This window comes from Coffea arabica, chromosome 7c (assembly GCF_036785885.1).
Source record: "Coffea arabica cultivar ET-39 chromosome 7c, Coffea Arabica ET-39 HiFi, whole genome shotgun sequence".
Classification (NCBI taxonomy): Eukaryota; Viridiplantae; Streptophyta; class Magnoliopsida; order Gentianales; family Rubiaceae; genus Coffea; species Coffea arabica.
In genome coordinates, this window is record NC_092322.1 from 35,044,744 (window position 1) to 35,116,832 (window position 72,089).

The following is a 72,089-nucleotide window of genomic DNA, read 5'->3' on the forward strand; positions in this document are numbered from 1 at the left end:
ATCGAAAAAGGGCAGATGTATACCGAAGGAATGTCTAAACCCAATGATTGATAAAGGATCTCAGAACAAGGAAACACCATTTAAATTGTCTCAATAAATGAGCCCGACTTAGTATCTGAAGATAAGAAATAAAAATTTTAAAGAAGACAAATAAGGGGGTAAAGAGAAATTGAATTATTTAACCTATCAGAATGGCCCTCCTAATAATATCCATAAATGACTTGTTTTTGGTAATAGATGTACATTACCATATGTAAATTGGGGTGCATGATACACATCGGTACTCCAGTGTATTTCTCCGTCTGAGTCAGGCTATTGTTCCCTCAAAGTTATGGGATAAGACATTGATTTCTCAATTAAGATTACAATTTTTTGATTTGATTGTATGATGGATTACCTTGAAAAACATTGGCGGACGTGTAAACGAGGTGCTCTACCAACTAAGCTATAGCCCTTATTGCTTGTGATACATATTTTATCATGTAGATAATTTCTTGTCAAGATGAATTCCCTGATAAAATATCATAAATCTCACTGGTTGTTCGCTGTTCAAGAATTCTTGTTTAGGCAGCTCATAGCACCCATACATAGTGTTTTGATCTACGATTTTAATTCTTCCGTCTTTCAGCAGTAACATATTGTTCCATGGAGCTAAGGTCCCATAATCAGTAATTTTTCTACTGCGTGTACATTTCCATAATGGTGGTATTTTTCCAAAATCAAACTTTGTTGTTCAGCATCTTGAACTAGCCATCCCTTTGAGGGTATTGTTAAAAGATCATCAATTCCTAATGAAATGGATGTAGCGGTAGCTTGTTTAAGGACATATGACGTGATGCCATTTGGTTGGACAAGCTATTGCAGTACATAAGTCATCTACATGGATTAAATAACCCTAAATATTATTTCTTTAATGAGAAATAAATATTTAGATATTTATCCATAAATTTGCCAAACCATAGAGACATGTGATATGGCATAATTTGATTGGTAGAGATGTCTCGACAATTTTAATTGGCTGCAATAATTCATCTTGACATGTGGAAAGACACAATTGACCCCCGAATAGCCAAGTTCCAAGGGTGCATGACGTATGGCCATACTTAATAAAAATAAGTCATAGAAATAATGTATAGACCAATGGTAATTTTTTTTTAATTTACTTAAAATTCCATTGTCTACATATGTCTAACCATTAATGAACAATTTTAGAAAGTCTGAAAGGAAAAAAAAGTAGAGAGTGTGACGCCCCCACTTCTCTCAAGGGTGAACCCAAAGGTATCCACGGGACGCCTGCCCAACTCTCGCCAGGACTCGAGACAATTTCAATTCAAACTTAAAGTCTAATGCTAACAATGAAAGTCGGAATAAAGGTACGAAATCATTTCCATACATAAATATTCAATCTTATATTACAAGATACCAAAAGTACATCTCATTTCCAAAATATACAACCTCCAAAAGTCGTCTAGACAAATACATTTAAAATCTCAAATTCAACAGTGTATCAAGTCCCAAAATACAACAATTATAAGTCGACCAAACAATTACAACCAAGGTACTAACCAAAAGAGTAATCTAGTCGGCTTTTCTCCAAAATCTTTCCATCCGGTCATGTTAAGGAAAACAAATCTAACGGGGTGAGCGAATGCTCGTGAGGCCAAGAAGAAAAACCAAACATGCACATGTGAACACATAGTTCAAGTAACAAGTAACAATAACATATGTACAAGAATTAAAGTCAGATAGTTCAAATAATTCACAATTGATAGTATAACACACTTGTTAAGGATACAGGAGCTCTCAGGAGCTAATTTCCACTTGTTTTGCCAAGGCTTGATCCGATACCCCCTCATGAAGACACTCCGTCATCCGAGTAGGTATTAAGTCCGTAGAAACTTCACTTAATTCTTCCTTCATCTACCATTCAACCCTCTCGGATCCGTAACCAAACACGCACGAAAAGGGCGATACTACACGAGTATGCCGAACAAGATCTCAAGAGATCATGTTTTGTTTTTAAGAACATGCACGAAAAGGGCGATACTCCACGAGTATGCCGAACAAGATCTCAAAAGATCAAATTGTGTTTTGTAATAATCCCATGATTCATCAAGCTTCTCGACTAAGCCCATGCCGGCTCGAGTCGCAAGATTGGCCAATGAGATTTGGGCGTCCCCCACGTAAACACGTATAATAGTAATCACATATAATAGTCGACGAGATTCACTCTAATCGACATACAACTTCAAATAGGTTAAGTAACAAGTCAAATAACGGAGAGTGAGTGCGATAAAGTACACACTCATCTCATCAAGTTATGTTCATGTATACAAGTAAAATTGATCAAGTAAACACATAATTCATGCACTTGACACTCACCAATTTAAAACAAGGAAGTAGTGCCCAATTAAGGGTTTAGGCGTCCGCTGTGAGATCCTCTTAAAGGTCCCCTTGAGTGTCTGAGCAAATAATAATTAACTATCACTTATAAATCCCTTATTAACTAGGGAGATTGTACAAGTAGAAAACATTATGAAATAAAGCTTTATTTGCTCAAAAGTGGTGTTTAATAACACAAGGAAAAATTGATTTCCTTCATGAAGGCAAGTCTAAAATGGTCATTCAATATCGAAGGGTAGTGAAGAGTTTCTAAAAACTCAATTCCTTTCAAGTTCAAAAATTTCAGTTTTGAGGAGCAATTTTTGAAAAATCATATCTTACACTCTGCAGGTCCAAAATTGGAAAACTTGGCACCTTGGAAACTAGTTTCAAAGTACTAAAAGTTCCTAGAATACACTTTTCTAAGATTCTAAATGGAAAACACTCAAATTTCAGCTTAAAGTGGCTGATCGCACTACAAGACAGTTTCAATCTTGGTTTTTGGCAAATTTGGCAAAATTCACAGAAAGTGAACCAGCCTCTGAAATTCACAGAACCATTAGAGTTCCAATCAAACTTTTAAACACAATAAATGGAACTATAATCAGAGTTTTGAGCGTCAAGATATAGCAGCTCAAAGTTGGTCGCATTTTATAAACTGTTCAGTCATTTTCCAGATTTGAAAGGCTATCTTTGAAGTATTATTTGGCCATCAAATTGGCATTGAAAATACACCAAATTCAGTACACTAAATCTTCCATATATGAACTATATCTCTACCAAATTTCACGCAAAAACTCACATGGGAAAGCAGTTAACAAAACGACTGAAGTTTGTGAAATTTTCAAAACAAATCTGCCAACTCATGCTTCTCTTTCCTTTTCAAACAGTTTGTATCATGAAATCAGTCCAATTTTTGGGTCATTTGTGAAACCAAGGTCCAAGAAATATTTCACAAGCAATTGTTAGTTGGTTGACATCAAAATCTCAAAATAAAACCTCTCACAAGCAACAAAACCAGTCGGCCAGCATGAAAAGAGGGTTTTCCAGATTTGCTGCAGTTTGGGACTGGGACCATAACTCACTCAATACAGGTTGGAATTGGGAATAGTTACTGGCATTGAAAACTAGATTCAAAAGGCTACAATTCATCAGAACAACTCATTTTGAAATTCAGTTGGTAAGTGAGAGAAAACAGAGCCACAATTTGCAGCTTCTAGCTTTCCCTTGGTTTGACAATGAAACAGGACAGCAGAATTTGCTCAATCACTACAGATGACTCGGTGCGAATTAAAATGTGAATATACACCATTAGAAAACTATGGATGTCTAGTTTCAAATGCCGCTGATGGCACTCAATTCCAACGTCCGGACAGAGAGATATGTTCGTTCAAAGAACATTACCAAAGGACCACTATTACACGTTTTCCAGATTTTGTTCTTGCCAAAATTCAATTTTTATCCAACCAATCCAAATGATTTTTGATAGAAACTTTATACACACACACACAACATATATACATCAATTTCAAGGTCAATTGAGCATCAAAAATTCGAAATCAAACCACTGCAAAAACAGGACAGATTCGTTCATACCTAACATCAACTTCCATCGGTTTCCTTTTCACTTTCCTACCCAAATATCATCTTGTTTAACATATAATTACCTCAAATAACATTCATTATCACCATATTAGTCCAATATATCCATTGATAGAGCACACTCCAACATTTAAACTCAAACCACAACAATAACCATGAAGCTACAAGCTTCCTAGAAAAAATAATCCCACTAAAGTTAAGATTAAGTGATTGGATGATTACCTCCTACACTTTGGAGTAAAATCAGAAATTTTACACCTCTAAAGCCCCAAGAAAACTGTGAGAAAGATGTCCTCCACCAAGCCAAGGTGAATCTCCAAGTTGTTAGAAGTTGGATGGTGTTTTTGGGTGCAAGATTGGAGCAAAAATGGTGCAAGGTGAAGTTGGGTTTTCTCCTTCTCCTTCCTTGGAGAGTTCGGCCACCTTGAGGAGAGGAGAGAGAGAGAGTATGGCCGAGAGAGGTATGAGAGATGAGTGGGTTTCTTGGTCTCCAATTTTGTAAGAGAAGTGTGTTAAGGAAGCTAGATTAAAGGTATGCAAAAGTCAACTTTGAATAGTATGCGAGAGCACGGGTTTCGTATCCGATTTCTATCGGGTTTGTTTCACTTGTACACTTAACCTCTAATGTACTTCCCTTAAGATTATAATTATTCACCCTTAGTAGTTTAAAATGAATTTCTTAAATCTCCATTGGATCGATTTGACGCAAAACGCGAACTTCCAATTCGCGCGCGATAAGGCAAAAATTAAAAGGAATTCATGTAATGATAATATAACTAACTAATACTAGGGTAATTAATCTTAAAAATAACTATTTTAAGAATGAAACATGAGTTCTCAAATCTTCAAGATCATTGCACTATCGGATAGAATATTGCCTCGAAATCGTGAACCTGTTATTCCTTACTAAACAAGTCTCTGAAAAATAAATTTTTCTAACAAAACGTTTTAAAAACATAAGTAAGGTATTGTTCCATGTAAATGGATTTAAAATGGTTAAAATAAATTATTTGGAGAAATCGAGTGAATAAATATTTAAATACGCCAGTAAATAAGATAAAAATAAGAAAATTTTCGGGTCCTCACAGAGAGTTTCTTCTCGTGTGCGTTTTCTGCTACTGTTAATATTCAACAATGGTGAAAATCAAGTGAACGGATAATTTAATTGTTTGGTAGGTAAAGGAGAAAGGAAAAAGTTCTGTTAATTTTGTTTTCCTTTCCATTTATCAAAAGATAAGCTTTTTATGCCCTAATTACTTAGTCTATTTCAATGTGTTTTGTACGTCATTTTTTCCTAATATCGCCTTGGTTTGTAGCACCATTACTAAGAAATTTTAGATAATTTTTTCTCACATGAATTTTTACCTTATTATTAAACTTTAATGGTGGAATTCAATTTTAAAAGGTACTGCTTTACCTTTTAACCAATATTTTTTCTTTTAGCTAGGATAACAAAGATGCAAATGTCTCACTATTGGAGCCCTTGTTTTCTTGGTACTCTTTTTCCCCTTTTTTCTTTTTAGATTTGTTATTAGTTTGTTTTTCCAGTGTTGCAGGAGCATATTTGATAATTTTCTTATGGATCACTAGCATTCCTCAGGGATGAATGGTAAGTTGTTATGGAACTGTAAAGTAACTCTTACACATTTTCTTTTGATTGTCGAAGAAAATAGTTAGCTAATTTTTTAAATTAGAGGGATTTTTGGTGAAGAATTTCATGTTATTCTTTTAAGGCTGTGTATTTTGGCTTTTATGCAATGTAGCAGAAAGATATAGAACTTGATCTTGTTGGGAATTTTCATATTGAGGTATTCTTGAAGTATTCTACACTTTTCTGCAGGGAAAAATAAAAAACAAATGAAGTTGAAAGGAGGCATTTAAGGTGAAATTTTCCTTTTTTTTGATGTTGTGCCCAATTTCCATTTTTCCCTTTCTCAGCTATTTGTGAAATTCATTTTTTACTGCTAACAGCTACACTGAGATGAAAGGGGGCAATAGTTGCCAAGAAAATCTGTAGGTGGATTTTGCCTTTCTTCATATGTCAATTTCTTTGTAGATTAGTTTTTGTTCTTTTGACTTTATCTGGTAGTTATTGAATATTTTCTTTCTTTTTTTCCGAGGTTTTTTGGTCATACAAGTGCTAGCCTCATCGTAAGTATACAACAAAAAATTAATTTCTTCTATTTTTTTTTTGTCCTTTTCATTTTTTCCTTGACTACACAAAAAACCTTTTTCTAGAGCTTTTCTTTTTCCTTTTCTGGAATGGGGTGTTGTCATATCTTGCCTAATGGAATTTCTCTCTTTTTTTGCTTTTTGTTAAAATTTAGTTTTACTCTGTTCAAATTCCTGGTTAATTTGCTCGGTTAATGTTTTACTTCTTTTATTTCTAATGTTTTATGTGGTTGGAAATTTAGGAATCTGATATTTACATAATTGTTCATCTCTATAGTGCTTAAAGTCCCATGTGTTTTAATGATTACTAAGGCCCTAAGACTTTGATATTTTTTCCTGTCTCTCTCTCTGGTTTTTTTCTTGGGAGTCTTAGTTGTTTTAGTATTTGAGTTTTGCTTTGGATTGTAGAATATTACCTATTGTTTATTGCTGAAGCAAATTGCATGCATGATCTTAGTTTCTTTGCTTAGTGATGTGCCTGCTGACTTTGCAGTTTTCAAATCTGTGTTTTGGATTTGTAAGTTATAAGCTTGCTTAAATAGGTTTAATAGCTCTATTCTGCTCACATGTCATTGGAATTGTAAGCGTTAAGAGTAATTTTGTTATGAGCCAATTGGTGGATGCATGACAAATTTTCTATTTCAGTTTTGTTGAATGTGCAAATGGCCTTTTCGAATTAGTAGCAACGTGTAAGCTAAGAAGCTAGATTCGAGTACAGAGTGCAGTTATTACTTCACAGAAAAGCTCTGTTCTGAGTGTTTCCTCAATAATTTATACTTTTCTTGCCATCTAAAGATTGTTTGATTATTGTTAAGAATTTGTCATCTGTTTTTTCTACTATCAATGCTGTTAAAAGAATTTTGAGAGTGGGTACTAGATTGTTGACTTCTGCAAGACTAATAGTTAAGCTGGTATCTGTTTGTCTATGTTAGGATTTTTTGCTGCACTGTTTACTGATTTTGGGATTGGATAGGCTATTGAAATCTGTTGAATAATAGTTAGACTCGTTACTTTTTGTCCATGGTAGAATTTGTGCTGCATTCTCATCCTATGCTTACTTGTCCCATTAAGATGAAAACGATGAAGAGGAATAGTCTTAATTGGCTCTTGAAATTGATCCATTATGTGTTCTTTTGGAATTCATTGTCTTTCTTCATTAGGTTTATCTGGCAACCTTGGATTTTATGCGCAAGTTTTGCATTCTGTTCGTTTATTACGTTCTGATATTACTGGTGAAGTTTTAGTTACTGTGCTGATGTTATCTTTTTTCCTATGGACTAACATTTTTCTTTGTATCATTCAGGAAGGGGAAACTATCCAAATTAATGCGAAGAACAAACCTTCCAGTGGAACAGGCATGCTTTCCGCTGCAGGATTGTCAAGTGGACATCCTGGAACTGTAAAGGCCAAGACTCTAAACCTAACACCACCCTCCAATGGAGGAGTGAGGATTAAGTCTCCTCTCCCACCCCTCCCAATGATTCTGCAGCTGCTAGGATGACTTCGGGAAGGCATAATACTACTCTTAAGGTGCCTAAGGAAGTTGCTAGACATTCTGTTGATCCACTGGCAGATCTGTCACACAACTTGAGGTTCCCATTCTCCTTTCTGCAATTTAAACAGCAGAAGTTTGTATACCAAGAGGCTTTGTTATTACAATTTACAAGTAAGTAGAGGACTTCATTGCAGCAGACTACAATCAAGAAAATTGAGACCTGCCAACTTTCGGAAACTCCCATCAAGAGGGATCATTGATCATCACGTGATTGGAATAAAGGACTCATCTGAGTCAATTTAAAGGACAATTCTTCTTGTGTTTAAGGATGGGGTTGGTAGTTTAAACATGAGGCTTTCATAAATTTCTACTTTGTCCAGCTTTTTGTACGAGGTGTTCAACCTTTTTATTTAACCTTCATTTAGGTCCATGGATTGGCTGATCATATAAAGCATCCTTTCTAAATTATCTTTATTGGATACTTTCAGTTATCAAAAAGCATTTTGCCCGCTGTTTTTTTTTTCTTGTAATATTCTCTGATCTGCAGTGTAGATACGGTACTCAGGTGTAGTAGCTTCCCAAGTTTAAGAATTTTAGTGATACAACTAGTATTACCTGATCTTGTGGTTTTGGGGAAGTGGAGGCAAGGTAGGGTCATCCTTTACAGGTGGTCATGTAATTGACGTCTTTGCAAAATGGTTCTGATAGGGAATATAATTCATATTTGGAAACATATGGAAGCAAAATCTGCAGCAAAAATTTCTAGCAGCCTTTTGTAAATTACCTTTACTTCAGTGACATTTGGAAAGACAAACTTATCTCACTTAATAGAGATTCATAAATATAGGAATCGTCAGTATCTTGCTTGATAAATATGAATCTTTCTCATGGGTGCTACCTTTTTATGTGATTTATGTAGATACAAAATATTAGCTGCTTTTTAACCAAATGTCTTTTAGCTGGAAGTGTTTTGACTTTACATGGATGGTATTCTCTGTCCAACCTGTAAATAGGCTTGGTCGTTTTTTTTTTTTTTTAGGTGTGTCCGCAGGGAGTGGACCCTGCAGACTATTCATCACCCTCAACAACTTGCTGGCAGCAAGGTTCGAACCAGGGACCTGAGGCTCCATCTTCAGCAACCTCAACCACCAGACCAAGCCCCTGAGGGCAGGCTTGGTCGTTTTAAGTGGTTTAGGTAGAGATACAATGCTCTTGTCTATGTGGTCTACTTTTGATGAAATTTAGTAGTGGTTCTGTTGTTGGCATTCTGCAGAAAAATCTTCCGACAACCACTGGAACAGGTTCTAATAAGGCCACTGCAAACCACTGGGCCAATGGTTCAGTGGCCACCAGGGAGGGACTTAAGTCCCTCCTTGGACTGTTGGTGAGGGTTCAAAACCCTTACCAGCAGCGAAAAAAAGTTAAGAGTTGTGCCATAGCACTTCCTTGGTCTAGTTGGGTATGTATACCCACTAGCCCCTACAACAGCCTCCTTAGGCTCCCCTCATTCCCCTAGATTAGGATAGAGTAGGTTATACAAATGTATCATTGCTGACAAAAAAATAATAATAAGGCCACTGCAGCAGGCTGGGCTGCTTTTTTATCATGTTAGCATTTGCCTGTTGGTGGTTCGGACCTTTGTCTCCTGTTGTATTAAAAGAGATGACAAAAATTGAAAAGAAAATTCATAACTGAAGGAAATTCAATATGTGCTCCATCTTTGGAGGAATAATTATTCTCGGAATGTATTGACATCGTTCTTTTGACATACTTGGACTGCTAATCTCAAATTTATGTACTTATAATATAACACAAGACAATTCTCTTTCCTGGGTTTGTGCGCCAATGTTTATTTTTCCTCCAAGTCATGATCAAAGTGGTTGAATTGCTTTTACAGGGTTGCAGTTCTTTCCCAAAGAACACGCCTTTGGGGGTATTGGGTAAGGCTTTGGATTGACATCATCTGTAAAAAATTATTTGTTTGCATCATAATTTATTTTATAATCGGTTTTTAAGTCTTTTCAATTATCTTTTCTATTTTACATATATCATATTATAAAAAAACTATTCTTACAAATATTATTTTAAAATAATTTCCTATCTAAACACAATTACCATCTTTACAAGTTAGAGTTTTTTCTTTTTTTTTTTTTTAAGCAAAGGGCATCTTCCATGCAAAGAAGGTTAATGGAGTTGGGTGGGTAGTAACTACATTGAGGTGAAAAAAGAGTTTAACAAAAAACTCTTTCCCTCTATGTACACATTTTTATTTTATACCCTTTTTTTGGGTAAAAACAAAAAATTTTTTAATCTCCATCAATGGACAAACAAAATGTTAAGGTATGGCATTCAATTAAACAAATATGCATCCACCAAAATATGTTTCCAGCAATTTTTTTTTTCATCTATTGCATTTTATACCACTTGACAAAAATACTATTTAAAATGAATATTCTTAACAACTTTCTACTTCTTTTTATTCACCATGTTTTCCTGCATTATTATAAAAGAAAAATAAAACCGCACGCCTTTCCCCAATTGAATTTACTAACCTCCTTCACATTCATAGCACAATCTATACACCTACATTTCAATATCTTTTCACCTATTCATTTTTTTTATTAATAATGTCTTCATTTCATTCATTAAACAAAATAACAAATACCTCCATGCATTACATGCAAATCAGCTCATATTGCGCATCGCTTTGATTTCTTACCGTGCGCAAGCATGGTTACATCTTGCTAGTTGTGATAAAAGAGTGCAAACCAATATCTGGCATAAGATGCATAATTTGCAGAAGAACATTTTAGGTCCAAAACTGATGACCAATGAACTGCAGTAGAAGAGAATGTGCAATAACTTCAAAATGTAAGTAATTGAGAAGATAAATTTACCGGCTATTCTTTCCCTTGGTGCTTTAATGCTTTCAACTAAAACAACAGAAACATATTTATCCTAAATATCCACATTTCTGAATGTAAAACCAGAGATTCTAGTGATGTTAAATAGATGCAGTACTACTAACTACTGCTGAATTCACTTGCTTAATTGGAAATGATAGGTTCAACTTGTGATTGTTAATATCATGGTTATTAGGTCTTCAAGTTTTTCAAGAAATTGTTGGAAAAATTCTTAGGTCTTCAAGGAAGAGAATCAAGCAGAAAAGACTCAAAAGAGTCGTTTTATGAATTTTACCAAAGAAAGCTTCCAGCAGACAATTTCTTGAGTATCAGGCAAAGTCAAGGCAAATTCTTTGAACACAAACTGGCAATCCGCAGGAGATTTCTTAGATGACAATATCTTGTTGCAACATTCCAACCAAGATATCCCAAGAAGTGGTACTTTATGAAAAGTAATCTTCCTTAAAGATTTCCCATTCTTGAAAAAGTGCTCCACCAACCTATATTTGAAATCTAAGTTCCTGAAATGTTCAATTTCTGTGTCCTTAAGATGCTGGATCAAGCCAGCTGGAAAAGCTTTTGGCAAAAAGCACCCAAATTCCTCAAAACCAGAGTCATAACTAGACACCTGCCCAGTTGTAGAAGATCAGTGACTGGCAAAATTCAATAACATGAACCCAATTGATGAAATAATCAAAGCTCACTTAAGGAAAGATGAGCACTTCAAGGTTAGGGGCACTTTGCAGTAAACTAGATATCATTTTCCACAATAAGTTAGGGTCATAAGATTTAGGATAAAATGCCAAAGTGGCCAAGTTTTGAAAGTAGGCATCGATTGTTGACTAGAACATAGTGTCTTCATGCAAAAATAAAGAAGTAATACTTCAAAGAAAAAACTTTAAAATAAGTAAGCTAAAATAAAAGCAAAACAAAAAGAAAGATCCTGCAGATTTTCCTTGTACAAGTGTAAGGATTGCACACTTTGTAATGCGTTAATGAGCCAAAACCAAGCTGATACCTCAATGCATAGCCATTTTCAGTTGTTTCTGAGGTATCAAAACTAAGTTCTATTCTGGCTCTATCAAGATACTGCAGGTTTTAAATTTTGTTTACTCTGACAGCACAATACATCAAATATTTTAGAATTGGGGCATCTAGATGAAGTTTATGGTTTTTGTCAATTATTAGATGCAAGTAGTCAAGATTGTTTGACTCAACAACAGCTTTTTTCATCGAACGGCTAGAAACATCAAGAACTGCATCCTCGTTAAGATTGGGTAAGCAAATCCACTGATAGGAAACATCAAGAACTCCATCCTCTTGAGCACTTTAAGGTTTGGTAAAGAAACTGAAACTGGGATAACCAAATCCACATTCCTTGCTAACATCAAATTAACTAGTGAATCAAATCTAAATATTACTGAAGGAATGACTATTTGTTTCATCCTTTAGGTTGTGAAGATAAAGTCCAAGCGCTTCAACTTTACGTGAAAGTGCAGCAGATATCACTGTGTAAACTTCTGAACTAAAATGTTTTATAAATGGACACACACAGAGTTGGAAAGATCTAACATGAGAAGCCCAATTTCGATACATGATTCTAAAGCAAAAATTATAAAAACAGAGAACTTCCTTTCAAACTCATCTTTTGCACTCTCTCAAATAGATGAAGAAGAAAAATTAACTTCAGATAATACTCAAACGAATGAGGATGATTGTTATGGAATTTTTGGTCCAATTCCAGAAAATTGGAATCAATCAAAACTCAGACCAGTCAATAAGACAATGGATTTCAAGAAACCAATCGGCAAACAGGTATCCAGACATAAGGGTATAAGATGATGTAAGACATGATGTCAACAAGCACTCTCGATGACTCAAGCAATAATATTATCGAATGAATATTCCAAAGCGTATTACTCTTGTCAAACTCTATATAAAGAAGAGGGGATCATTCGGCAAAGACAAGCAAAATTTGAGAGACTTCTTCCTTGAAAAACTCTTGTACTCCCAAAAATTATTTGGTATAGCTTACTTCAAATTATTTTGTATGGCTTACTTCAAGAAATTTCTTTTGTAACAAAAGAGCAAAGATTCAAGCTCAAATTTTGTAAGTTCTCTTTCTTTTGTATTCAAGATTGATATTATTTCCAGAATCATCCCTATGGTTGGTTATACCACCTATTGCATCCATGTCCAGATATGCAATTTGAAGAAACCCATTTATATCAAAGTTATTATTATTTTGGTGAATCACTTTATGAATGGAATATAGACAAATTAACAGAACATCAGATTTAACAAATTATTCAAAATATGAGTATGGCTGTTAGTTCTTTTAAAGGAAAAGGTCATAGTGATAAAGAATGTGCTCAATTACTAATATCAGGATTTTCAGGAATGGTAAATAATTGGTGGAATAATTATTTAAATCAAGAAGAAAGCAATTAAATATTAATTGCTACAAAACAGATTATTTCAGATACTGCAAGTAGTAATCAAGCTAGAGGACAAGATGTAGTTATAACAAGTACTGAATCAGACTCTGTAGCAACTTTAATTTATGATGTTTGTAAACATTTTATTGGAGATCCAAATAAATTACAAGACAGAAGTTCTGAAATTCTAATTAATTTAACATGTCCAAAGTTGCATGATTTTAGATGGTATAAAGATATGTTTTTAACAAAAGTATTTCTAAGATCAGATTGCAATCATTCTTATTGGAAAGAAAGATTTTTAGCCGGATTACCAAAATTATTTGCAGAAAAAATTAGACAAAAAATAAGGAATCAATATAATGGAGAAATCCCTTATTCAAATTCAACTTATGGAGATTTAAGGAATTTTATAAATTCTGAAGGTTTAAACTTATGTACAGATTTAAAATTAAAATAAAAAATAAAGAAAGAAGGATTAGAAGCAAGAAGAGAGTTAGGATCTTTTTGTCAACAATATGGATATGAAAAGATTGAAACCCCTTCTACCAAAAGAATTAAAAGATCAAAATCCCAAAAATCTTCTTCAAAATCTTATTCTAATCCAAATAAAAATTTTTCGGTAAATAAAAGAGTTAGTTTTTCAAAATCTTCAAATAAAAAATCAAGATCTAAAACTACTATATCTCAAGCCTCTTCAAATGCATGCTTTAAATGTGGAAAACCTGGTCATATTGCAAGTAAAGTTAGAAATGAAGTTTCAATATTAGAAATAGATGAAAAATTAAAAACTCAAATAATAAATATTATTGATCAAGTCTTTGAATCTGAATCTAAACAAGATGAAATTCTTCTAATACAAGATAGTTCAAAATAATGAATCTTATGAGTCTCCTGCACAAAGTTGTGATTGAATAGGAATTTGTGATTGTGGATACTCTAGTACAAATGTAATTTCTAGAGAAGATAAACAATTTTTCTTAGAACTAATAGGTCAAATAAATGATAATGGTATAAAAAAGAAATATTTATTAAAACTAAAAGATATAATCATTAAAAAAATTTAAAAATGCATAACCTTTTAATTTAAAAGAAACAAAAATTTAAAGAACTGCAAGTTCAAGTTACTACTCAAAGTTTATAATTCGAAATTAAAAAATTAAAGGAAGAATTAAAATCTTTACTAACAAAAAATTATGATATAAAGTATCAACTTTTAGCATTACAAATAGAAGTACAGTTTTTAAAAGAATCAAAAAATAAACAAGAAAAAATAGAATTACTTGAAGATGAAAATAAAATAACAATAGAGAAAAATGATCATGGTTATTTAATTGCTAATATTTCAGAAATAAAATTTCAAAGATGGTATATTCCAATAAAAATTGTTATTAATAAAGAAATATATCTAGACGCTATAGCTTTATTAAATTCTTTTACATCCCTAAAACCATGATTAAATATGTTATTATAATTCAGATCACAAATAAATAATGAATTAACTAATTAACTTATCAACAAAAATGCATAGGATGATGAATCTCAAATTTTGCTTGCCTCTGCCGAATGATCATCTCTTCTTTATATAGAGCTTGACAAGAGTAATATGTTTTGGAAGAATAGGAAACCTTTATGGTAGGAAGCCTTTGACTATTCCTACCGTAAGCAACCACTCAGAGCATGACACGTATATTTGTAAAATGAAGAGCTCACGGACGTTATGTTGCAATGGTAATACTCGTGGAGATAAACCAAACAAGACGTCTACGGATTCAGCCTTTTTTCCCCTCCAATTCCTCCGTTCACTGTGCATTGTTTCCCAACTGCTTTATTACATTTAAAAAATTGTAAAACTATAATTTTCTAATAAAATTAATAATAACATACCAACAATATATACCCATGACATAAATATACTAAGCAATTATAAAAATATTTAGGATTATATAGTTACTTTAGAAGTTGCTCCCAAACACCATGCAACTAAATTTTTCATTCAAACTAACGATAGTACGAAAAAAAAGACTAATTAACGAAAATATGATCTCGAAAAATTTTTAATTCACAGTCACAATATGTAAATTTGTGATAAATACAAAAAAGTATGGTACTTTGATCATATAATGAAGGAAAGCCATAAAGAGTAGGCCATTTACGGGAAAAGTTTTCATTAATAAAAATACCAACTCTTCACGGCTTTCTTCTCAGTCCTCCAACGTATGAGCAAAGTGCCAATAATTAAATTAGTAATTTTTTCGATTTATACATAAATAAATTTTTTTTTGCATTTTCACAAAAAAACAAATGAAAATTTTTTATCAGAAAGCACAAAAGTCAAATTAATTGGTCTAAAAGGGAAAGAAATAGCAGATATGTACAATACTTGTATTTCACGTTCGAAATGTTACAGTGCTGTTTTTTAAAAACACCCCCAAAAACATCTAATTCAAACGGAACCAATTTTCATTATTTAAAATATTAAATCTGTGAATGTGTTTTAATTGTTATTTATTGATATCCTAAAGTATCATTTTCCCATCAAATACCAGCTCTTTAACACCCATTTTTTCATAAATAAATTTATTTATCGGATAAAATAAAAATATATCCGCTTTCCAATAAATAGCTATTTCCAAGAAATAGCTGGTGTTTTATTGAAAAATGGGTTTATTTTTATTTTATCCAATAAATAAATTTGTTTATGAAAAAATGAGTAATCTGTTCTTATAATAGAGGAAAGTCATAAAGAACTGGTGTTTTATGAAAAAATGGGTACTCTGTTCTTATAATAAAAGAAAGCTATAAAAATCTGGTGTTTTATTGGAAAACAAGTATATTTGTATTTTATCCGATAAATAAATTTGTTTATGAAAAAATGGGTGTTAAAGAGCTGGTATTTGATGGAAAAATGATACTTTAGAATACCAATGGATAACAGTTAAAACACATTCACAGATTTGGTATTTTAAATCACAGTCTTCATTATTTAAAATACCAAATCTGTGAGTGTATTTTAATTGTTATCCATTGGTATTCTAAAATATCATTTTTTAACAAATACCAACTCTTTAACATGCATTTTTTCATAAACAAATTTATTTATCGGATAAAATAAAATAAATCCGTTTTCCAATAAAACACCAACTCTTTATGGCTTTCCTGTGAGGACTCGTAAAAACTATTATTTTTAAGCCCAATTTATGGCTTAATAAATTATTTAATTGGATTTTTACCACGAGAAATATTTTCTAGTCTTATTAGACCTAAATACATGATAATATAATTTCGTTATATTTTTAAAATGACTCGTCTCAAAAATTAATTTCCTGGAGTGCGTTTAGTAAAAATAGTGAATAGTGCTCGGAGATTTTACCGCGTAGGAGCACAATAATCTTGGAATATTGGAGACTTGTACTATGATCCTAAAATAGGTAATCTTATGAATAAATACTCAAGTGATAGTTAGTAGTGCAATCGTTATAAGAATTTCTCGGAAGTTTCGCGTTATAGCGTTAAAATTGACGGTACGCGTTTTCACACGCGCGACTTTATTTGAGAGACTTTAGACCCTTATTTCGAGACAATTAAGAGTGAATAATATTTATATGAACATAAGTACATTAGAGGTTTAGTGCACTAGTGAACCAAACGCGAGAGAAATCGAGCCCTAAACGCACCAAACGAGCCCTAATAAGGGTTGATTTTGGAGTGAATGTACACCACTCATTTTAATTTTCTCTTGGAAGCTAACCTTGATCAAATTTCACTCTTTTTTCTCTCACCAACAGCTGGCCAGCCTTCCCTCTCTCTCACTCCCTTGCTGCACAAATTTCTTCATCAAATTAACCACAAAACTTTAACCAATTTTCACCAAACTTGAAGACCATCTAGCAAACTACTTGGAGGTTGGATCTAGCTAACTAAAGGGCTGCATTTCACTGTTTCTTGGAGCCTCTTGAGGACCGAAAATTCCTGGTTTAAAGCACTAAGGAGGTATAACCTCATCCTACACCTTAAACTTGGATTATGATGGTAGAAATACATCTTTAAGCTATTGCATGTGTATGGATGGCTTGATATGGTTGGAAAATTTGAAAAGTGGGCTCTATGAATTCCCACACTTGGGTTGTTGCTGATTAGAGGATTAATGTTGGATTTAATGGTAGTTTAGTTGTTAAAATGATGGATTTATGGAGTATTATTGTTGGAAACTCAAAGTTGAGGTCATGACAAGAAGTTTCCGAAACTGCCCCTGTTTTGTTCGGCCATGATAAGGCCAATTTTTGGTGATTTATTGGCGTGAATCTGATGTTTATATGTTATGTTATATGTGTAAAAATTTTCATTGGAAAACATTAACGTTTAGATGGGCAAATGAATTTATTCGTGAACTAGGCAAGCTGGAAAATTATTTTCGGATAGCCCTGTCCAGCTGTAGCATTTTGACCATAACTTTGTCCTCCGACGTCGAAATTGAGTGACGTCAGTGGCATTTGAAACTAGACATTCATACCTTTCCAACGGTATAAAATATGTATTCTGATTCCTTGTGTAGGAGCCGAACCATTCATTTTAAATAGCTGTCCTGTCTCTCGGATCTGCTGGAATGGTTTGTAGAGGCAGCAACTTGAGGCTCAATTTTGAGCTGGTTGCTTGCCAAATTTCAGAACGTTTCCTTCTGTGAACTTTTAGTCCTATGAATTTATTTTCCAACGCCATAAACCATGTTCAATTCCGAGTTAAATTGACTGAGTTGTGACTAAAACAAGAGGACTGCCCTGTTTTGGAAAAACGTAATATTTGGACTGATTTGGGACAAAACCCGGGAGTGATCTTATTAATTGAAATTTTTTATGCTAAACCATTACCAAAGGTATCATGGATGTATCTTAGACCTTTATGTCACCAATGAACCATGGTTGGATAGCTTTCTTGGTTAAACGATTTGAATTGGGAAATGAAAGTCAAAAGGCAGATTGCCTTAGAAATTTTCCGGAACTTTGGATGATTAGTTAACTACCTTCCCGAGGGTATTTTTCCCTGAAATTTGATAGAGAGATACCTTTCATATAGGAGTAAAATACTGCCAATTTTGGTACCAATTCAAGTTCGTTTCGATACCTAATTAAATTTCTAGTGTTGGAGGTTCAAATCTGGAAATTCTTCTCCAGTCTTGAATTTCCCCAACTTTGAGCTATCGTATCTCGGTACTCGAAACTCCGATTCTTGATCCGCTTACTTTGCTATAAACCTCACTTGGAACTCTAATTGAGTTACAAATTTCAGAGGCCGGTTTGCAACGTGTAAATCGTGCCGAATTTTCAAAGTTGGCCGAAATCCAACTTAATTCTGCTTTGTAAACCGAGTCTGTACCTTCAAGCTCATTTTTGAGCACTTTACACTTCGATTCATGGAAAAGTGTCTTCTAGGAACTTATAGTACTTTCTAAGAGGTTTCCAACGGTATAAAGTTTTCCAATTCTTGACTTGTGCCGAGTGAGTTACGATTTTTCAAAGATTCATAATAAAACTGAAAATTTTTCAATTTCAAGAAAATAGAGTTTTTCAAGAACTCTTTATTCTTTTGATATTATCTAAACGTTTTATCCCCGATTTCCTAGATAAAGACTTAAATACGTTTGAATGTTATCAAACCCCACTCGAACCTCGATTTACGAGTAATTGAGATTCATTTTCACGGAATTCCCTCGATTAATGCTAGTGAACGAGTTATTCCTCGATATTTGGGATGTGAATGATAAATTCACTATTATTTGCTCAGGCACACACGAGAATCTTCAAGAGGATTCCCCGGTGGACGCTTGAACTTTCCTTGACCTTACTCACACCTAATATTTGGTGAGTGTCAGGTGTATGTAAACTTGTTACATGTTTAATTGTTATTAATAATTTGGAAATCTTGAAAATGGAGCCGAGTGTGTACTTTACCACACTCGTTCTCATTAGAAATGAAATTGTAATGATTGAAATGCCTTGAATGAATGAAATGTATTGGTATGCTAGCTGCATACGTCGTTGGAGTGAATCTCCTTGACACACAAGTGCACATGGGGGACGCCCAAATCTCATTGGCCGACCTTGGACTCGAACCGGCATGGGTTTGGTCGGGAACTTTGGCGAACCATAAGATATATAAGCTTGATCTAATGAGAGGTCTTGCTTGGCATACTCGAATAGTATCGCCACAAACTAATGACAGGCGGGCCCGATATAGGGGTATGTAAGGTGAAAGGGGACAGGTTAAGTGGAGTTCTACGGACTAAACCTACCCGATTGACGGAGTGTCAATTCGTGGAGGTTATTGATCGTGCAAGTGGAACTCAGCTCCTGAGAGCTGCTATATCCTTGAATTGTTTCTGTTTATTTTTCCCGCTCGAATTGTTAATTATTGCAGCATTATTGCTTGACTTGTAAATTGAGATCGTTATTTGAGCAATATGCTTGCATGTGTGTTCTTGGGCTCACGAGCGTTTTGCTCACCCTGTAGATTTGTTTTCCTTAACAGGACCAAATCTCGGAGAAGTATGGAGAAACCCTTCGTTGTACTTTTGTTTAAGATTCCTACTATATTTTGGCTAGGCCCTGGTTTGTGTTGTACTTTTGGAATTGAAAATGTAAAAATTTGGGCGCTGACGTGTATTTAGAATTTAAGTCGTATTATGATTACCCGATGTACTGGTTACATGTTAAGTGACCTGTTAGGTTTGAACGCTTCCGCATTATTTGCATTCATGTTGTTCTCTTCGAAATGTTCGATTTGGTTTTAAATTGAATGGAATTGCTTGAGTCCTGGCGAGAGTTGGGCAGGCGTCCCGCGGATACCCTTTGGTTCGCCTTAGGGAGATGTGGGGGCGTCACATTTCCTCTATTATAAGAACAAAGTACCCATTTTCTCATAAAACGCCAGCTCTTTATGGCTTTTCTCTATTATAAGAACAGAGTACCCAATTTTCCATAAATAAATTTATTTATTGGATAAAATAAAACTAAACCCGTTTTTTTAATGAAACACCAATTATTTATTGGAAATAGCTATTTATTGGAAAACGGGTACATTTTTATTTTATCTGATAATAAATTTATTTATGAAAAATGGGTGTTAAAGAGCTGGTATTTGATAGAAAAATGATACTTTAGGAAACTAATGGATAACAGTTAAAACACATTCACAGATTTAGTATTTTAAAAAAGGGAAAATAGTTCAAAACGTCCCTCACATTTTACAAAATAACTTTTTTCGTTCCTCGCTTTTAAAAATATAATTTTACATCCCTTACAAATTCACATTGGTCAAATTTGATCTCTACTTATGTTTCCAACTAGTTTTTTATCGGAATTCACCACATGCCTTGCACATGATCATATTTTAAGGGCAAATTAGTCAAATCAAATTTTATATAATTCGATTCATAATCCCTCACATTTCATAAAATAAATTTTTTCATCCTTCACATTTTTTAAAATGAATTTTTTCATCTTTTATTGATCATGTATGTGAATAATTTTTTTAAATCCATGTATATATTTATTTGATTTCACTTGAATAGTACGAATAGCATGTGAAATCAAATAGAGATATATTACATACTATTCGTATTGCTCAAGTGAAATCAAATAGATATATACATGAGTTTAAAAAAATTGTTAGTTTTTCACTTATATTCATTTTCTTTTACTCGAAATTTGAAAATAAAGAAGACATTTAATCCTAAATATTATCGAGTGTTTATATCGAATTAAATTTGGATAGAAAAAATAAACAAAAGAAAAGTATGACAAAAAAAAAATAAGTGATTGACACTTTCAAATTTTAATACAATCACAAGGCAAGTAATTCAACTGTTGGTCTTAAAAGTGTCGAGTAGAAATTTCAGATTTAAACTGAAATTTGTTAGCACAATTATAGAATTCGAGTTAAGACCCATTAATTAGATGACCTTATTATACAAGTTAATAAATAAATTATTACCAAAAGAGAAATGTCACAAATATTGAATAGGTTCAAATGGTGAAATCATATAAATATATACATGGGTTTCAAACAAAATTATTAGTTTAAAACCCCTATATATATCTATTGAATAACATGTGTATAACTACGATTAGCATGTATAGATAAAAATCCAATAGAGATAAATTACATGTTATTCATACTGTTCAGATAAAATCAAATAGACATATACGTGGGTTTATAGAAAAAAAAACTATTCGTATACATGATCAATGAGAGATGAAAAAATTCATTTTAAAAAATATGAGAGATGGAAAATTTTATTTTTTGAAATGTGAGGAACGAAACAACTCATTTTATAAAATGTTAGGGACGAAAAAATTTATTTTGTGAAATGTGAGGGACTATGAATCAGATTATGCAAAAATTTGATTTGATAATTTTGCTCTTAAAAAATGATTACATGCAAGTCACGTGGTGGATTTCGGTAAAAACTAGTCGGAAACCTAGGTAGGGACCAAATTTGGTCAATATAAATTTGTAAGGGACGTAAAATTACACTTTTAAAAGTGAGGGACGAAAAAAGTCATCTTGTAAAATGTGATGGACGTTTTGAACGATTTTTCCTTTAAATAATGAAGATTGGTTTCGTCTGAATAAGATGTTTTTTAGCGTATTTTTCAAAAATAGCACTGTAGCATTTCGAACGTGAAATACAAGTACTGTTCATATCTGCTTTTTCTTTCCCTTTTAAACCAATCATTTTGACTTTTGTGCTTTTTGATAAAAAATTTTCATTTGTTTTTTGTGAAAATGCAAAAAAAAATTTAATTATGTATAAATCAAAAAATTACTAATTTAAGTATTGGCACTTTGCTCATATGTTGGAGGACTGATAAGAAAGTCGTGAAGAACTGGTGTTTTTGTTATTGAAAACTTTTCCCGTAAATGGCCTGCTCTTTATGACTTTTCTTCATTATATGCTCAAAGTAGGGGTGGGCACGGGTCGGGTACCCGCCCCTAACATGATTTGGCTGACCCGACCCTAATATATCGGATCAGCCATTTTGCGACCCTAACCCGCTCCTAATATTTTCGGGTACCCGAAAAAAAGGGGGCGGGTCATAGGGTACCCACCCCTAAAAAAAACTATTTTTCAATAAAAAAAATTTATTTTCTACTTAATATCAACATGTTTTTCAATAAAAAAAAACATGCTTTTCCAATTAATATTGGTAGAGATATTGTAATTAAAATCCATACATCACAATTCTTACACATTTCATCCAATAATCAAATCGATCTCATAAATTTAGTACATATTAGAATATCTAATAGACAAAACGAAATTTCATAATAATTTTGAGTACATCACCATTTTCACACATTTCATACTTCTACAACACAACAAACACAAGGATAATAAGTATTTGGTAACTTCCCCAAGGATATTATGGTACAAGACCACATCTCAAATAAGTCAATTGTGAAATCAAGTTCGGAAAAGAATTGAATAGAACTAATTATTTTTGAAAAAAAATATAACCAAAATAATGTTAAAAATCTTCCCCAACTTCTTTACATCTTTGGAATAGACCTTATGGTATTAAGGTGATGAAAAAGAAAAATAAATTTCTTACACTAAATAAAAGAGGCAAATTAAAGAGATATAATTGCAAATGAATGACACAAATATTTTAATTATCTAGCTAACAGAAAATTGAAACTCCAAACAAAAATCTTTGATTGAATTGATGCAAGATTTGCAGGAAAGATCGATGGAGGTAGAATAAAATAAAAAAGATGAAAGGGATGAACAATTTTTATAACAGAGTTTCACAAATTTTTTTTTTCATGTTGTTCATGTTTCACCGAGAATATTCGCTTTCTTCAAAAAAAAATGAGAAGAATAGATCATATAGAATTAGAATATGAGGCTGCGAGCCACTTCACTTGCACGTAGAATTAAAAATTATAAAATTATAAAATGATCCCTACTTTTTTAATATTTATAAAATATACCCTGCGGGTCGGATACCCGCGGGTTTTTATTTTTCTGATCCGTATCCATACCCGATTTTTCGGGTACCCGACCCTCATCTGCCCCGCTAAGAAAAATCGGATCGGGTATCCTATTTTTCGGATCGGATCGGATCGGGTTCATCGGATTTTCGGATCGGCGGATTTTTTTGCCCACCCCTAGCTCAAAGTACCATACATTTTTTGTATTTATCACAAATTCACATATTGTGACTGTGAATTAAAAATTTTTCGAGATTGTATTTTCATTAATTAGTCTTTTTTTTTGTACTATCGTTAGTTTGAATGAAAAATTTAGTTGCACGGTGTTTGGGAGCAACTTCTAAAGTAACTATATAATCATAATAATTTTTATAAGTGCTTAGTATATTTATGTCATGGGTATATATTGTTGGTACGTTGTTATTAATTTTATTAAATTGTTTGGTATATTAGGTGCAGAAAATTTTAGTTTCATAATTTTTTAAATGTAATAAAGCAGTGGAGAAACAATGCACAGTGAACGGAGGAATTGGAGGGGAAAAAAGGCTGCATCCGGACATGTCTTGTTTGGTTTATTTCCATGCACGTTACCACTGCAATATAACGATCCGTGAGCTCCTATTTTACAAATACACGTGTCATGCTCTGAAGAGCTACCTATGGTAGGAAGGTTCCTACCATAAAGGTATCCTTTTGGGAATATTCATTTGATAACATCATTTCTGGAGTCATGGGAGTACTTGTTGACATCATGTCTTACATCATCTTATCCTCTTTTTGTCTGGAAATTTATTTGCCAATTGGTTTCTTGAAATCCATTATCTATCATCTTTATTGACTGTGTTCGGGCTTTGATTGATTCCAATTTTCTGGGTCATTATTCCATTTTCTCTATATTTATTTCTATATTACTAATTGCATTATCTTGATTATCATTTTTATCATCTAAGAATGAGATACTAGTTTCATTACCAGATATTCTTATTGAACTTATCCTTGTTAATAAACTAATTATTAACATATTATTATTGGTATCATATTAATCTTTTATTGTATAATAAAGTAAAATTTGAATAAAATTTACTGATATGATAGATAAAAGTTCACTATGACCTTCACCTAATTGAAGTTGAATATGCCAAAGATTCTCTGGAATAATAGTAAAAATAAAAATTTATAAAGTTTCAATATAGAATTAGGGTTATTAGGTAAAGTATAAAATTTCTTGAATAAGGGATTTCTCCTTTATATTGAGTCCTTATAATTTTAGTAAAGTATACGAAAGATTTTAAAAACTGCAAATTCAAGTTACTACTCAAAGTTTGTAATTAGAAATTAAAAAACTAAAGGAAGAATTAAAATCTTTACTAACAAAAAATTATGATATAAAGTATCAACTTTTAGCATTACAAATAGAAGTATAGTTATTCAAAAGAATCAAAAAATAAACAAGAAAAAATAGAATTACTTGAAGATGAAAATAAAATAACAATAGAGAAAAATGATCATGGTTATTTAATTGCTAATATTTCAGAAATAAAATTTCAATGATGGTATATTCCAATAAAAATTGTTATTAATAAAGAAATATATCTAGACGCTATAGCTTTATTAGATTCCTTTTCATCCCTAAGACCATGATTAAATATGTTATTATAATTCAGATCACAAATAAATGATGAATTAACTGATTAACTTATCAACAAAAATGCATAGGATGTTGAATCTCAAATTTTGCTTGCCTCTGCCGAATGATCATCTCTTCTTTATATAGAGCTTGACAGGAGTAATATGTTTTGGAATATTCATTTGATAACATCATTTCTTGATTCATCGGAGTGCTTGTTGACATCATGCCTTACATCATCTTATCCTCTTTGTCTGGAAGTCTGTTTGCTAATTGATTTCTTGAAATCCATTGTCTATCATCTTTATTGATTGGGTTCGGGTTTTGATTGATTCTAATTTTCTGGAATAGAACTTATAGAGTCATTGTTCTATTTTCTCTATATTTATTTCTATATTACTAACTATATTGTCTTGATTATCATCTTTATCATGTAAGGATGAGATACTAGTTTCATTACCAGATCTTCTTATTGAATAGCAAAAACAAAATTTTGTAAAGTTTCAATATAAAATTAGGGTTATTAGGTAAAGCATAAAATTTCTTGAATGAGGGATTTCTCCTTTATATTGACTCCATATAATTTGTAGTAAAGGGTTTAATCTTCTAGATTAACATGGCTAGTTTATTAACAAGGATAAATTCAATAAGAAGATCTAGTAATGAAACTAGTTTCTCTATCCTTAGATGGCAGAGATGATAATCAAGATAATACAGTTAGTAATATAGAAATAAATATAGAGAAAATAGAACAGCGACTCAATAATTGGTCTATACCAAATTTTAAAATTCATAATGTATACCAAAAGGGAACACTAGAATTTTTTCAAGATTATTCAATCAAATTAACTGAACAAACAATTTCTTTAAAAAAGAATCATGAAGTTATTAGACTTTTAAGTAAAGAAGCTATTATAAACCATTCTTCAAAATATCGATTTTTTACATATTGGTATGGTTCAAGTTGCTGTTAAACCTTTGCATAGACTGGGCTTAAATTCACCATTATTATTATGTTTATGAGACGCTAGACATACTTCCTTTCAAAACTCTTTGTTTGGATTAGTTGAATCAAATTTAGAAATTGGTCCTGTATACTTTGATTGTTATCCAAATTTTACTATTGACCTTAAAGATCCAAATATTTTATCATCTTTAACTCTTAATGTTCAAACTAAAAATACTAATTTCTTAGAAGATTCAAGATCATTAGCTATTATTTATAGAATTGCATACAAAGTAATGAATACTACTGTTAATCCAAAACTTTAAATATGCCTATTTGAGGAGAAACCATGTTATTGGAATCCAATTTAGAGCATACAAATGTTTTTATTCCAAAAAGACTTAATTGGGAATCTATAACCAATAGTTCAAAATGAAATTTAGAAAAAATTTCTACTCCAAAACCAATTCAAAGAGAAAATAGTAGTATAAGTTAGAATTATCAGATGGCACTATAGAAATAGAATTTTCAAAAAGAAAAATATTTTCTTCTGCCAGACCATCCACTTCCTCCATTAATACAAAATTAAATCTAGAAAAAGTTGATTTTAGACAACATATACCGAAAACAAAATACAAATAACTCAGTCCCAGATGAATGTAGATAATCAATTAAACGTTATATTGAAAGAATTTATATTAGATAAACAATACTTACAACAATTATTTTCTTTACCAATAAATAAATAAATAAGAGCATGGTATTTCAAAACTTTTAATAAAGAACAAGTAGATATAATTAAACAAGATTATTTTCAAGATCTTACAAGATTAAAATTTCACTTAGAACTTTTTAAATGGTTTGAATTTAATTCTTAGAAAAATAAAATTGACTATCCATTTTCAAAATATATTAATCCTATTATATATAAAGGATGATAAACTAGTTCAGCACAAACAATTACATCGGTACATCCCCCATTAGAAGCGATAAAATTAATTCATAGAAATCAATCAATTACAGCCTCACCGTTCAAATTTATTTGTAATGAAAAAACTAACAAAGAAATAAATAAAATTATTCAACAAAATAATAATACTAATCAAATATTAAATACTATAGCCAATCAGTTAGATAAATTAAGTAATACAAAACCTATAATTCCTACTAATAAACATCCAGAAATAGATCCGTCCAAACCAATCTTTAAACCATTTGAATTACCTAAAATTATAAAATTGAATAATGATCCTGATTTAATAAAATAAATTTCAAAAAAATTAGCAAAATTAGATATTAGAAAAGATAATCAAATTTCTGTTATTTCTCATAATTTTGAATCAGAGGATGATGCTCTTATTTCTCAATTTCAAGAATCTACTCAAATTAATAAAATTAGATCTTCTAGACCTAATTCTTTTCATCTCGTGTGTATCATGGTAGAAACTTTTAAAGGAAAAGGTCATAGTAATAAAGAATGTGCTCGATTACTAATATTAGGATTTTCAAGAATGCTAAAAAATTGGTGGGATAATTATTTAAATCAAGAAGAAAGAAATTAAATATTAGTTGCTGCAAAACAGATTATTTCAGATACAACAAGGAGTAGTCAAGCCGCAGGACAAGATGTACTTATAACAAGTACTGAATCGGACTCTATAGAAACTTTAATTTATGCTATTTCTAAAAATTTTATTGGAGATCCAAATAAATTCCAAGATAGAAGTTCTGAAATTCTAATTAATTTAACATGTCCAAAGTTGCATGATTTTAGATGGTATAATGATATGTTTTTAACAAAAGTATTTCTAAGATCAGATTGCAATCATTCTTATTGGAAAGAAAGATTTTTAGCCAGATTACCAAAATTATTTATAGAAAAAGTTAGACAAAAAATAAGGAGTCAATATAATGGAGAAATCCCTTATTCAAATTTAACCTATGGAGATTTAATAAATTTTATAAATTCTGAAGGTTTAAACTTATGTACAGATTTAAAATTAAAATAAAAATAAAGAAAGAACGATTACAAGCAAGAAGAGAGTTAGGATCTTTTTGTCAACAATATGGACATGAAAAGATTGAAGCCCTTTCTACCAAAAGAATTAAAAGATCAAAATCTTCAATATAGATTACAATGTTTGATGGCTGCCAGCACTAGTAAGGAAGATTTCAAGAAAAATTTGATGGAAGCACTCTCTCAAATAGATGAAGAAGAAAAATTAACTTCAAATAATACTCAAACTAATGAGGATGATTGTTGTGGAATTTTTAGTTCTATTCTAGAAAATTGGAATCAATGAAAACTCGGGCCAGTCAATAAAGATGATAGACAATGGATTTTGAGAAACCAATTGGCAAACAAATTTCCAGACAAAAGAGAATAACATGATGTAGGGCATGATGTCAACAAGCACTCCGATGACTCAAACAATGATGTTATCAAACAAATATTCCAACGCATATTACTCTTGTCAAACTCTACATAAAGAAGAAGGGATCATTCGGCACAGGCAAACAAAATTTGAGAGACTTCTTCCTTGAGAAACTCTTGTACTCTCAAAAATTATTTAGTATAGCTGACTTCAAGAAATTTCTTTTGTAATAAAAGAGCAAAGACTCTTACCTCAATGCAAATAGCAATACTTATTTTAAATAAAATAAAATTAATTAATACATTTGGAATGAAAATTATTTCTTTATATATTTTTATTATAGGACTTTTCAATGTGCTTTATATGAGATAAAAATATGATTTAGAGAAATAAAAATGTATTTAGAGAATTTTTTTATTTTTTTAAAACATAGAATTCAAACAAAATACAAATCAAGGTGTGAATGTGGTATAAAATTATCAAATAGCATCTTATTAATTGTGAAAAAAATCTTGTGAAAGCTGAAAGGTCAATGAAGATTATCAAAACCAATCTATTTACAATTTAAAGGAAGAAAGATAAGCAATGGAAAACTTGTGCAGATGTTTTAGAAATTTTTAAATTCTTTTTTTCTCCACAATATAATTTTTCAATTCTTTGGTATTATATCATATTTTATTTTTTAATTTTTTAAATCATGTGACTTTGTGTTTTTTCTAATAAGATGTTTCACATTCAGATTAAAAGTATAGCATTATTCTAGAGCTATTATGTAAGGGCATTAATGTCATTTTGTTAAAATTTTGGATGGAGAATTCATCATTAATGTTTGACTAGTCAATGAAAGGGGCAAAGTGTATATATTTAAAGTTTATGGGGCAAAGTGTTATAAATGGTTAAGTTCAAGGGGGCAAACTGTAATTAACCCTAAAAAATAATTGTTGTAACTACATTAACTAAATTTATCTATGTGAACAAAGAAACATGCCTATCTTTATAGGGCTGAGGGAGTATTTAAGTAAGTATTTCATTTCACTATTTTTCTCTATCATTTCCCTTTCTCCATAAATTATACAACACACACATATGTATAAAGTAGTATATGTTTATGTGTTGAGACGTTTTTCGTTCATCAAAGTAATTCTTTTTTGTCCTTATATTCTTTTTGCAAATTTTTGAATTACATAATGTTTTCATAATTGACAATAAATATAATTATAGAAAATTCATGATATATAAAATTTATTTACATGAGCAATTACTATATTAAATTTTAATAGTTTTAGAAACCTATGGTTGTACAGACAACTTTAAAATTCCATTTACTTTATTGGAATGAGATTAAAACAAAAAAGTTTCGTGCAAGCACTTCAATTTAGATAAGTAATAAGTACAAATCAATGTACAATATAATTATGACATGACAACTCAATTATAGTCTTAATTATGGTCAACTCAATGATTGAACAATGACCTTCGACCCAGTCATTTTTTGGGTCAATGACTGATTTGGATTTCAACACCTTTGCGATGAGTTTGATTAACATTATTAATGCATAAAATTGACAATATACCAGTCTTGGTCACATAGGTAAATTGAACACCTTATTTACACACATTGACTTTCTTGCATCATTAACATATTTTTCAATCACCTTTTTATCTCATATATATTATATCAAAAAAGTGCAAAAGTAAAAATATCTCAAATAATTTACAATCCAAACACCAATACCTAGTGAATTTGATTTTATTTTTTAATATTCATGTGACGACCCCACCTTCTCTTAGAGCATACCGTAGAAGTTAGTGGATCGTCTGTCTGACTCTCACTAGGACTCATTAATTACACATTAACTTCCGAGATAATATTTGATAATCTCCCATTAATCTTATATTAACTTCAGAAATAACATTGTAGTATACTAAAACCACGCATTCAAATCTTTTACAATGCCAAGTTTAATACAAAACTTCAGTCGTAGTATGATACTAGATAGTTTACAATCATAAAAGACTTCATATTAACTCTCTAAGCTCTCTCGTTCGTTTCTCGACTACCAACTCTTGTATGGAAAACAAAACTAAAGGGTTGAACTAAAACTCAATGAGGTTTGCTGAACAAGTAACATTCAATAGACACTTAAATCAGTATAATTAATCAAGTAGTGCACATTTCACTATATAATCACTTTCAAAGGGATACAAAACCAATTAACAGTATAAAACATTCACCAAACATAACAATTCAGGATATCAAATTCAATAAAAGTAATCAATCACCTCAAAGGATACGGTACTGATACGGACACTAGCGGTGGCTTCCATCCGTTCCAGATGTAGCACTTAGTTCTGTTCAATAATTTAATGTCATTTCAATATCATTGCACACTCATTTCAGTGTCATTATACATTCAGTTCAATATCATTGCACACTCCGCCAATTCACCTCCTTATGTCCTCCAAAACAATAAACAACCCCTTACATTCACTAATCAGTTTAATAATCTCCTAACTTCAAGATAATACTCGAGTACACTGAAACAGTTACTCAAAGCTCCGTCCTATCCGATCAAGCCCTTTGCTAGCTCGAATAGTTCGTTGAACAGACAGTTTTGGGGCCGATTATAGCCGATGCGGTAAAGTACACATACGGCTTACATTCATACACACTTACAGTAACATTTGGTCAATTATCAACCTTCAACCTCAACTAAGTCGAGTACGATAAAGTACATCTCCGACTTAAAAGGCGAGGGACAATTGAGTTACACTTTACAAGGAATCATTAGCAATATTCCATAATAAGCACTTTTAAAACATAATTTCACTTAAATAAATATAAACAATTAAACACATAAATTCAGAAACATTCACTTAGTCAAACAAGTTGCACTTCGGTCTCAAGATTGCTTTCACTCCCACTAGTAGTTCCTGAGACAAATTTCAAGTACTATGATGATGGTATAATTCTAGGAATAGTCACTAAGTGCAATTACTTTCATTCCCGATCCCGATTCTAAGTTGGTTATACCAAGTTTAATTGTTAGAAGATACCTAAAGTACATATACCGTTCACTTTAGTATAATTTGGCTAAGTTCAAGCACGATAACATTGTATAAAATCTACCGAGCAACTCAAGTTAAAACAAAAATTAATTAAGGTTAAGATTTAGCCTTAAAGGTAGAATAATTGTCCAGGTTCACTTCTTCCGTTTCCTCCTAAATTAGTTTTTTCTAAATTAAAACTCAATGCGTACCTCATACATGTCTAGTTTTAGATGTTAAAGAGGTATATGAAGCAAGGATATACTTATAAGTGACCAAAGTTGGGGGAGTTAAAGCTGAAATTTCCCTTGCTCTCCCTCTCCTCAGCCCTCATTAAAAATTCCAGCAATGTTCCTTAAGTTTTCACTCTTAAACAACCAACTTTCACTAGAACCAAAAACAGAACATACGTTACGAAATACATACACCAAAGAATGAGCACATAACAGGATTTCTGCAGGTCAAATTACTGAAAATTCTGATATAAGTTGGAAAGCCAAACTCCTTTTCTCTTGCCCAAAGCTGGAGCAATTCCAGCAAGTAAACCAGCTATAAAACAAACACAAACCAGCACTAAATCTTACATGCATCACTCTAGAAACATTAGACAAGGCATAAAGCATGGATTTCAGTTATGATCTAGCAAAATTTCCAAGAAAATAACCAAAGTTGTAGCGTTCTTCTTTCCTCCTAGTTTGCTGTCTTAATGTTCCAGATTTGTTATTGCTTTAAAGTCAATCTTTTCTTTGCTTTTAACTCCTCAAATAACACATGCATGACTGGATTAGGAAGATGACAGTTATATGAAGTGAGTTTTTAACTAAACTAACAAAATTTTCTGGAGATAAAGCTGGAAATTTCCAGCTTCATCCTACCGGTCCTTCATGTAGTGTCCAAACAGAAATTCAGCAAAGTTTCTTCATATTTTACACTCATTCCACTTGAGTTCAGGCCAAGTACTGCACTCATGTCAAGATATGTAACCTATGAATCATATATAATGCATGAAGACATAATCTAACCAATTTTGAAGGAGAAATGACCCAAAAGTCGCAGCTTTTCATCATCGGGTAGCATGCAGTAACTTTGAACAGAATTTTCCAGCCACCAATCACTCACCAACAAACTCATAATACACCAACTGGTTCAAATCAAGCATTTCCAGAAAATTTTATATTAAAATATCCATTGAAATGCCAAGGAATTCCATTGACTAAACTGTAAATGGTTTATCAGCCTAACAGTCTTTCAAACAAGAATCCAGCCATAAAAATCACATTTTCACCCCAAAATTCACATACATGACCATCTAATGATATTATAAGGTGTAATCAACCTTAATATGAAAGTTTACAGCTGAAAATCTATAAAGAAATATCAGAAAATATCCCTTTCACCTTTCTCGGCTGAGGTTGAAAAATTCCAGCAAGTAGGTAGTTTGGAAAACAAGTTTTCTCCATAAAATTCTTTATTTTCCTCATTCAAACTTAATATCCAGGTGATAATTATTATTCTATGAGGTGTTTTGAATCACAATATAGAATTTACAGCCAAGGTTTGAGGAGAAAAGTTGGAGAATGCTCTCTTTTGTTCTCTCGGCCAAGATGAAGGAGTTTCAACAGCTAGCAGTTTAGTCCACAGCTTTTCCTTTCTAATTGGTTCAGTTTAACTCTAACTCATGGTGCCAAACATAATTATTAAACCACAGAACAGTCTTAGCTATCATCTGTGAAAGTTTACAGAGTTAGGAATTGAAAGAAGATCTAATCAAAGTTGATTTCCTCCCTCTCAGTTTCACAGCAGGTTGCATCAGCTTTCCTTTTTGCCAAATTTAGCTAGACTTCTCCTAAGTTTACTAGTTTCAGGGTACCTTTCAATCGTGACAAGAGATCATACATATTTCATGTGTTTGCTAGTAAGTGTTTCCAGTAGTTCAAGTAACAAGCTGCACATTGTGCTTCATTTCCTTGGCCAAATTACTTGCAATAACTTACATTCATCTTCCTTCATTATACATTCTAATTTACACTTGTTTCTGTCTTACCGAATGGAGTTAAGAAACTTTCTGACATGTTACAACTCTATAAGTTAGTTAAGAAGCCAAAGTTTGCAGAACACAGCCAGAGTTTCCTACTTTTTCCTTCGGTTAAAGCCAATAAGTTTCTAGCAGAATGGTAGTTTATCATTTGACATTTCCTCATAGTTCCTCTTCAGTTTTATGTTCTAACGGATCATGCAAAGGATATTCATTCAACCATAGATTATCCTAAACCAAACGTGGAAGTTTCTGACCGGAATTCAAGAGGACAACTGAATTAAGACTCATATCTGCACCTAACTACAAATCTGATGCATAGCAGCATGCATTAGGTTTTCTTGCTCAATTCCCTTCATCTCTGGCTCAAATTTCTCATGCCTGAAGTAACCATGATGTTGTGCAACATTTTACAGATTAACACAGGATTTTTAGAGTTATCGTTCATGAAAATCAACTGAAATTTCCACTTCCTTTCTCAGATGAACCCGACAGCAATTCATCAGGTTTCACTTAACCATTCCAGCTCAAAGTTCCCATTTTCCGCTAGTTCCTATAGGTAAATTCCTCTGTATACCAGAAACAAACATTTCATACGTTTTCTACATTACTCTTCCATTTTCCATTGTTAACAGGCTGCAACTCAACTAACTATCTCTCGGTTCCAATTAATTCAGTCCAGCTTCCATCTTATTCTCCCATCAGATTTTCCCTCAGTAAAATTTTATTTCCTTACTGCAGCCTAACATACAATCCATGTATCCAATTATTCTCAGCAAATGAACGTTGCAGAGGATTCTTACCTTTTCCTTCAAGTTTTATGGTCGCAGCCTGCTCCTAGTCTCAGCCTCAGTTCCTTTAGCTCTCGCACCAGCTTTTCCTTCTTTTTTCTCAACTGCAGTCGGTCAGTTGGAATTGCCAACCGATTTCTCCCTTCACTACTCACTTATCTCTCTGTTTAGAAGGCTTAGGAATTAAAAGGAGGAAATGCTACTCGGTGGTCAATTTTTCCCAGTCGGTGCTACTCACCTCCAACCTGCTCCACACGGTGACCAACTCCCTCCAAAATTCCTCCACTTGGTTCCTACTTTAGATTTCTGATGACTTGCTTGCTGGCTGCATGGTGCTTTCACCGAAATTCAGGGTTGGTTTGGCCTTTTAACTTTAGTTTAATTGCTAGCTAAGGGTCTGTAGTTTTATTATCTCATGCATTGACTCCAAATTTCATTTGTTCTAATTTGTACACCCTTGCAAATACTCTTACATTTATTTAGAAGATTTTTCACACATTTGGTTTTGAAGAAAATTAACAAAACATGTAACTTATTCAACTATATAATATATTCAAACATCATAATTTGCAATATGTCCATCATATGTTTATTTGACTACCTAAATTTTTCTACACCATTCTATTATTTGTTTATTAATATATATATATATATATATATATATATATATATATATATAAATATATATATTTTATCTTTATCATTATTATTATTATTGTTTTTTATTATTATTATTTTTCCTAAATTTTAAATTTTATAGGAATTCAATTATTCATTTAATTTAACCATTCATTTGTTACATATAATATTTCTAATAACAGATTAAATGTAATGAAATAAATTCGAAGTGAATGCACATAAATTTCCCGAGTTCTCACAATTCATATGTTAAGATACAAAGATTTGATGTCTATATGTAGTTACAAACCATAGTAAATTCAAGTTGAATTAAAATATTTACGTTGTTATTGTGAACAGAAAAATGGAAATGTGAAATTTAGCACCTTATACTTTTATTATTTAGGAAACAGTTTGTTGAATCTACCTACAATTTAGATATATATGTCCAAAATTCAATAAATGGAAGGGAAAAAAAAGAAAATAAATGTAGCTTTCCAATTGGTATTCAACAATGTAGAACTATAAGACAGATGCATAAGATTTCAGCTCTTGTCAAAATTAATATCAATACCATGAGATATGGTAATAAAGTCAATGAACTATTCATTGAGTTTTTTGAAGAGTGGAAAGGCTTACTTTTAGTAGTTGTACACACAAGTTGAATTGTATCACTCACTCATTACTTTTTCATGGGAGCCAAAATGAAAGTACTATTGTGTTCACACTATAGGGAGACTGAATCTTATATGTAGAAATGAGAAATATAGAATTTAGATCAATTTAGGAACCTCAAGATGGCTTGGCTAATATTCTATTAAATTGAGTTGCGTGTTAAGACAAAGCAAATTAAAGTGTTTATTTGTCATACAACAAAAAGCATGTTTTGTACCCACTAAAATTTCCAGATCTTTTGCAGAATTAAGGGATATAGGCCTAGCCCTTGAAAGACCTAATCCTCTTGGTGTTAATACAAAAGCCCACAACTTAACACAAAACTTGATTTCCAAAGATGCCACGATTCCACTTACTCCATCAATATCCACTAGGCAGTCTGGATGGAAAATCCATCACAGATCCAATACGTTAGAATCATCCCAAAAAAGCGCACAAAGAAAAATAAAAAATGATAAACAAGAAGGATATTTGCTTTTATAAGTAAAATAATGGTTAAAATGGCATTCCTCAATTCTATCCCTTTTTTTGTTTTCTTTCTAAAGATGATCAATTATACACTTTTAGTTTTTTGTAAAAATTATTTACTTTTTATCATTTTGATCTAGGAGGAGATTCCAAACTTTATAAGAGAAAAGAGAAAACGGAGAAAGTTCAAAAGTCGAAATACGATCTCATAGTCAACCAGTTAGTATCCCTACTAATTAAGTTAGATCTAATGTCTCTATTCCATTATGAGTAGTAAATAAATTATTGGAGTTCTAAAAAACTCTTATGCTATTGTTTACTATAAAGTATCCATTTCTTTGATGATGCATACTAATTCTATGTTACTTTCCAACCATTAAATAAGCTAAAAAGTTGGCAATTTCCAACTTTGACATGAGGAACTTTTGTGGGTTTTCACTGGTCATCCACCTGTTTAATGATTATCAAGGGTAAATTTCTAGTTTAACAAACAATAATATGTCATAGAACAATAGGCATTGTTTAATTATTACTATTAAAATAATAAAAGTTGTGTCTTGTGTGCATGTTTAAATAATTTGTTTTCTTGATAAAATATGCTTTGCAGTGTATACAGCATAAATTATGTTATAAGATTTAACACTTGATGAATAATTAACTAGTAAACAAAACTAAATAAATCAGAATGACATTAAAGTAATTGAAAAGGTTATTCTAAATATACAACTAATTGTGACATAGGGAAGGAAGTAATTTGTAGCATGAAAAGAATGGGCAAAAAAGGGAAATATAAAAGAAAATTAATATAGTAAAAACAAAAAAAATTAAAGATAATGTGGATGAAGAAAAGAGAAATGGTGTAAAATTGGTGTGCAAGTTTCATGATTTTTTTTTTCTCATTTTCACCCTCAATTAATAGCCAACCCTTTTATACTTTGCTTCTTTTTTTTTGTTTAATTCCATTTTAATATCCCATGAACGAAGTGTGATATTTTTTCCTTTAATAATATGCTCGAATACAAAGGTAGCTTTGTCGCTACAGCCAATGTTATATCAAAGTTTTGGACACAATCATTATCTCTAACCGTTTGGAGGGAGGGATAACTTGAGTAATGCGGGAGATTGGAGTGTAATTAAGAGATTCTAGATACCTACAATTAGATGTGTCAAAATGGATGATTTGAGCGGGTTTGAACACATTGAAAAGGGTTTTGGACACATTGAAATGGGTAATGGATATAACTGGAGTCAATCCATTTATATGTATTTTATTATATGAGTATAAAGGGATAAGTCAAAAAATGAGTTGGGTAACCCATTACCCATTTATTTTAAATTTTTGTAAACTCATTTAAATTCATTTTTGCAAACTAAATTATTAATTTATATCACCTTTTGCATCCATCATTAGTTTTAAATATTTACTTACAGTGTTCAATCAACCTAATTACTTACAGTGTCAAAAAATTATATACTATTTAATAATTGAACAATAAGAATATAAAAAATTTGAACTAAGTAATATGAAAGTTAACATAAAAACTTTATCCAAAAACTTTGAACTTCTAGTATTTTTTTCGTGTGCAAATTTAAAATTCATTTTGAAAAGGTAGGAAAGGAGACTAAAACTTATCATAAATTAGTAATGCTGAAAAATGAGCAAGATAACAAACTACGAGAAAATAAAATTGTAAGATAAAAGAACAAATAATAATAAGAGTAAATCTTATATACACTGACAGTGTATACACCATTATTACAAAATGAAAAATCAGAAAAAAATTAAGGAGGATGTCTATTTGTGTCAAAAGTGCATCAAATGTTTGTTAAGGATAAAAAAATAAAACATTCCACTGTATACAAGGTTTCAACAATATTAATGCATGAAAGTCTCCAACAATGAGTTCAATAATTAAACATAGGCCTAAATAATACCCATTTATTGGATAACCTATTTATATCCATATGCAAAAATTTAAGATATTCATTTCCATCTATTTATGTGTGGATATGGATGGATAAATTTAGTTAAATAGATTTGTTCGTCACCTATACCTACAATAATATTCCCATAACTCTGGGGAGAAAATTTATGGACGCAAGGTAACACAAAGGCCCAATCTAATGGGGGGCAAAATCCAATTAATTCAAAGCTAGTGATAGTCAAATATAGAACCCACCAACAGCCACCAACTACCGCCAAAACCGTACCTTTTTTTTTTTTTTTTTTTAAGTATAAACTCCCGTTATTGATTAACATAAAAGAGCCGTTTGGCTTCCTTGGGTAAATTTGCTAGACGACTGGCTCCTTAGGTGGGAAAGCTTTCGAGAAAGCATAAAATTGCGGTCCTTCCTTTTGACTCACCTCCTCAATCTTTCTCATCACCTACCTCACAGAGTCACAGGTATCGACAGTAATATTCCTATACTTTTATGTTTTTTGTTTTATTTTTTTCTTCCTAAACATTTTTATTGTTTCTAATGTAATTCTGCTGCCAGTTTAGGTTGGATATTCATTTTCAGGAGCTGTCAATCATAAAATATTGGTGGGTTTTTTTAAAGGTAGAGGCTTTTGGGTTTTATGTTCTTGAGATTGATGAATTATGACTACTTTTGCATCTGCTCTGATGATTTACTTTTGAATTTTTGGGTAGCTGGGTTTTTCCCTTTGCTGTTAATATTAATTTGACTTTTTCTTTCTTTGATTTTCTTTGATCCTTCCATGGTTCTCACCTGCCATCTGGTGCTACTTTTTAATTATTGTTTTCTTCAGCATTCTGTCAATTTGGTTCATTTTGAAGTATAGCTTAATTATAGGAATACTCATAATGGGCTTGGCATGTTTATCAAATTAAAATAATAAATGTTTATCATCTGCCTTCAATTTTTGTTATGCACTATTTTTTAGAAGTTTCAAGTTGTGATTTTTGGAGTTACAAATATGCTTTCTTTAACTGCTTGGCTATTTTCATCTTAGTTGAGACATAGTTTGCCCTGAACTGGTAAACGCAAAGATCACCATTAGAAGAAGATTAAATTGAACGCACTTGGTAGTGGATATCAATCTTCTAAGGAGGAGTTGGAAGTTTTCTGCTCTACTTCATGGTTTTAGACTCTTAGTCATTTTGGCTTTTACGTTTCTATGCTTTCCTCTTTATCTTTATTTACATTTCCATCTGTACTATTTTCTTTTAATCCTTCTTGCTTTCTGCAATCTTGGTTTTTTGTTGCTGTTACCTTTTTTTTTTTTTAATTGAAATATCCATTGTACAAACCAAATCTTAAAAATGAAAAGCAAAGAACTTGAAAATTCCAGGAAAAGAAGAAGAAGAAGAAGCAGAGAAGATGGGAGCTATAAAACAGACATTTTTCATATCACATGGATCACCCACCCTTTCCATAGATGAGTCGTTGGCTGCCAGACGCTTCTTGCAGGGTTTTAGAGAAACTGTCTTTAGCCAGAGACCAAAAGGCGTTCTAGTGATATCTGCCCATTGGGATACTTCGGAACCCTCTGTGAATGTCGTCCATGGCTGTCACAACACTATCCATGATTTCTATGGCTTCCCCAGGCCTATGTACGAGGTGCTCTCCAGTTCTCTTATTTATTTATTTGTTTGTTTCATTCTCTCTTTCTTGTACTTGCATATACACTAATAGACCTACACATCTAAGTGTGTCCATGTGTTCAAGTATATGACACGTAGGTGTGCTCTGTAAATGTTTATCAGTAATCTGCTTATCTCATGTTAATCTTGAATCTATCTTTTACTAGAATTAATTTGTTTCAAAGTTAGTCTGGAGAAAGACAAGGATCCCTGCTAATGCTAAGGAAAAACAAAGATGAAACTTGAAAGAATTTGCTTTAAGGTTAATCTGCAAGACAATGATACCACCAGTCTGATCCTAAGGAAACTAAAGGAGAAACATGAAATACATCACTAAACTCGTTTTTGAGAAATAAAGAAAAGACAGTATAATACTCAAGAGGATTTGTCAAATCATCATATTACTCTGGTTGAATTGGGTTGCAGCTGCTGCACGTAATCCTTTATGGATGTGTAGCTGTAGTTGAGGTCTATTTATATATCCTTACAATGCATAATGAGGAGGAAACATGAATCTTGTTGGTTTTTTGTTTGTGCACATTAACCTTCTTATGGGCTGATTTGTAAAAGGCACTTCATTTATAACACGCCTTTAACTATGATAGCTTTGAGACTTTTATGATATTTGATGTTAGCTAGTACAAGTAATACTCTGATGGATATATGTGGACATATGACTTTGAAGGAGAGCAATTATGAGTAATTTGAACTTATACAAAGGCTCCAGCTCCCTTCCATTCGGCCAATTCAAATCATTCCAGATATGTCATTCTAGGTTTCAATAGAACTATGATGTGATAGGTTTCCATGAGATTGTCTTTCTCGTTGTAGTCTATACCAAAGTGCACACTAAGCTAGTCAAAAGAAACAAAGTAAGAAGGAAAGAAACTCTGAACTTTTTGATTCCACTATGAAGAACTTTGCTGTTTATCTTGTCTGTACAGGTCAAGTCATCTGCTGTATTTTTTATCCGAGTCTAGCTAAAAGGCCTTTTTAGATTTTATTGAAACAGCTTATCTTCCAAATGTGTTTCTTTCTAGTATATCATACCTCTCATGGGCAGTTATTTCCCCTTCAAATTGATGTAGTGTTCAAACTGAAGCTTCAACCTGAATGTAACTTCTCGGCCAAAAAAAAAAATCACTTGTCTTGAATGCCGTTTACCTTCTGGATACTGGGATTTTGGTTGGGCTACATTACTGGCTTGCTTTTAACTTAAAGAGAAATTTCTCAGGGCTATATTTTTTTGTTGGATTATGTTTATCGGCATTATAAAGTGTTTTTGTGGAACTGATTATATGGAGGTCCAAAACTTGGAGTTCCTATGGCAGAGATAATCCAATATTGTTTCAGAAGATATTATGAAGAGCCACTTTACTGTTTTCCTATTTTCTTTTTTTCAGTTGTCATGCACAAAGTGCTGGAGTTTGAGTAGAGTTAATTTAAGATTATAAGTATAAAACAGTAATAAACCTCATTCTGGTTTGTCTGGCAGTTGTTCTATGTCTTTTTTCTCTGACTTGACCCATCACACTTATAAATTCTGACCAGTCTTTTGGGTAGGAAGGAACTTCAGTCAACTAGTTCGTGAACCCATACCATGACAATCAACTGGGACTAAAGGAGTATTATGATTTGCATCTATTAATCTACATCATCGAGTTTAAACAGATAGTGGAAACTCTGAGCAAGATGAATTACTCTAGTGGTTTAGATGTCACGTTGATCTAGTAATTCATCTCACTTGATTATATGCTTCAAAGTGAATTAAGATTTTTTTATACTAGCCATTTATGCACGTCCTACATTTGTGTCATCTCAAGTGTGATTGTCGGTTTTCTTGTGTTAAAGAGAGCTGTGGAAGTTGTGGGCTAGTTTATATTTACTCTATAAGGATCATTCACTTAACCAACTATTAATAGGCAAACCTTAAGTAGTTGCAGGTGTGTCTGTATAAACACCAAATTTACTGTCGCAACTTTTTATCTCTAGAATAAAGAGGGTCATTTGTTATAGATGAGGCAATAATTCACATGGTGTGAGAGTGTATCTTAGGTGTTTGCTTTTCACATGTGCCTTTTCTTCCTTTGAAGCATTTGACATTGACCTCTTAGTTTTGCAGAACCTATTCCATAGGCAATCTTTGTTTCTCCTTTCTGAGTTTCTTTAAGTTTGTTTTGTTGGCTCTGGGTTCTTCAATGATTGTTTCCCAATTCCTTGAGATTCCAGGTACCTGTTTACCTGTATTTCTAGAGCTCAACTGCTTGATCCAAAGAAATTCTTTTGATTGTAAGTAATGTGTTAGAGGTACTTTTAGCGCACCACATTGCTTTCATAAGAACTTTGACTAGTTAGCGTATATGTTAGGCCACTTCCTCAGAATCACTTTTCAGTTGAATTCATTTGTTCCATCTTATGGTACCAGAGCAGGATGCATCCTTGGTCATTCTATCTTTATAGCCACAAGTTGTATGGTGGAAGAGTATTGAGCTTGTTGGCAAGAGTCTAGCCCATTGCATGAAGGGTTTGTTAGAGTGCTTGAATAACTATATTGTTCCTCTGTTACATTTTGAGCTTTTATATGGCTTGGTAGTTGAATGAAGAAATTGTTTTCTTTTAAGAATCAGAGATTTCAATTTGAAAAGCTCATAAAATGCAAGCAGCAAAAAGCCCAAGAGGAAAAACCTGAACTTGATTACTATGTCATTTGAGTAAAATTATTGGAGAATAAGTCTCATATCTTAGATGAAAATGTAATTATTTGGATTTTTTGCAGCTGAACAATGCTTGTTCTACACTATGAATTGTTAATCTAGAAAATTAGGAAAACGACAGGGAACTGCAGTTGTTTGCCTGTTTGTTTGATACAATGATGGCATTACATCTGTGAATAAGAACCAGAAAGTGTACAAGGAAAAAGTAAACAAAAAAAATGAGGGATTAGATAATCATTCAACTTTCAGTCTGCAGGATCTTTACTAGGTGTCATTTGTAATTTCTTTCAGTAATTGAAGCTGTTGTAGTAGTGTCGTCATCAGCTAATAGCCGATCCTTAAGCTGAATAAATGTTTTCCAGTTTCTGTCGTTCTTGTAAATCCCTCCAACTGTATTCCTTTTGCGGTCTTACATTGATAAACCATATAATCTGCATGGCGCTTGGGCAACTGTGATACAACTGTGGTTTGCAAATAGTGATGAGGGTTTTTGAATTAATGGTTTGCTCCTTCATTGGCTTCTCCACCACATACATGAATTGCCATTTTTTGGTTTTTGTTTGAGATCCAAACAATTAATGGTGAAAAAACTTAAATAAGTAAACAGATTTGGGGCAGAAATATTGTTAGAATTACTCATGATTTACCGTAGCTCTTCTCTGGTTGTTTTTTCATCTTCAATGCAACATAACACAGGCCACTTTGTGGTGATGGTTATCTGCAATTGGTCTAGAGTAATAGAGTTGGTGAAGCACAATTTTTGGCTGTCATAATTTTAATCCCTCTGGATAGTAGGAAAGGCATTTGTGTAGTGTGCTCTTTGGCAAAAGCGTGCAAGCAGTTTGATGTTTCCGATTCTTGGGAGTCCCATCAATCACAATTTAATTTGGCTGAATCTTTGATGTTTAATAAAGATTTAAAATTGTACCTATATAAAATTTGGGTTATGTTGAAAATATACACTGAAATATTACATTACCTTGGCAAAAGCTATTCATAGTCTGATGACTTCAAATCTGGAATTAGAGATCATATGCTTGTTGTGAACTTGTTTTAGGTTCCATGACTTTTTGAATTCCTGGGTACTTTTGCACAAGGACAACCATCTTTGAAGAGTTGCACCCACTGACAAACTGAATAAAACACCTAAACAACTGATCACTGGCTTTAACTTGCCAGCTAACATGTTTTGATGCTGGACTAATTTTGGAAGCACTTCTTCAAGCGCAGGGTTGGCTTCTGCTTACAGGAAATATAAAAGAGATTTTAGATTTTAAATCCTGTCTATGGTTTCCAGAAACACAATGACAAGTATAAAATTCCTGCACTTAATGAGAGGCATCTTGCAAAATTAGCAAATTTTTTTTTGAGGATGAGTTTTGATACTAATTAATGTCCTATTATCACATAAGCTTCTCAAAGATGCTAGAATATTGTTTATATTGAATACCATAAAAAATAATTGAGATGGCTAGGGGAAACCTACAGTAGCTAGGATTAGAAAGCCGGTAATAGTAATGAGTGGAACGTCTTTTTACAATTGCAGATGCACTCCTGATTGGATGTGACAAACAACAGTTTTAGAACATCCTTGGATCATGTGGATTGGGATGCCTGAAATTATCAAATATTGTATAAAGTAGTATTCAGTACTGGGATTCCAGACTTATATCAGATGCTTGTATGCCTAAAACATTTCCTTAACTCTTCTTCACTCTTATATTCCAGCTGAAGTATCCTGCTCCTGGAGCTCCAGAATTGGCAAAGAAAGTGAAGGAACTGCTCAAAGGTTCTGGTTTTAATTATGTATATGAGGATAAGAAGCGTGGTTTGGATCATGGAGCATGGGTTCCCCTCATGCTTATGTACCCAGAGGCTGATATACCTGTCTGCCAGCTATCCGTCCAGTCAAGCCAGAACGGGACTTACCATTACCAAATGGGAAGAGCATTGGCGTCTCTGAAGAATGAGGGCTACCTCATAGTCGGTTCTGGATCTGCCACGCACAACTTAAGGTCTCTCCACGAATCCAGTTCTATTGATTCTTGGGCTTTACAATTTGACACATGGCTCAAAGATGCCCTTCTCAGCGGAAGGTAAAGCATTTAAAAAGTACAAACTTACAATTTTTAAACTCTTCTGTTCATAATTCTTCAGATAAATTTAACAAATCAATGGCAATATTGCCACTCTTTGCCATACACATCTAAAACATGATGTATTTGTGAGAATGTGTCATGAACAGACAGGTAAAAGATGTCATTTTGTTGACTGTTGCTTAGCCACACATATCGAAAATAAGTATTTGATACATGAAGTTACATGTATGGATGTTTTCTCCTTTTCGGACTGGGTTGACAAGTAGGCTAGAGGATCGTACTGGTTGAGATGCATCCAGTCATCCTTATGGTCACATCTCTGTGCATATAAGTTAAAAATGTGCATATAACTTATATGCACATCTCTATATGTGTAAGAAAGTTATGGCAGATTGCCACTGGTTAAGCTAAGCATCATCAATATGTCACTGTTCTTGGAGTCAATTTTAGATAGGATCAAGTAATTGGTAGGGAATAGTGCATCTCCCCACCAATTAGGATCAATTTACGTCATGTACACAGCATCCTGAGTTAATATGAGAGGTAGTATCTGGAAGATGAATGTGGAGAAAGGATCTTAGTCCTTTACAAGTTCTTTTCGGAGCTTGAATTGTGAAACTTATGTTTTAGGTCTTGCTGCTCTTTGCTTTACTCAGTGTGTTCCCTCCTCTGCTTTTGCCTTCCAACACTCTATTATATGTGTCTGTTGTTGATTTCATGTAAGCTATCCTGAATTCAATTAAGAACATAGCCTCTCAATGCTCCAGACATTGGGATTTCAAATCTTTGTCAGATTCATAAGAATATTGGGATTTGCGGTTCATGTTTTCAGTAATCTTATAAAAACTAAATAGTCTTAATAACTTACCAGTTGCTACCTTGTCATAGGAAACTTTCTTCCCTGTTCACTTTTTGTAGATTGTTTGATGTGATATTTTAAGCAACATTAACAATAGGTATTACTCTTACTAGGTATGATGATATTATGCACTACGAAGAGAAGGCACCATATGCAAAAACTGCTCACCCTTGGCCCGAACACTTTTATCCATTACATGTTGCAATGGGGGCTGCAGGTGAAAAATCAAAAGCAGAACTTATCCATCATAGCTGGAGTCTTAGCTCTCTTTCGTACGCTTCATACAAGTTTGATGCAACCGATTAAAGAATTATGCTTCTTTATGTGTTACTCTTGTATCATAAGAGCACGCCATACAGAAAAACTGTGAATAATGTTGAAATTATACGTGTATGAAGTTTCTTATTGGTTTTATGTGGACAAAAAGGCTACTTGTGATGTTGCCTTTGTAATCTTCTTTTGCTTTAATTTTTTTTTGTCCATGTTTGTTTAAATCAAAACACCTTATTTTTCCCGTATTTGTACAGTACTTCTAAACTTTCCTACAACAAGAAGCCCAGTTAGCAAGACTTGGCAATACAACGACTTAGATTGCAAAGACCAAAATACCCAGGGAAAGATGCCAAATTGGTCACTTACCTTTTCATAAAAAAATTTGTTAGTCCTTCACATTTAAAATCAGCTACAATAGTTCCTCAAATGTAGAAAGTTCACCCAAGTGGTTCCAAAGCTCGTTTTCATTCCCTTGTAGCTGTCGTAAGACCTCATTAAGAGTCACCATAGACAACTTCTTTAGGGGTGAACCCTAAGTGTCCAAAAACACCAATGCTTATTGAACCAGCTTATGGCTGTTTCAAGAGTCTCATTAAAGATTAAAGAGTGTTTCAAGCCTTAATCACTCCATTTCAGTATTAACATAGAATTGCTTGATACCTTCAAGAGTAGACTAATCACGCTTTAGCAGAATCCCTGCAGGTTTATTCATAAACTTTTGATATCAATAGCCTCAGAAGGCATTGCGTCTAAGAATACACCAATCCACGTCTTCCGTGGCAAGAGGTGGAAGATGACCACCAAATCTGAAACAACGAGAGAAATGTCATCAACACATGAAGGACAAAATAACAGAACGCTAAAATTGACAGCTTTTTGCAACAAGCACAACATTCGTTTTCATGGAAAGTTACTATGTCCAGATCCCTTTGTCAAAGGCTAAAAGTTACTTAAATAGACTTATAATTCTCCAATATACCTGTACGATAAACAAAGTTTCAAAGGGACAAGTATGAATATGTAAAGTTTGCAGCAGAAGCCAACAAACGACGCCACTGTAAAATGAGAACCTGGTTCTTGGACCTTTGCAATCATTTCATTAGCTTCATATAGTACAAACATCTTGATGTAATTTGGGTGAAGTGACAGTCCCTTCAACATGTCAAACACGTAGACAACAAAGAGTACCAAATATAGCATGAACTGCACTGGGAAGAATGTGCTATTACTGGCATCAATTTATAGAGCACGACTAACGTCATCTTCTTTGCTTCATTGGTTTTGCAATTGAAATGTTGAAGCTAGAAAGTATGGACTAAATTTGATGCAAACGAACAATAAGGATATCAGAAAAAAAGTGGAACGCTTGACCTGAATGCTACATGCGGGGATGCTGAAAAAATATAAGTTATAGGAAATTTGGGACATTAGATGGTCTAAAACGGTAAGCTAAATTGGCATCTACAACTGTGACTATTCAATAAATGGAGTTTTTGATCAAAATAATCTACATCTTAGAAAATAATTTCAAAGTAATACTCTTTCAGTTTTTATTCCCTTGTTAATTCATTTACTGCCACATAGGCTCCCCATTAAAAGAAAAAGAATCACCCGTTATTATTTCATTCCTTATATATATATATATATATTCTATTTAGTGCTCTACAGGCATACCATTGGCGACCTTGAAAAAGAAAAATGCACTCATATTAATTAATGCTTTAGAATTATCCATATCCCTTGAATTGCAACAATTTCGTGAAAGACATTACCCTTGCATGGAAATAATAATATCAGACTCGTTGATTAGCATATATTTTACCTATATTTATTAGGTTTGAGGGTGTGTTTTTAAGTTAACATGGAAGAATTGAGGTCCTTTATAGTTACTTTTAATACAAATAGTATTTCTTAATCAAAACATGCAAAAATGCTGATGTGCAAATTTGAGTTATTTTTGTAGGTTCCAAATGAAGTAAAGATCATTCTACACATCCAAACATGGTTCGGTGCAGTTTATAAGCAAAAGAGAGCAAGAATCATTGAAATGTGATCAAGATTTAAGAAGATAAAACTGACAGTTTTGACACATTTTGGTGTTTTGGCTATAAATTGAACTACAAGTATTGGATTGAGGTGATTCTTAAACTAGTTTAAAGCTAAGATATAGACCTATGAAGACATCACAATCCAGTGCATAAGTTTTCCTAATCAAAAAATCAAAATTGTGTCAGACAAATTTGTTGTCAAAAGTTAAAACAGGGGATTTATTAGTTAGGGATATTGTGGCCATTTTATAGCCTATTGACATTCAAATGAGCTGATTCTTCACACTTTGTAAAGGTCTACAACTTTTATGGTTTGGGTAAGAGCAAACACAGCCTTCATGATGGAGAAATTCGTGGTTAAAATTGATGCAAAAATAGAGAAATACAAGAAGCTGTCAAAATGTTTTAGACCTGCACAACGAAGAAACAGGGACCAGAAATGTTGACCTTGCATTTTCTACCCCATGTTTCCTTGCAAATGACAGATTTCACTTGTTTGCAACTTGCATCTCATTTCCAACTCATTTCCAGCCATTTACAGAGCAGATTTCAGCTGTAGATTGTACAAAATGGAATTGGAGAAGTAAAGAATAATTTAATGACAATATTATGAGCATATTTCTCCTTCAAAAATATCTATAAATATCCCCTTGTGTCTAATTGATTTGAGGATATTGTAGCATGATGAAGTAGATGAAATAGCATAAAAGTAGAGGTAGAAAGTAATTTTAGCTCTAGTTTCATATTGTGAGTTTCTTTGTTAGTTTAAGAGTTTTGAGAGCAAAGTGAGAGCACTTTTCTACTAAGCACATTTGAGAGATCAATTTGTAAAGGAATTCAAGAATTCAACCTTCAAGACATTGAATAAGAATTTTTCTTTCTAAACTTTGTCTCTTTTTTTTTTTTAAATTTGTCATGCTTTGTTGCAAGTTTATTTCATATTTAGATGTTCTTAATAAAATGTCTAGCTAAACTTTTTTACCGCCTAGGGTGAAGATGAACTTGTTGTAGTTTTGATATAAAATAATTAGGGAATGGTTATATTTTTTTCATGATTTGTTAGTTTCAAAATTTGTGTTTATGCTTTATAGTTATTTGGCCATCAACTATGAATGATTTGATAATTTTTGAGTGATGAAAATTGCCTTCAAATAGATCTAAATTCTTAAGCACAAGCCTTATTTTCACGAAAGCAATGAATAATGTTGGTTGGATTCATGTGATAATTTCAATAAGATTATTTAACTTGTTTCTTGTCTTTTCTCTATGAAAATAGGTAAAGAATGATTCAAGTAGTTAAAAAAATTGGTTTAAGTGATTTCTAGAGGAATTAGCCAAGACAATTTCTCTTAAAAATGTTCAACTACAAGAAAAGAAAGAAAACACACCTAACAAGAACAAATTGAGGTGAAAAGTATACATGAAACTTTCGTTAAAATAGAGGTGAAAAAGCCAAAGCCAACAATTAATGCAAACGATTTTGAAATCAAGCTTTCGCTCATCCAAATGGTTCAACAAAGTCAATTTGGAGGAAATGCAATGGAGGATCCCAACATACATCTAGCTAACTTTATGGCCTTATGTGGTACAATTAAAATAAATGGAATAAGTGATGAGACTATTAAACTAAGGTTGTTTCCTTTTTGACTTTGTGATAAAGCAAAGGTATGGATTAATTCTTATCCACCTAATACTTTCCCTTCTTGGAGTGAGTTGACAAAAAAAATAAATATTTTCCTCTCAAAAAAATGGCTTAATTTCATATGGATATCACAAGTTTTACTCAACATGAAGGCGAGTCATAATATAAATCTTGTGAGAGATTCAAGGATCTTCAAAGAAGATGTCCCTATCATGGTCTTCTCGATTGGTTGGTTGTTCAAAATTTTTATAATGGACTTACCTACTCAACCAACATTAACATAGTTGTCGCCGTCGGTGGAGCTTTAATGGGAAAATCAACCGAGAACACTCAAGATTTGATAGAGGAAATGGCCTCTAACAACTATTAATGAGCAAATGAATGAGTTAATTTAAGAAGAGTGGTCGATATGTATGAAATTGACATTCTCAATTTGTTAAGTTCTAAATTAGAAAATATGTTTAATTCTAGTATGGATAACATTGAAAGATTGCTAAGAAAAAAGGGAAAAGTGTCTTAAATTCTCATGTAAGTATTGTTTATTATTCAATATATGGTGGTAATCATAATAGTACTAATTTTTTTCATGTGGAGGAAATTCATAATATCATCAACTACAGTCGACCATCTTAAAGTAATCATTTTTCAAACACTTACAACTCTAGTTGAAAGAATCATCCCAATTTAGGGTGGACAGGCCAATCAAATTCACAAAAATCTATCAATCCATCTGATTTTTCAACAAGGCCACTTGAATCACGTTTTTCAACTTTGAAGGTCAATTTTGAAAAACAAGTTCACGAAACAAAAGAAAAATTTGATGACGTTAAAACAAGCATGAATAATATGGTGACCACAATTAGGGATATGTAAGGCTAATTAGGTAATATTGCTAATTCCATTAATTTTAGACAATCGGACAAATTTTCAAGTAACATCGAGGTGAATTCTAAAGAACATGTGGATGCAATCACTCTTAGGAGTGCTAAACAATTAGAGGATAATCACCCTGGTAAAAGTGAAAAAAATGATGAAAATATGGGTAATAATGAACAAGAAGATAAAAAGGATCATGTTTCAAATCAGTTTGATATACCTTCTTCTCATGTTTCTCATAAAAATGTTACTAACTCCATTCCTTTATCCAATAGGTTGAAGCAAAGTAATAAGGAAAAGAAATTTGAGAAATTTACTCAAGTATTTAAGCAGATTAGAATTAATTTTCTGTTGTTGATACTATCTTACAAATTCTCTGTTATGCCAAAATTTTGAAAGGTATTATGTCAAGAAAGAGAAAAATTGAAGATCGCTCAAATGCTTAAGTAAATTAGAATTAATATTCCTTTCATTGATACTATCTTATAAATTCCCTCTTATGCCAAAATTTTCATAGATACCATGTCAAGGAAGAGAAAATTGAAGATCGTGAGACAATAGCATTAACAGAGGAATGCTCATTGTGTGTTAAAAAAAAACTTCCAACAAATCTTTAAAGATTCAGGGAGTTTTGCTATACCTTGTACAATTGGACATTTGAATTTCACTAATACTTTGTATGATTTAGGTGTAAGTGAATCATTGATGCCACTTTTCATCGCAAGGAAGTTTGATTTGAGAGAGATGAAGGATATAAATGTTACTCTTCAATTGACGGATAGGTTCATAAAATGTCCAATTGATATAATTGAAAATGTCATTGTTAAGGTGAAATCATTCTTTATACTAGTTAACTTTATTGTGTTTGATACAAAAGAAGACAAGCATTTATCTATTAAATTAGGTAGACCTTTCTTTGTCATCATCGGAGCTTTAATTGATATTCCAAAAAGTAAGTTGACCTTTACAACGAATGATGAAACTCAACATTCAATTTTAATGATAGCAAGGATTTTGATTTATGGCATGGAAATAGTTTTAAACCTAAAGAGGTTAATGCCATACAAAATTTGTGTCAAGAAGGTTATTATATTGAAATTCTTGATTTTCATGCTTATAACATGCCTAATATAAAGAATAAAGGAAAAGAGATCCGTAATTTTAAAATTCAAGTGGACAAAGACAGAAATTAAGTAGACTTTGGGATTATCTTAAATATTTTTTAAGAAGTCTTTATATATATTGTGATCATGCTAACTCTTCTTTGTTTGTTGATGAGGATGACCTAGAGGAAGGGCAAATCCCATTGGAAGGAACTAGTTTCTTTTCCCCTCCAAAGTGAACTTCAAGAAGATATGTTTTTGATTCTGTGACACCCCCACTTCTCCCAAGCGCGAACCCGAGGGTATCGGCGGGATGCCTGTCTAACTCATGCTAGGACTCGAAAACGCAAAACAACAGAAACTAGATAAACCATGGGAGTACTATTCAATATCTATATATACACCCCAGAAGAGTTCTATTTACATCCACAAAAGTAGATATTCAAACTACTACATCACCCTATGATAACAACCAAAAGCAAGAAGTAGACCCTAAGGAGGGTTCTTATACAGATCACCAAAACAATAAGAAACATCATAATTGTCCAACTATGACAATCAAAAACTCTCTATACTAGTGATAGTGCCAAAAGGGTTCCCTGCGTCGTACCCTGTTAAGGAAAACAAAGGAAAAGGGGTAAGCTATATGCTTAGTAAGTAAATAGGGGTAAAAGCATAAATTTCACATTAAGACAAACAATTCTGTCACAAAGATATCAAATCGCAAGTATAAAAGTAACAACACAAGTTAAGGATATAGGTTGGCTCCAAAACCAAATCATGTGCCACGTGTGACCTTCTGTCGATACTCCGTCGACCACAAATAATGGTCCGTAGAACTCCACTTGTACTACCACCTAACACCTTATCACCCTCACTGACCAGTCACCTCACAAAATGGCTCGAGCAAATGAAACGAAATTGAACTTGATTCACAAGCTCGGTTCACAAACTTGATTTACAAACTTGGTGACCTCAAGCCTAGGTTGGACTGGCTTCGACCAAGCCCCAACTGGCTCGAATAGTCCGTTTAAGCCTTGAGATCGGACCCCACAAACGTCACCCCAAACTACAAGCTCAAGGGGTTCAACATCAAAATAATTCATATATATACATCTCATAGATAAACACAGGTGCAAATTAGGGTTTAGGTTGAGTGCGATCAAGTACACTCTCGCCTAAGTAACCTCTTATTCACATCTAAGCACATAAGCAAGTTATACACAAAACGGCCTGAATACTTACACAAAACAGAAAGATAGCACAAGGGCGAAAATCACTTCGCGTGTGATAGCTAGTAGGCCCCACCGGCTCCGTCTAGCTCGCCACCGTCTGTAATAGAAGGTTGCACCACATTATTACACAAACCACTACTAAAGTGCATAAATCAAGCAAAACGGCAAAACGGGCACATGCACGCGTGGAAACGGCTTATGGAAACGGAAACGGCCGGCAAAAAGAAAACGGGCAGATTTGGCACCTAGAACTGTTTTGATCAAATTTCAAGCTACGGTTATAGGTTTGAAGTACATAAGGTACCGTTGCGAAGCTGAGAAGAAGGTTGCAACTTTCATGAAGACACCTCAAGCCAGATCTCAATGTAACTAGGACAAAAATGCATAAGACTATCCCAGCCATTTCAATTCAGGTTACCGAGCAGGCCCTGTTTGAACGACTATAACTCATGACTCAGAGATCAGAATCAAGAAATTCTAAAGGCGTTGGGAAGCTCATTTATAAGGCTATAACTTTTGTGTTTTGACCAAAAGCTGAATCAGTACAGAGCATAAGGAAAAACGGGTCCAAAGTTCCTGTCAGAACTGTCCAACTTCAAAGGCAGTTCTGACACCCGATTTTGTTTTGGGTATAACTAGAGCTACGGAACTCGGATTTGGACGCACTTTATACCATTTTGAAACTGAAACAAAGATCTACAAGTCTTATGAAGACCTCAACACCCAGTTCCTTCATTATCAATATGAACTGAGCACGGTCAAAAGCAAAATCAAGAAACGTAGCACAATTCAGAGTTTAGGATAGAAGCAAGGGTTTTGGCCATAACTCAAGCTACACAAATCCGTTTGACCTGATATTTTGCAGGCACAACAAGAACTTACGAAGCTACAACTTTTATGTTTTGGGCAAACCCTGAATCAGTACGTTAGCACAAAGAAAAACGTAGCCAAAGTTCAGATTCTGGGCTGCCTTGTTTTCCAGTTTAACCGTTTTCGCACGTTGCAAACACATGGCCCGTTACTATGGTTCTCATGCAAGTTTTCTAACCAATTTCATACCAAATAAACACATATATACCAGCTCCTACATCTTACCCAACTAATCCAAAAGATTCTCCATGAAATTCCACAAAAACTTAGCATTATATACATCACTTAACTTAATCCAACCATTACTTAGCCACACCCTATCCAACCAAACCCTAACCAAGCTAATACACCCTACCTTAACCTAGGGTTTCTTGTTTCAAACCAACCCTTGCTATCAACTAACCAAACAAATTAGGCAAATCATCAAACATATCGATTGTAAGTTAAACAACACAAGATTAGAACTAATTCACATGTGCATCATTAAACCCTAACTAGGGCAGCCATAACCAAAAGTTTTGGAGCAATAAACCACTAATATAATCCATGAAAACATCCCGCCATCACTTCATAAGTCAAATTAAGGCTCAACAACAACATACACCTCATTTTCAACGATCTCAAAATCATTAACCAATCTTAAACTTGCAAGAGCTTTCTTACCTTCAATCAAGCCTTGTTGATGATCAAACCACAACAATCAAGTGGCAAAGTGGTTGTCTTAAACTCCAAGATCAAGATGGAAGCTAGAAGAAGTTGAACTTGGAAGAAATTTTCCTCCTTTCTTTCTTTCTTAGTCTCGGCCTTCTCTTTTTTTTTTCTTGGTTTTGTTTTGTTTTGATCCTCATGTTTCTCTTATAAATCCTATGATAGAATGTTAGTCAAAGCTTTGGAAGATATTTTCCCACACTACCAATCACACAAAAGCTCCCAATTTGCTCCTTAGCCCTTACACCTTTACTTTCTCTTTCTTACACCCTTGCCCATAAACTTATGAAAGGCTTTCATTTAACTCCATAAGATACAAACTTAATCTAGTCTAAACACTTAACCACACTTAATTGCTTCACTAATCACCATCCTATAGTAATCACCTATACTTAAACATACTTTATCTCACACGAAAGCAATTAAACAACAACCTTTTGTCAAAGGCAAAATTAGGGTTTTAAACCCAACCTAGGGTTTCAAATAGATCATAACACTAGAGGTTTTGCTAGTTTAGGGTTTTCTAACCTTCTTAAACCTACTGAACCTTTGTAAAAGAAATCTAATCCTATACTTACCTGTACCAAAACACCCACTAGAATCTCCAACATGCATTACAACTCAAACTTATAATTAGTACAAAAACTAGGGTTTTATTTATAACCCAAATTAGGGTTTTCTCACTAGCCCTAAAACCCAACTTTACTGTACAAATAAGTCACCTCACCTACTATCAAACTTAAGGACTAACCGGGGTCTCATAGATTCTAACCAACAACTATACATAAAAGCGCTTGTTGGGAGACAACTCAATGTTTTGTATTAATTTACCTTACTTTGGGGTGTTTTCATGTTTGTTTTATGTTTTAAAGTATGTCTGCTATGTCTGTAGGGTTCAAGAAGTGGAGCAAAAGTTGTTTTTTGAGGTCAAGAAGGTGAAAGTTGATCAAAGAACTCAACCCCTCATTTTGTATAATTATTGTTTTCAATATGTTCTAATAGGGTAGAATGTATGTTTAGGTCATTTCAAACTTGCATGAAGTGAAAAATTAAATGAAAAAGTGATTTAAAGTGCATTTTTAAAATGGGGGTTTAGTGCACAAAAGTTGAAGAAATGCAGATTTTCTGCACAAAAAATAGCAAAAAAATGAAATTGAGGACCCAAAATGTGACCTTGTCCGCATTTAGAGCCCGTGTTTTAGTGCATATTCAAAAGTTTTGGCAAAATGTAGGGTGAATGCGTGGCCAAGCCTGCATTTAGGCCAGTGTTTTTTGCTTGTTTTGTTTTTCTGGAAAATTGAAAATGCAAGCTTGAAAATGCGGGCCTCAACTCGTATTTTCAGTTTGCATATTTAATTTCCCCTATTTTAAAAGACAAAACGCTGTTAGAAACTCTTATTCTTCTTTTTCTTCTTCAAACCCACATTTCTTTACAAATTCATGCATCCAAGAAGAAAAATAGGGGAACTTTGCTAAACTCTTCTTTTTGTGTTCTTCTTTTTATGGCCAAAACACCAGCACGTCACTTATTTTTTCAAATTTCTAGATCAACCAACACTTGTTTTCACCATTAACATTATTTGGACTAGTTTTTAACATTCAATTGCATCATTAAACACATCATTGTTGTGTTTAATTTTTTTCACCTTTTCGGCTCTGTTCTCATTCATGCATAAACTTGCATGATATGATGAACATATGAAGGAGCTTTACGATGTATAAACATACTAAATGACTTTATATGACTTGTTTTTTAGGTTCAAAACACACATTTGCATATTAATTGCATGATAAATCATCAAGGTCAATATTGTTCATTATTTGATTATATAAGTATCAATTGTACTTGTTCTTGGACTTTACTAGTAAAGTTTGTTACTTTTATTTTCAAATTTTTGCAAACTAATGTTTATTATATGGAACTTTGATAATCTTTGACTTCCATTTATGTAGGTAATCATAGTAATTTAAGCAAGATAAGGTCATTGCATGTTCTAAGCAAAACGCCAATTCACTAGAGAAGTAGTGTTTCTTTTACTCTTGCTTTCTCTTTTCATGCACTGAGGACAATGTGCACTTTAAGTGTGGGGGGAAGGTTTATTACCTTTTAATTGTGGTGATTTGAGAAAAAAATTTTCACAATTTTGTCAATTTTCAAAGAAATTTCATGGCCATTAGTAGTAAAATGCTCCCTTTGGAGTAAAATTGATGTGTCTTAGGAATCTCATTCCTCATTTGACTTAAAAATAGCTCTTATGTGACTTGAATTTTTGCTATGAAGAAAGTATATCTTGTAAAATGGAAGTAATTATGTCTTGAATTTTGCATCCTTGATAAGTTTCCTATGTTTATTGAATTTCACAATTTGAATGATAAATATGGTCAATATTTGCCTTACTTTTTCTATGATCATTTTATATGTGGGAAGTTCCTAGAAAAAGAAAAAAAAAAGAGAAAGAGGAAAAAAAGAGAGAAAAAATTTAAAAAAAAATTCTATTTCAATGATTCTTGAAACTTAGTAATCGGGAGTTTTCATCTACAAATGTTGACTTTCATGTAAATGGATCTTGAATTACGAGTATGGAAAGCAACTCTAATTAGTGATGAAATAGAGTAACCGAAGGTTTCCATCGACCAATGTCGAACTTCACATCAAAAGACATCTTCATTCCTTGAGGAAGTTTTTTGTTGTGCATTGAATAATTCCTCTTTTAAGTAAATAAAAATGATCATGGAAATTGTATGCCTTGACTTGTCCATATGAGTTGCTTAAATGTGAAATTGAGTTGATGAGAGGAAATAAGTTGAACGAATCTTAATTCTTGATATAATTCTCTCTCCTTTACTTTGCATGATAAATATTTGTGGTGAAACAAATGGTTATATAATTGTGGTTTACCTTGTTATTGAGAAAATGAACTTGAAAGACACACAATCACAAAGGGATATATTTGAACTATTGTGATTGTATGTAATTCTTAAATGCTTAAGGACAAGCAATAGTTTTAGTATGGGGGACTTTGATTAGCATTTGTTTTACCTATTTTTAGTTAGATTTTAGACTGTGTTTTTAAGTTAAAATTGTAAAATTGAACTCCTTTATAGCTACTTTTCATACAAGTTATGTTTCTTAACCAAAACATGTAAAAGTGTCAGTTCCTGTGCAAATTTGTATTATTTTTGTAGGTTTTGGTATTCGATGGATTGATCCAAATCAATGAAAGATCATTCTACACATCCAAAAGATGATTTGGAGGAGTTTATAAGCAAAAGAGAATAGAATCATTCAAATGTGATCAAGATTTAAGAAAATAAAATTGACAGATTTGATACATTTTGGATTGAGGTGATTTTTAAATCATCTTGAAGTTAAGATATAGATCAACAACTCCTGTGAAGACATTATAATCCAGTTCATAAGTTCTTTTGGTCAAAAAGTTGAAATATAGTTGGGCAAATTTGTTATCAAAAGTTGAAACAAGGGATCTACCAGTAATGGGGTTTTGGTCATTTCTCTGCCTATAGACATTCAAATGAGCTGATTCTTGATGCATTCGAAAGCTAATTCAAAGGGTTACAATTTTACGTTTGAGCAAGAGCAAACTCAGCCTTCCTGATAGAGAAATGTGTGGTTAAAATTGATGCAAAAATAGATAAAATTCCAGAAGCCGTCAAAATGTGCCAAACTTGCACAAAGAAGAAATGAGGACCAGAAACTTGAACCTATACCACATTTTCTACCTTGAGTTTCCTTGAAAATGATAGATTTTGATTGTTTGCAACTTGCATCTCATTTTCAACTCATTTCCAGCCATTTCTAGTGCCAATTTTGACTGTAGACTATAAAAATAGATTTGGAGAAGTAAAAAACAACTTTATGACATTATCATGTGCACATTTCTCTTCCAAAAATATCTATAAATACATCCCTATTTCTCATTGATTTGAGGAGATTGTAGCATGATGAAGTAGATGAGATGGCATAGAGATAAAGGTAGAAAATACGTTTTAACTCTAGTTTCATGTTGAGTGTTTCTTTGTTAGTTTAAGAGTTTTGAGAGGAAGGTGAGAGCACTCTTGTAATAAGCATATTTGAGAGTTGAACTTGTGAACCAATTCAAGAATTCAACCTTAGGAAGAATTTTTCTTCCTAAACTTTATCTCTTGTTTTTTATTTGTCATGGTTTGTTACAAGTTTGTTTCATACTTAGATGCCATCAATATGATGTCTAACTAAGCTTTTTCATCTCCTAAGGTGAAGATGAATTTGTTGTAGTTTTGATATGAAGTAGTTAGAAAATAATCATGCTTTTTCATGATTTGGTAGTTTGATAATTTGTGCTTATATTGTTTTTTGACCATCAGTTATGAATGATTTGACAATTGTTGACCTATGAAAGTTGTCTTCAAATAGATCTAAGTTCTTAAACATTGGCCTTTTTCTTACAAAAGTAGTGAATAATGGGTTCGTTGGATTTATGCAATAATTTTATTGAATTTATTTAAATTATTTCTTACCCTTTATCTATGAAAATAGGTGAAAAATGATTTCAGGAGTTAAAGAAATTGGGGAACATGATTTCTAGAGGAACTAGACAAGGTTGTTTCTTGCAAAAATTTTCATTTGCGAAAGCAATGACATACATTTGGAAGTTATTTCTTGACAAATTATGGAGCATATGCATAATTATCTTAACTAACTTCTAATCTTGATACATCAAGTGATTCTAATCCCTAGGACCCTTTCATTTAATCTTAAAGCATCTAATCTAACTTTTTTTTTTTGCTTTTATGTTTTTGGAACCTACTGCCTATATGGTTGGTTCTATCACTTAATGGCCAGTTTTATATTTATTGCTTATGCCAAATGGCTAGTTTTACCACCTAACTAACTTTTAACTTTTGTGAATGATTTTACTATCTATCTAACTTTCTTTGTCTTGACATTCTCAAACCTTTATTGTGTAAATAATAGAGCATGTGATTAAAGTCAAGTGATTGCTACATCCTAAGTCCGTGTGGGATTGACACTTATTATCCCTTTATTCAATACATGAATTGTGCACTCGTGAAAATAGGGTAATATGGTTTTAAAATTTATAATAGAGTAAAGAAGACCCTAACACCCATTATTGCATACCTTTATGACACCAAATAGCGCCTTTTTTGGCTAATGATTGAAACTCTTGTTAATCTCTTTTTGTCTTCAAACAATGGTATCTCATCCATTCAGAGAGAAGTCGTAAACTTTGTTCATGCCCAATCTCACTGCCATTACCTTTTCCCTCGATTTCAACTGGGAAAATTAACTCCTGGAACTGCCTTTTTTGAATCATCTTCATAGAATGGAACTTGCTTAATCCTTCCCATTCCATAGCTTTTGCTTTCCTTCCTTTGAAAAGAAAGTCGTTTGAAAGCCATTAAGTATGTAAGGAGCCGAAAATTATTTTTATTTTATTTTATTTCATTGAATATTTTTTTTCTTTACTTTATTACCTTAATTTTCTTGACACTTCTTTAAAAGTGACTTAAGATTTTTAATCATTTTCCTTTTATAAGTTAGTATATGCTAAGTTCGTAGTGCATTATAAAAGTGGGATCCACTAGTGTGTTGCGTAATAAATTTAGTGTACAAAAATAGGTATTTTACTAGAGGGGTTTTGTGATTAGAAGAGTTAAGAGTGGATAAGAGGAAAACAATATAGACTAGCCATTGGAGACAAAGGAATGACAAGAAGATAGGCTTAAACCCTAAGCCCACACTTGTCGGCCATCTATTCCTCCTTTGACCAAGACTTTCTTGGTCTTTATCTTGAAAATTTTGGATAAAACTCACTTCATCTTCTCCTCCATTTGGCCGAGCTTCTCACTCCCAAAAACAAGAAAAAAAAAAAAGCTCAACTTTCTTTCTCCTTTTCTTGCTTCAAATCTTCCCCAAACTTTGGTTGATTCTTGGAACCTTGCTTGAGCTTGGAAAGAAGTCTTGCTTGGAGGCAACTCTTGGAGGAAACTTGGACTTGTTGTTTGGTTGAAATTGCTAGGAGAGGCATTGGCTGGAAACCCTCTCTTTTTTTTCAAGTTTCTAGTAGATTTGTAGCTCAAAAGATTGGATCTTTGATGGGTTGTTGATGGGTTTCTTTAAAACCTTGATTTAGGTAGATGACTTGAGGAAAATTTCTGTTTTGAAAGCTTCTTGCTGGCTAAAACTTTTGAGTGCTGTTAGCCCTTATTTTTCAAAATTTTTGGGGGAAATCTTGCTCCACAAACTTTGTTAGACAAAAAACTTTGATTGTGGGTTGGATTTGAACCAAAAATCATCAGCTTAAGTGGGAAGGTTAAGTCAAGTGTTGCTGAAAATTTTTCCCATAGGAGACTCTAAGTAGTCTTGAAAAATTTGTTATATCTTGGTATAGAAAAGTCTGAATTGAGTCATGTTTGTTGCATTTGAAACTAGACTCATAATCTTTTAACCATATAAAATTCATGGTTTGGGTCACTTTCTATAAATACCAGCAAAATTCCAAAGTGGCTTGAAAATCTAAGACTGTCCTGTTTTTGCACTTATTTGAGCAGTGAATTGAGACTGGGATTTGATGAATTTATGGGCTGAATTTTATGAAGGTGTATTCTAGATAGTTGTAGAATTTTGAGTCTATTTTCTAATGGTACAAGATTAATGATTTTGGACTTATGAAACTGAAGTTATGACTTTTCAAATAGCGTTACAAAAAATAGAATTTTTCTTATGAAATGACAAACAACTTGGAAGGGTCTTGGAAACATTTCTTGGTTTTTAAACCTAACTTTCTCAATTACTTGCACTCCATTTCATACTTGGATTATGGATTTATTATGTATATGAGTTTTCTCTTGACTTGAACAAGAAAACTTAACATTTTGGATCAAGAACTAGAGGTTTAAATCTTGAAAGTTATTAGCCCTTTTAAATGTGTTTTTAGTGGTGAACTCTCATGGTTCACTTAAGCACCAAATTTGATCTCAAGATTTGGAAGTGATAACTTTGCATTTTAAAAGTGAAATGAGGATTTTTCTTGAACCTTGTTTGTTGGAAATTTTGGAAGGTTTTGGCCGAGTCTTGGATTGGAATTTGTCTCGTTTCCTCTAGTTTTAAAGTGAAATTTTGCTCAACATAGCTTGGTAATCAATTGCCCTTGAATGTGCCTTTAAAAGGAGCAACAAGTTTGAATTAAAAAGGGGTGAAAAGTGGAGCGTCATGCCAAGAGTTTTGTGGGAAATTTCACTTGCTTGATGTTCAAAACTTGGAGGATTTGTTGGTGTCTTTGCTAAGAAATGAATGGTGGTTTTGGTGAAGTTTGACTTCATAAGTTTTAGTAAACTTGAATGCTCATTTATATATATCAAAACTTGGCAAAAGATTAGGAGTTAAGAAAGTGAAAGTGGTTTTCCCTCCCACGTGTGTTTTGTTAAACTCTTAAGCAGTTTGGCTAACTTTTGAATCGAAAACTCTTACCACGTTTTGACTTACAAATGAAGCACTTTTGAATCTTTCCTTGACTATTATCTTAGTGGTTAAGTGAAGAGAGTTTCTCTCTTAATTTGACAAGAAATTGAGCATGCTTAAGCGAAGTGTTAAGGGGAAATTGTTTGGCCTTGGTTGAACGATTATAGGTAATCGTTGATTGTGCATGTCTCAGGTATTCAAGAGGAATTCAAGGGAAACCACAAGGAGAACTTGTGAAAGATTTCTCTTGTCTTGCTAATTTGACTATTGGTGAGTGTTCCTTGCATATTGTGCTTCCAATGACTATGTGGATTGTTGTGAACGTTTACTTGAATGTTAAATGCTTTTCAATGATTGTAAAATGGATTTTCAATAGGCAAGTGTGTATTTTATCACTCTCGACCTGAGTGAATGTGAATTCTCAATGATTAAATGATTGAATATTACTTGTGCATGAATGTAAGCCTTTGGCTGAATTGGGCACTTGCCCTTCATTGCTAGCCTATTCGAGCTAGAAGTGGACTCGGTCAGGTAGGTTGGTGACCCTGAGCCACTGTTTTGGGTATATTCGAATATGACCACGAAATCTGGTGGAGTACCAGCCAGTGAATAAAATGCCATGAATGACTGAATGAAATGAACACTGAAGAGATTTTCACTTTTAAATATTTTTAAATGTCGGAGGCATAAGAGAAATGGATGGCGAATGAATGTTTGAATGACTGAATAAATGGCTCCAAGTGAGCACGTATCCTTTTAATGATTGAATGATCGTTTTCGATTGACTGATTCTTACGTGCAAAGTGTGAATGTAATATATCCACATTTTATCTGCATAACTGCTTGTTTGGGAACCTCACTGAATTTTTAACTCATTCTATTAGTTTTGTTCTCCTTACAGGGGTGGAGGCCGGAGCAAGTAAGTGTGAACTAGTATGTATAGTTCTACTGTAATTGTACTTTTATAGAAGAAATGTGAGGACCCGAATTTTCTTATTTTTAGTTTATTTTATTTTTCTGGTTTATTTAATTATTTACTCATCCATTTTCTCTGAATAATTTATTTCAATCATTTTAAACTTATTTACATGGAATAATGTCTCAATTATATTTTTAACATGTCTCATTAGTAAAATTAATTTTTCTAGAGCTCGTTTAGCGAAAAATAAGGAGTACACATTTTTCGAAACTATGTTCGATCCGAGAGTACATTAGTCTTAGAGAATTAAGAATTACTAGTGTACGCGATAAAAATTTCAAGTCTGCAAAACGACAAGAAAAAGAAATACACGACAAATATGTACTATATAAACTTAGAAAAATATGTAGGTGCAATCTCTGGAAGTTCCTCGAACTTATGGAGAGCTTCCTTCAATTCTTCTCCTCGAACACCAATCCAAGGGCTTCGCAGCTTGTTCTTGGATCAACCACCGACTCCTTCAAATCTTGATATGGAAGATTTGAAGGATTTGAAAATACTTGAAGGCTCAAGCCTTGATATGCGGAAGACTTGAGGAACTTTGAGACCCAGACCTTCGTAGCTTGAAGCTTCAATACTTGAGTGTATGAGATGCTTCTTGATATCTCTGTGTCCCCTTAACTTGGTTGAGAGACCTCTATTTATAGTTGTAACAAGAGGTGGATGTTGAGATCATGTACACCACTCTACTTGCCTAGCAAGACGTACAGTCATATTAGGACTGTGCCAGTTAAATATTATCTCTTCATTAATAAAGAGACAAGTAATTTTTCGATTGGCCAGACTTGTGGGGACACGTGACGTGGCGCCATTTTACTGGCTAGGCCATTGCAGTATATAAGAGATATACTTGGATTAAACGATTCTAAATATTATCCCTTTAATAAGAAATAAATATTTAGATGTTTATCCAATAAATACATGATATGATATGATTTGGTTGGTGGAGATACCCCTGCAATTTGAATTGATTTGGAACACCTCACCCTGACACGTGGCAAAATATAATTGGCTGCTTAATAACCAAATTTTCCAAGTGTACATGGCATATGGCAATATTCGATTGGACAAAAATATTTAATAGACCAATGGTAATTTTTAGAATTTAATTAAAATTTCATTGTCTACAAATGCCCCCTCGAAACTTGTTCGTGAATGTTGAAGACCGAAGCAAATTTTGAACGGACAAGTTTTGACATTTTTTTTTGTTTCAACTTGAACACCGTTGATATTTTAGCCTTTCAAATAAAACTCCTAAATGGGCTAAATTCCAAGCTTTGCAAACTTTATATCAATGACTTGCATCATATAGGATAGCTACGTGGAATACCACCAATTCATGCCTTATTGATCTCAATTTCCAAGACCACTAGTGCCTTCAATTTCCCGAGGCCGGATCACTCCATTTGGAAGCCTCATGTCCACCGTTTGAATATCAATCCAAGCAGAGTCCATTTAGTGTCATGGCTTTGCTCAAAGTTTTGCAATTCAAATATCAACTCATGGACTTTATCCAAAGCCTTTGCAATGCCGTGTCTATTAAACCAACGACAAAGTCATACGACATGGTATTATCAAATGCCTCATAGACCAATATAGACTAATGATACTTTAAAGGAGATGCTTTCATTGACATAAGGTGGTCATGCAAGACATTATAAATTCCACCGCTATGTTATCAAATGCATACAAAACTTGGTGAATTAGTGATCTCAATTTCCAAGACCCAAACGTGCAACTACCTCCAGTCCACGGCTTTGTTGAAACACAACCATAGCCCACGACACAACAAGTCATGCTTGCTCACTTGCCCAACTCCACATTGGTTTAAAACTCTATGTTATCACAAATTCCACTGACACCAACGCAATCCCAAAGACTTCGGTAAACCAATTTCGGCTTCGGATGGTAAACACCATATCCATTAGGATTTGAAATTCACTAGAAGCCTAAGGGACATGCACATTCCAATCTCAATTGACCAATCAGGAAGGTCCCGAAGCCAGATTCTAATCAACTTCAAACTCACCTTAAGGACTCCTTGGATCAAAGGATTTAGCTCTTCTGGAGTTCTGAAGTTTTGCGGAGATTACTCTCGTGAGGTAAATCACTTAATAAGAAGCTGACCGCAACAAGCCTTCAATACCCGAACAGAAACCATACATGAACTCTACCTCGTAAGCATTTGTCCTGGTGCACCTTGCATGCAAATTACTCTTTGGTTTGCCTAGAGTTTTCAACTTCAATTGCGAGACAAACATCCTATTCTTTGATCAATCATGAACTCCACCGCTGCGCAAGTTTCCATGCCGACATGACTTGCTCAGCTTATAGGGGTTGGTTGCGACAAGAATTCCTTCCAAGGCCAACATGAATGGAAGCTATATCACATGGGATAATAAAATGGTCCTTTTTAGAAGCAAGCCCCCCCAAAACCAGTTTAGAATCCGCTTCCCAATAGACAGCCGACTTAATTGCTAGGAACCCCTGAAGATATCCCTCAAACAATTGAAGCGGACCAGGAAGCTAGTTGTATTTGAACTCAACTTTCTCCCGGATTTGTAGTATAGGTTTTTCCTATAAATCCCCCAAGTCCAAAGCCGTGAACCTGCTCAAGAAAAAAAAAATTTCTTTTTCCTTTTGATTCCCGAATATTGTTGTCAAGAGGTGCCGCTGCTACGTCCCCTATTTTTTGCTATTGCCGTCATTCACAACTTGCTAGTTTGCTTGGCCTTGCCGCCTCTTAGACCAATAGAATCAATTTGGAGTCGGTCAGAACGTGCCAAGCTACGCTAGAATTATTTTTAAGGTATGCACTACTCCTCCAAGCTATGGTACCACCCTGCTTGTGTTTCTCGTTTTACTACTTTGCATGGAACCGCGGCTTACCCTTGTAGTCTTCGAATTGTTATGCCATCGGACGGGAGCCGTTGCAGAGCTTAGCTGTGGCTACCACTGCAGTCTGGCCAGCAAGAGTTGCTGCTGCTTTGTTTGTTCACTGTTGCAGTTTTTTTTTTTTTTTTTTTTTGTTTTCGCTGCTCATAACTTGAAAACTGCTGCCCGGAATCGCTACGGCCACTGGAGCTAGTGTTTATCGCTACTAGTGTAGAATTCCTGTGGCTGACCTCGCATCGATTTGGAGGTGATTATCTCTAATCTTTGTTCACCCTTCATGAACATTTATACTTGTAACATAGAAATCACTTTGCATGCCAGATGCGGAAGCTTTTGCGCCATTGGCTTGTACGCCTGTTTCAATTTATTTCCGGAACTTTGCATAATATGCAAACATAACTTGCTTTTGATTGGCTTGTCCAAATTGTAACCTCTTTATCCATTATTTGCGAACATCCCATCTCCCTTTTACCTTTTATTGTCAGGTCTAGCTTCAATAGGAACTCGGTATCCGCTCAAGGAATTAGGAATTCAGCCGCAAGGTAGCTTGACTGCTCAAGTTTCATAAATCATTTTTTTTTGCTTTTGTTTTTATTTTTGTTTTTGTTTTTGTTATTATTATTATCCTTTTTTTTGTTCTCTTTTTTTTCTGTTTTTTTTTTGTTTTTTTTTTGTTTTGTTTTTTTTTTGTTTTGCTCATTTACTAGGGTAATACCAAATATGATATTTGAACCCCCCCTTTTTCCTTAACACTGAATATGATATTTGAGCATTTTTTTTTATCTATTGGGACAGCACCAAATATGATATTTGAGCAAGAATTTCTCTTCTTTTTGCTAGAACTCTGACCTCAATCTCTCTCCCTTTTTTTTTTTTTTTGCCCCAGTCCATGTCAATATCTCAACTTTACTAACTTGCCTTTTTGTAGACACCTCATCTTGTGCCTAAAAAGGATCTTGGAACAATTTCGGGGATTTGAGGAGAGCCACCGATTAGGTAATTTAATTACCAAGGTCTTGTAAGGATTCCCTTTCGTCACCTAATATTTTCTCTTACATAATTTCAGCAAGCATGCAAATCAAGGACTATGCCACGCCATTGCCCCATATCTCATTGACGGATGAAAGGGGAGGAACTCAATCAAAGAGCTTGTCACTGCATGTTTACAAACCAGCAATCGGCCCGCTCGCTGAATCCTTCATACCTCTCGAAGGATGCTTTCATCTCGAAAATTGGACTAGCAAGTGGACTAGGGAAGTGGTGGTGCCGTCGACTTTCTCCACTACGTCGAGGGAAGAAGAAGTGGTCGTATTAAACTCGTCACTTCACAATGGAGATCCAGAAATAGCCAAATTCACGCTTCCGTTCGTGGGATTCAATGTCGACAAAGCTACATGGAAAACCCCTTCGTCCTTCTTCGGTGAGGCGTGCTTCACCTCCCATTATTGGGAGTGGGTTGAGGACATGTTTGGAAGGTATAAAGATGTACTCACACGCGCTGGCATATTTGAAGCCGTCTACGCGTCGAGATATTCCTACGACCGCTGTGAAAATATCTTGCGAGCTTTCTTCAAATATTGGTGTCCCTCGACGAACACACTCCATACGCCCGTTGGGGAGTTGTCCATCACACTTTGGGACCTTTATCGACTTGGTGGCCTTTCGATTGATGGCACGTTTTTAGATGAAATTGTTCCTTCGGCGCGGGAGCTCCTCACTCGTGACAAAGAAGGGAAGCCACTTCTTCTTGAGAGCTGCAGGCACCTCTTTTCCGCCTACTACCACTTTTGGACAAATGACCAAGGGGTATGGATGAAGGACTGGATTCGCTTCTGGTTCAAAGGAGAGGCTAGGTACAGGGTTCCTCCGAGTAGAGCGAATAGAAGGAAAACCACCTCTAAACCCAAAATGACTTACAACCCTTCTGGAAGCGTGGAGCCTTACGGCCTTGCCGATACGAATGACTTCAATGCCCCTTTTGACACCCTGGGTATCCCAGGGTCTCTAAGAAAGGAAACCTATATTGCGGCATTCATAGCGTGTTGGATTTGCAAGTTCCTTTTGCCAAGCAAAAAAGTCGATCGTATTCGCTCAATTGTCTTCAAGGTTGCATGCTTAATGGCTACAGGGAAAAGATTTTGTCTTGCGATTTCCGTCCTTGCGAGCATATATCATGGGTTGAGGGAGATCGTCCACGCCCCTAACCTTGGAGAGTGCGGGGTAACTTTTTCAATTCATTACGTCTATGCTTGGATTGGTCAATACTTCGATGTCTATTACGAAAATCATCAAGTGAGTAGCCACCACGCGCGCATGACAAGATTTAGTGGTGAGAAAATGGCAATATTTTATGGCCAATTGGAAGCTGAGGAAATCTTCAAAGAAGTGAACCCTTTGATGCTTCCTAAATTGTGCTGGACTGAGAATGAAGAAAAGGCGTTGATCGATGACGGATCCTTATCATCAAGACTCACGAGCTACTTCATTAGTCAACGCTCTTGCCATTTAACTCTATGTAAGGACAATACTTTCATTATTGAAAAATATAATCCTTGCAGGTTCAGCAGACAATTCGGCATCTGTCAGGATATCCCCAACAACTCGAAAGAGATCACTCACACGTATACTTTGGGTGAGGCTATTTAACTATGGGATTCCTCAATTCGCACGCAGACACAGTTTCGGATGACTATACCCGCGCACAGAAAGTATCCATTGATAACAAAATATTATGACGCCTGGTGGTCGACTCGGTCAAATAGTGTCTCTTCAACTTCCTTTAAATTCACCGTTAAGATCCCTCAGCAATCATCGAAAAAGGGTAAGACTACCTCCGCTAACGAGTCAGGGCATCATAATGGAGCTATAGAGATTGTAACGGATCTTGCCTCATCCACCTTGCGAAAGAACAAAATTACTAACAGTCCCTCGAGAAATATTGCCACAAAAAATAAGTCTTTCAAGGACTCTCGACAGGCCATTAAAAAGGCGCAACCAGTGGTTCCAGCGAAGAGGACGCCGCCCAAAGCTTCAAAATCCTTATCGGCAACTCGCACTGAAGAAGATGTCGAAATTGAAACGGTGGACGATCGTGACTCTATCGAGGCTATAGAAAAGAAAGGAACTCAAGTTCAGGACATCGGATCTACCCAAGGAGGGGTCCATTCATTGGCGAGCGGTAGCAGTAGTCAAGATCGTCACTGGAACCGATCGAAGAAGAGGACATCTTCTGATTTGGAGGAGATTTCCTTTACACCACCGTCGGTTGAAGTGTCGCCACTTAAGGTAATCATCTCTCCATCTTTTTTCCTTTTTTTTTGTAATAATTTTCTTTTGGCTGTAACCTTTTTCTTTTCAGCCCCCGTTTCTTGAATCCCGTAAAAAAGGTGTTGGTAATAATTCATCACCCGAACTCGAAACTGATGATATAATCTCAAACAACAAAAGTAACGAAGTAGCTATCAGTACTCCAAGACAATTTGCCCCCAGTGGAAATACCTCGCCAATGCATAAGAAGGAGCTGACTAGTTCACACGAAACCCGAAAAAGACCTAAGGTAGTACTGGTCTCAGAATTTCATGGCCAAAAGTTGATCCAGGCACATCGAAGAAAGTACTTGCAGAGTTTGTGGACGGATTTTCGCGGACAGATTCTTGACACTCCAATTGAGCAGATCTCTTCTTTAAAAGAGTGTGCAGAGGAAATCATTGCAGAAATCATAAGAATGGATCCCACCAACGGTCTCCCTTTAAAAGACCACTTGATGGAATTGTTTGCCAAGGCGGAGGCTTATGATGTTCTGGCATCTTCATCGTGGGAGAGGATGAGCAAAGAAACACATGCAGAACTCCTTTCCAAAACGACCGTCCAACTGAAGGGAGTTAAGGCAAAGGGAGAAGAACTAACTTGTCATTTGCAAAGTCTTGAAGAAAAGTTGCAGTCCATTGAAGACAGGAAAAAGGTTCTGCAACAGGAACTCATCAATTTGGAGAAGCAAAGCCTGGAAATCAGCTCAACTATCGATCAAAAGCATGAGACCTTCAAAGAGATCCAGGCCGAAATAATCCAAGCGCATGATGAGTTATCTTCCATTGAAAATACTAGCATCTTGACTGATGACGCTGTGAAGGAACTTGAGGACATGAAATCTGCACTTGAATCATATAAAATAGCTGTAGTGGAATACAAATTTGATATCTAGTCTTTTCACCATGTTCTTCTTGTTTCCTGAATGCTTTTGTCATTCATCATTTTTTTATGTAATGAGTTTTTTTTCAATAATAAAACACTTTTCATTTCTTATCTCTTATTTTTTTTTAAAAGAGAAAAGAACTCAAATGGAGCATTTTATTTATTTTTATTTTTTATTGGAAAGAGAAAATTCTCTTTCCCTTTTTTATTATTTTTTTTTGCAAGGGACAGAGATTTGATTTAGAGTGGTGTAACTGAACTTAGAAGTTGCCCTCCAAACTGCCTACGTTTCCCAACAAGGGAATCAAGTCACACGTAGTTCCTGCCGTTCACATTTTAACCTCATGCGGGTCAGAAGTATCTATTTGTTTACCACCTTAGACTTGGTGGAGTGTTTCAGCAGTTTAACCACATACTACACTATTGGTGGTCGCCATCCACAGTTTTAGCTCATGCGGGCCAGGAGCCTTGCGCGGTTCCGATTACGCATAGTATCTTTTTAGGTACTTGCCATTGATGGGGCCAACCCTTAACCCGTCTTCAGCAACCAACTTGTATGAGCCATTTGTATACACTTCTCGAACAACATAGGGCCCATCCCACTTAGAAGTAAACTTTCTTTGACCGCCATGAGTGAGAATGATCGGTCTTCGAACGGCGAGTACTAAATCTCCAATCTGGAAAGAGCGTGGCCGGACATGTTTATTAAATGCTTTTGAAAGGCGGGCTTGATAACATTCAATCCGTTGCTGGGTTTCCAATCTCTTTCCATCGAGTGCTTCTAACTCCTCAAGGCGAAGACGGACATTATCTTCTCCACTGAGCCCTTCTTGAATCGCAATTTTTAGCGAAGGTATTTGACACTCAAGTGGAAGAACAGCTTCAACACCATAAACAAGCGCGTATGGGGTCGCTTGCGTGGGAGTTCGAAAAGTAGTTCGGTATGCCCAAAGTGCTTCTCCAATTCGAAGATGCCAATCCCTTCTCGATTTATTCACGACTTTCTTCAACAGATTACATAAGGTCTTGTTGAATGCTTCAGCGAGTCCATTTGCAGCAGCGTAGTACATGGACGAATTGTATTATTTGAAATGAAACTTCTCGCAAAGTTTGTTCATTGCTATATTGCAAAAAAGCTTACCATTATCGGTAATGATATAACGCGGGACTCCATACCGATAAATGATGTGCAAGCGAATGAAATCCACTACATTCTCCTTTTTGACTTCTCTTAGAGGAATCGCTTCAGCCCACTTTGAAAAGTAATCCGTCGCCGCCAAAATAAAAACATGTCCGCCAGAAGACTTTGGAAGTGGTCCAACTATATCCAAACCCCAAGCATCGAACGGCCAAGAAGCCACAGTTGGGTGCAATGGTTCAGGAGGCTGATGGATGAAATTGCCATGAAATTGACATACTTGACATCTTCTAGCAAAGTCAATGCAATCCTTTACCATTGTTGGCCAGTAGTATCCCATTCTTTTAATACGAAAGTGTAATTTTGGGCCAGACTGGTGAGCACCGCATATCCCAGAGTGAGCCTCCTCCATTGCTTGTATGGCCTCATTTTCTCCAAGACATTTTAGAAATACCCCATCGAATGACCTTCGGTAAAGCGTCCCTTTGTAGTAAATGAAACGTGGTGCTCGACGACGTATATCAACCCTTTTCTTAGGATCTTCTGGTAACTTTCCATGATTAAGATAATCAATGATGAGGTGTCGCCAATCCTCCTTTTCGATCTCATGGACAAAAATATGATAAGTATTTTCTTCTTCACTAGCATTACCTTCATCAAACATCGGAGGTATGACCCAATTTTGACATATTGAAATCTGATTTCGATGAGAAGGGAGAGTGATCATGGACGCCACCCTTGCCAAAGAATCAGCTTGTTGGTTGAAATTTCTAGGGATATGTTCTATAGTGACATTACCTAAATATCCCATGAGTTGCCTTGCATACTTGTAATATGGGATCAATTCAGGTTTCTTGACATCATAAACACCAAGGAGTTGATTTACCACCAATTTTGAATCACCGTAAACTCTAAGATGCAACTGCTTCATGTCTACAGCCGTTTCAAGACCGAGAATCAACGCCTGATATTCAGCCACATTGTTGGAACACCGGCGTGTTAAAGTGAAAGAGTATGGCAATATATCTGCTTCAAGAGTATAAAAGACAACTCCCGCACCAGCTCCATCACGGTGGGCAGCTCCATCGAAATACATTGATCACGGCAATTCGACCATAAACACTTCTTCATCGGGAAGTTCATCAGTCAACTCCCACTCGGCAGGTAGGGGATGATCGGCTAAAAAGTCTGCCAATATTTGTCCTTTGACAGGCTTCGCAGGTACGTAAATAATTTCAAATTGTTGAAACTGGAGGTACCATCTCGCGAGCCGATCAGATAGTACAGGTTTTGCCATGACATATTTAATGGGATTGGACTTAGAAATGAGACGAATAGTATGTGCATGAAAATAATGCTTCAACTTCTGAATGGCAAATATAAGTGCCAAACACAATTTCTTGATGGGTGCGTAGTTCAACTCATTAGATGTCATCATCCGGCTCAAGTAATACAGCGCATTCTCCTTACTTTCATCGTTTTCTTGAGCAAGTAAGGACCCAACCGACCGTTCTTGAGCGGAAATATAGAGAATTAATTATTTTCCTGGAATGGGCGCAGCCAGCACTGGGGGATTCATGAGATACGCCTTGATACTTGTAAAAGCATTCCTACACGATTCATCCCACTCGAAGGGTAGCCCTTTCTTCATCAGTCTACTAAAGGGTTGGCATCGCCCGGCCAAATTAGAGATAAACCTCCAGATATATGCCAACTTCCCTTGAAGGCTCTTCAATTCATAAATATTTCGCGATTCAGGCATGTTCACAATGGCATCAATTTTAGATCGATCGACTTCTA

General features: G+C 33.9%; 2 protein-coding genes and 1 long non-coding RNA gene across 9 annotated transcripts; 1 reads left to right on the forward strand and 2 right to left on the reverse strand.

Annotated features, from left to right (window-relative positions):
• Positions 1 to 30,090: 30,090 nt before the first annotated feature.
• On the reverse strand, positions 30,091 to 34,131 carry LOC140010215 (uncharacterized). The gene is made up of 2 exons (XR_011817495.1): positions 33,820 to 34,131; positions 30,091 to 30,285 (listed from the first exon to the last, which is right to left on the reverse strand). It is a non-coding gene; the product is annotated as an uncharacterized lncRNA (long non-coding RNA).
• Positions 34,132 to 37,814: 3,683 nt separating this feature from the next.
• On the forward strand, positions 37,815 to 45,300 carry LOC113697986 (extradiol ring-cleavage dioxygenase). 7 transcript variants are annotated; one of them, XM_027217629.2, is made up of 5 exons: positions 37,815 to 37,973; positions 38,068 to 38,130; positions 38,885 to 39,153; positions 43,619 to 43,986; positions 44,962 to 45,300. In XM_027217629.2, exons 3-5 carry the CDS (start codon positions 38,914 to 38,916, stop codon positions 45,152 to 45,154), a joined length of 801 nt encoding a protein of 266 aa, XP_027073430.2. In that variant the 5' UTR covers positions 37,815 to 37,973; positions 38,068 to 38,130; positions 38,885 to 38,913; the 3' UTR covers positions 45,155 to 45,300. The 7 variants fall into 7 exon arrangements, with proteins under 7 accessions (XP_027073430.2, XP_027073428.2, XP_027073429.2 ...); XM_027217627.2 differs by having other exon boundaries at positions 38,068 to 38,114; XM_027217628.2 differs by having other exon boundaries at positions 37,816 to 37,973; positions 38,073 to 38,114.
• Positions 45,301 to 69,633: 24,333 nt separating this feature from the next.
• On the reverse strand, positions 69,634 to 70,221 carry LOC140010669 (uncharacterized). Its single transcript, XM_072057974.1, has one exon. It carries the CDS (start codon positions 70,219 to 70,221, stop codon positions 69,634 to 69,636), a length of 588 nt encoding a protein of 195 aa, XP_071914075.1.
• Positions 70,222 to 72,089: the final 1,868 nt, after the last annotated feature.

Bases quoted from the DNA above. Each gene is read 5' to 3' on its own strand.
- LOC113697986 (XM_027217629.2), top strand. From the start codon at position 38,914: ATGGGAGCTATAAAACAGACATTTTTCATATCACATGGATCACCCACC. The intron at 39,154-43,618 runs GTGCTCTCCAGT...CTTATATTCCAG, and splicing joins TCCCCAGGCCTATGTACGAG to CTGAAGTATCCTGCTCCTGG. The intron at 43,987-44,961 runs GTAAAGCATTTA...TACTCTTACTAG, and splicing joins GATGCCCTTCTCAGCGGAAG to GTATGATGATATTATGCACT.
- LOC140010669 (XM_072057974.1), bottom strand. From the start codon at position 70,221: ATGTACTACGCTGCTGCAAATGGACTCGCTGAAGCATTCAACAAGACC.